At 41.3% G+C, this 52197-nt stretch overlaps 2 protein-coding genes across 4 annotated transcripts; one reads left to right on the plus strand and one right to left on the minus strand.

Moving 5' to 3' along the window:
- The first annotated feature begins 408 nt into the window (after positions 1 to 408).
- Positions 409 to 34079, plus strand: DPYS (dihydropyrimidinase). 3 transcript variants are annotated; one of them, XM_009937520.2, is made up of 10 exons: positions 409 to 786; positions 5021 to 5179; positions 7291 to 7470; positions 8602 to 8791; positions 15756 to 15912; positions 16905 to 17046; positions 19022 to 19164; positions 29863 to 30070; positions 32076 to 32181; positions 33669 to 34079. In XM_009937520.2, the coding sequence occupies exons 1-9, from the start codon at positions 517 to 519 to the stop codon at positions 32151 to 32153; spliced, it is 1527 nt and encodes a 508-aa protein (XP_009935822.1). In that variant the 5' UTR covers positions 409 to 516; the 3' UTR covers positions 32154 to 32181; positions 33669 to 34079. The 3 variants fall into 3 exon arrangements, with proteins under 3 accessions (XP_009935822.1, XP_075271813.1, XP_075271814.1); XM_075415698.1 differs by lacking the exon at positions 33669 to 34079 and having other exon boundaries at positions 32076 to 32185; XM_075415699.1 differs by lacking the exons at positions 29863 to 30070; positions 32076 to 32181; positions 33669 to 34079 and adding an exon at positions 27412 to 29852.
- An 8482-nt stretch (positions 34080 to 42561) lies between these two features.
- Positions 42562 to 50387, minus strand: DCSTAMP (dendrocyte expressed seven transmembrane protein). Its single transcript, XM_009937519.1, has 3 exons — positions 49362 to 50387; positions 43360 to 43680; positions 42562 to 42645 (listed from the first exon to the last, which is right to left on the minus strand). The coding sequence occupies exons 1-3, from the start codon at positions 50385 to 50387 to the stop codon at positions 42562 to 42564; spliced, it is 1431 nt and encodes a 476-aa protein (XP_009935821.1).
- Positions 50388 to 52197: the final 1810 nt, after the last annotated feature.

The raw sequence follows: 52197 nt of genomic DNA on the forward strand, positions 1-52197 counted from the left end.
CTGTGGGAGCTGGGGTCCCTGGCCACCTCTGTGGGGAGCTGGGGTCACCCTTGTTTTCCTTCAACCCTGTTGCAAAGAGCTCAGGTCACCTTTGGGCATCACAAGCCGATGGATGGGCACATTTTCAAAACAGCCCTGTGTGTTTCATATCCCAGGGTGTGCAGGGCAGGCTGGAGCAAGGTGCCCTGAGAACCCCGCCAGATCCTCCTGAAAGCCTGGTTCTGCTTTCTCCAGACAGAGTCCGGATCGGAAAGGGCCCAGAGCCAGCTCCCTGCCACCGGCCTGCGTGCTGGCTCGCTGCTCTCGCTGGATGTTGGTGCTCTGCTGGAGCGTAGGAGGAGCTACCAAGGGCAGAGAGGGCAAGTCCTCTGGTGTCTATTTAAATATCGCTGTGTGGGGTGCGTTTAGGGTCATTTGGAGGTAACCCGCTGCTCTGGGAGAAGGGTGGGCAGTGAAATACCCTCAAGCAAGAGCACCTTTCTGAGCTGAGGCCTCGCTCTTGCCTTCCAGGCTCCCATGCCGCCCCAAAACCTGGCTCAGCAGAGACTGTTAATCAAGGGGGGAAAAGTCGTGAATGATGATCACTCTGTGGTGGCTGATGTCTACGTGGAAGATGGGGTGGTGCAGCAAGTGGGACCGAACCTAAACCCTGAGCCACCCACTGGACTCGTCGTGCTGGATGCGACCGACAAGCTGGTGATCCCCGGGGGCATCGATACTCACACGCACATGCAGTTCCCTTTCATGGGTAGCAGGTCAAAAGATGATTTCTATACAGGAACCAAGGTGGGTGCGCATATGCATGTCCGTGTGTGCCTCTGGGCTTTCGCAGAAAGGGCTGTTTGCCGGTGATTCAGTATTACTTCTAAAGAGAGAATGGAGTGTATATCAAGCACAGGCAATTGTTACTGTCCCTTGGCTGAGACATTGTAAAAAGTGGTTAGGGTATTCAGAGGTCCACCTTCAACCAGTATGTTATTTGAGTTCCTTCAGAGACTTTTCTGGCTGCGGGTGGCAAGTGTTAAGCACAATCATTTACCCTGGCTGTCACCATGCAGACTACAACTTGCATTGGTACATGCAACAAGCTTCATACTCTTCCGAACAAAGGTTAACTAAAGTGACAGTTTAACTCCCCGGTGCGTTGGGAGCACTTCTGTGGCACTCTGAACTCTCTCCTCCTTTAGCATGAAGGAATGACAGTTTTTCTTCTGTCATTCACTTCTGTCCTTACGGTGTCTCTCAATGGAAGTCCAGTTCAAATATAGTTTCTAAAAGTATCCAGTGTCTCCCAGTTTTACACCTGGAGTTCTTTTTTCAGCTTTTTAGCTGATCTCATAACATTCCCTGCATTAGTAGTGTATCAATTACTAGTATTAACAGTACAGTGATACTCATACAGAGCTCCCTAAAATTCGTAAGGTACTTCTCTAAGTGCTTTGCTGTGCTGAGTGAAATGCATTGCACACAGAAAGGATCACACTGCTCTATGAAATGGCTTGTCTGTTAGCCAGCATCCTCAGAGAGCCTGTTATATCCTGTCCCTCTCACTGCAGAACTGAGGTTTGCTAAGAAGCAGAAGACAGTAGTGCATCACTTCTGAAGAAATGGGTTTCACTGATGTGCATTTTTTCTGATGTGCAAAGTTCTATTTGGCCGCTTTGAAATAGCTGAAATAAGTTAAATTCAACTCATTTTAACAAATGGTGTGGCGCAGTAACCGCACAACTATTAAGAACCTTTAAAGTTTGAAGTCCTGCTTGGATTGACCCTATTCTTTAACAGGAAATTTCATTTCTTGCTTGCTGCATCATGTCATGAGAGTGCAAGTTAGACTGAAGGGTGTAATTGTATATTTCCGTATTCTAATAGGATTTGGCTTTTTTTAATGTGAAGTCCAGAGTACAGAAGGGAGGACTACAAATGTCCTGTATGCTATCCTTAGATTACTGGCATATTTCTTTCAGCAAGAATGTTTATTCCAACTCCAGATAGATTTGCTGGTGTTGCTGCTATTATTTGGAATGGAAATGTTTTAGACTGGCTAGTTTTCAGCACTATAATTGTTCATCTCAATGAGCACAGAAGTTATAGTGGCTCATTATAATAGACTGTAATTGTTCTGCAAAACTTAGACAAAAATTTATTTTCTCCATCATAGCAGATCTTTCCTGCTGTACCAAAATAGCTACTATGCTAATAATAACATGTCTCTCCAAAACAGACATACGATAAGACTATAAAAGGAAAGCCACAGCATTGAATTTCCACCTCCAGAATTGATATCTGACAAGGGATTGTAAATCTGACCATGGGAATTTTTTCCCCCAAGTCTCTTTCATAGGTATCTGGTTGAAACAACAGAATCACAGAATCACAGAATAGTAGGGGTTGGAAGGGACCTCTGTGGGTCATCTAGTCCAACCCTCCTGCTGAAGCAGGGTCACCTACAGCAGGCTGCACAGCACCTTGTCCAGACGGGTCTTGAATATCTCCAGAGAAGGAGACTCCACAACCTCCCTGGGCAGCCTGTTCCAGTGCTCCGTCACCCTCAGAGGGAAGAAGTTCTTCCTCATGTTCAGACGGAACTTCCTGTGCCTCAGTTTGTGCCCATTGCCCCTTGTCCTGTCGCTGGGCACCACTGAAAAGAGCTTGGCCCCATCCTCCTGACACCCACCCTTCAGATATTTATAAGCATTTATTAGGTCCCTCTCAGCCTTCTCTTCTTCAGGCTGAACAAGCCCAGCTCCCTGGACCTCACAGTACTGTCTTTTTCGGATATCCATAGACAAGAAATATTTTTTGGAAGAAAATGTAGTTGCCAAAATGGCTTCCACAAGGAATTTTTTGTTTGCACACTGCTTTTTGTGATAAACAAAGAGAAAAAAATCAGGTCCACAATTTCTGTTCTCCTTGTCTACAGACATCACAAATTATGTTTCCTGGCTGAATGAAGTGCAGAATTTGATTTGTGGAATACTTAGTTTACATGATTTACACTACAAAAATATACATGTTAATGTTTTGCCATTTTCTGCAACAATCCTTTTTTTCTCTGTGAAGACCATTTTTGTAATCTTATTATCAACAATGTATTTAGAAATTTGACATTGCAAGAGAAATTGAAGAAACGAGACTTGAAGCCAGAAGATGATTTTAGTTGATGGGAGAAAACATGTAAAAGAAACAACATTGACTGTGGTTCTCTCAGAAGATATCTGCTTGAGGTGTCAGTGATCTCATTCTTCAAGTCCCTCCATTGACCTCAAAGGGAACTGAAGATGCAGACTAACTCAGATGCAGCTGCCTACACTGCAAATCCCAAATTAAAGGAGATAAATTCATGCACTAACTTGCAAAAAAAAGTACTAGTTTCAGTTAGCATATAGGTTTTTTTGAATAACTTTTTGAGATATTGGACAGGGAAGCTGCAAACCATACACCGCAGACACAAAACAAGATGTCCAGATAGTTGCTTTGATGACTAAAAGAAGATGCTAGATCCAGCCTAGTGATCAGATGTCAAAAAGTTAGGTATTGTAGACCTTCTTACCCCAGGTCAAAGTGTGGAAAATGTTCAGAGCTATTTACTCAAGGTCATCATCAAACAAATATTTTGGCAAGAGAATCGGAGACAAAGTTATGTTCCAAGTATTGCAAAATATGCTACAATGATTAGCTAAGATTTACCCATTCAGTTGAATAAATAAAGGCACAGAATACCTCTCTTTACAAAGAGAGGTGAAAAAAGATGTTAGGGGAAAGAAGAGACTTAGAGTGGAGTTGTGGAACCAATGACTTTTTTGTGTGAAGTTTATAAATATTCTTCAATTCTAAGTCCTATTGAACAAATAAGAAGTCAATCTGTCATGTTGAAAAAAAATTTTGACTCTTCGAACAACTTCTCTTGGAGAAAATGTTCTGCTGAATTAATCACAAATTCACAAATGTTTGCGTCAGTCTCCAAACTTTTTTTTTTTGCAAAATATACTGACACATTTGCAGTTTTGCTTCTGATTGCTAAGTGGAGAGAAGGAAGGAAGAGACTGATTGATCTAGAAATAGGAAGAGTAATTTAGCATGAATTTGCACTGTATATGTTTTGGTCTGAAGTGGTCGTAACTGTTGTGCAAAGAGGGGTTGTTCAGAGCAATAGAGAGGATTTCCCTGGCTAATTTGGAAGACTGCAACAATTACAGCAAAAGAATTTGTATATTGGATCAATTTCTGTTAGTTGAGGATCTAGTTTCTGGGAGTAACTAACAAAGATCCTTCAAAGGAAAAAAAAGGTACTAATTCCATTGCCCACAAAGGAGAGTGAAAATTATTGATTAAAAAGCAATATGTGATCCTCAGAACATACATAATGTAAAAATTTTGTTTATTTATTTACTAGTACATATTTGTATGGAGCATGTAAATATCTCATTCTATTTTAAAATCTGCTATGCAGTTTTTCTAAATCATAACCTGTGAGTAACAAAAATACTTTTAAAGCACTTTAAAAATCCTTTTGGTGTTAGACAAGAGTTTGGGGATTTTTTCACTTGATTTTCAAATTGAATCTGTTTTTTTTCATCGTGTATCTGCCCCTTAATATTTTCCTGTCACACAGACTTCTTTATTCAACTACGTAGACTCTGCGGAAGCACTCCTCAAGTTAACTATGGTCTTCTGGTGCTCTGTTCTCAGTGATCCTACCTGCTTAAGGAAATTCACTGATGTATGAATGCTTCAGAATCGTTTTCAAATCTTTCACAAGATTTTGTACATGCACAAAAACTCCTCCTTCAGTCTGAGAATTTCCCCATGTTTCTGAATGCTTGTTTGAGAACATCCTTCTCAAAGGAGGTGAAATTGATCTCCACAATAGTTTTGCAAATTCAGACTTTACTCAGCGAAACTTTTCAGTGGCTTATGGCTTTTCAGTGCATCAATATTAATTGTTGCACAGGGAATTGGCGAGGCTGGGAGGAAATTTGCATTCTCTCTGATTGCTAAACAACTTTCTTGCTTTCAGGCTGCTATAGCAGGAGGAACCACTATGATCATCGACTTTGCCATCCCTCAGAAAGGCTGTTCTCTTCTTGAAGCCTTTGATACATGGAAAAACTGGGCAGACCCTAAAGTCTGCTGTGATTATGCGCTGCACGTGGCAGTTACATGGTGGAGCAACAAGGTAGACACAATGGCTGATTTTCAGTTTCGTGAATTGGTACCACACCTGCTTTGAACTAGTCCTCACATGTTAAATATAGCTTGATGGCTGTGTAATAGTTAGTGTATTTTGTGTGTAAAATACTGCACAAATTTAAAGGAAAAGGAAGCAGTTGTGGAAGACCAAGACCAGGGAGACCAGAGGGGACAAGAAGTATTTGCATAAATTTTGACTTTTGTTACAAGAACGCTTGATAATCTATGCTCCTGTTGAGTCTTGGTGGGGGGTTTTGGTTTTTGTTGTTTTTTTTTTTTTTAGTAAAGGTAAACATGAAAAATATGGTACTTAGCTTTATTTGTAAAGAAAGAGTTTTATTTCTGAGTGACTGCAGTGGTATCTCCTTAAAGTAAAGCAGAACTGGAGCCAGTAATTACCTGAATGTGAGATTATGTAAAAAACTCTTTTGGAATGTACGTATGGGAGAATCATCCTTCTTGTGTGAATGTTTGCTTATGGCCTGAAAGCTGTACTGAATAAATTAACTTTTCAGGTGCTTGATATTTATTTGACCCTGACACATGTTTTACAAAACCACTTTGGATCCTCAGAGAACTTGCATCAGGACATAGATATATTAAGTAAATTCAATTTTTAAATATGAAATATGAGTACTTTCTCTAATTTTTAACTTTTAAAATATATAAACCAAAGCCTTTGCTCTGCAAACATCTCATCTTTGATATTCTGTGCACTGAGCACTAAATGACTGACCCCAACTTCTAGCTCAAAGCAAAGACACGTAATAAATTCTCCAGTGAAGTTTGAGGAATGTGCATTTGAAACAACCTTAGCAGAGAACAATGGAATTGTACTGAAAAATCCAGTAAAACTAGGGAGGTCTAAATCAATGAAATGTTCTGGGTTTCGTTAAGGAGTTAACTGTTTTTAAAGGCCAAGACTGAAAGAAATAGAAAGGCCTGGTGTTTTGTAGCTGTAAAAGAACTGGGTAAAGAAAACTTCGATATTTCATGCCCTTCTAATTTGCTCTTATCTCCTCAGGATTTAAAGTACTGATTAAAAACATACATTCTTTGCAATGCCTTCCCTTAGTCATAGTAATTGGTGAAAAAGAAAATAAGTAAGACATGCCTCTGTATTTGTGGCAGAGCAGGGCCTTATGTCAGTTATTTATTTGTTTCAGAATTCCCACTCAGCATATGCTCCCATCTCTCCTCTGGATAAGTCCAGAAAATGGGCTTGAGTTTTATATCAATCTCTCATCTTTCTTGGGCAGATCCAACCAGATTATCAGAGAGAAGATGAAAGATAGTGTTTTACTATTTGAGAGGAATTCATCCCAAGGAAATTTTAATAGCATCACAGATACACGTTGGTTACTGTCACCATCATTTTACTGGGAAGGCAGAGCCAAAGTTAGGTAATGGATAGTTCTAGGTAACCAGTTGCACAAGAAATGTTTGGGCTAAAATCTGCATCTTTCTTTCTTCAGGACAGTTTTGCTGAGTTTCACAGACTCAAGCAGGGAATCCTATCAATGGGTGCATATAAGAAAAAAAGCGGGCTTGCATCTAGAGTTTTAGAGCCATTTTGTCTGATGACAAAATATTTCAAAAGTCTCTGTGTTGTTTAGAGTCAGGGCAAAGCTCTAGAAGATAGGATCTTTTCTGTTACTCTATTATTTGCCAGAAGGTGAAGCCTGTTATGATCCAACTTTGAAAATCAATTTTGCACAAATCTCCATACTCTAGAAGTTGGATACATTGATTATAATATTGGACTGGGTGTTTTCAACATCAGGGGATTTATTTCGAATAAAATTCTACTTCAGTGTCTTTTGTAAAAAGCATTCCATTCCTGCAATTATCTTGTGCCTCCAATATCTGCACTACAGTGGTACTGGTTTATATGCTTTGAGAGTCACTTTGATACAAGAAGAGTAGTATAAGTCAGTCTTTAAATATGTGACTTAGGCTGTTAGGCTGTTTGGAATGAGCTTATGTTTGATGAATGAGTAAAGACTCACCCTTCATACTTACAATTTCTTTATACAAAATTATTGACAGGTATAATATAGTATTGCTCTTTTTTTAAAATTGCTGACTGTCTTTCAGGTGAAGGAAGAAATGAAAAGTCTTGTTCAAAACAAAGGTGTCAACTCTTTTAAGATGTTCATGGCCTATAAAGATCTATACATGGTCAATGATGAGGAGTTATATGCAGCCTTTTCCTGCTGTAGGGAACTTGGAGCAGTTGCTCAAGTCCACGCGGAGAATGGGGAGCTAATTGCACAGGTAGGCATTTGCCATTTTGTCCATTAAAGTCAGGAGTGTGGATGGTCCTTTTATCTAAGCACTTCAACAGATATATTAGTACTATCATTGCATCACAGGGAAAGGCTTTTCTACCCCGTTTTGCTTCCAGGGAACTGAAGACAACCTTCTTGTCCAAGATCCAAAAGGATGCTTGTGGTTGGCTAAGAAATTGTAACCTAGAATCCTGGGTTCAGGGTAGACAGGAGGCAAATGATCCTGTTATAGTGAGAGTTGCACTTGCAGTATAATATATACTTGCAATATAATATGTGTACTTGACTGACAAAAAAAGCATCAGTCAGAGCCTGACCATTGACCATGTGAAAGGGGGAACACTTGGCCAAGTATTTAGACATCAGGTGTGTGATTCCTAACCCTAGGTCTCTGCAAACATAGTCAGATCATCTAACAGGAATGAATCCGGAAGTACAGAGAAAGCTTCACTGACTGGGCACAAAAGTCTCAAGGTCCTTCTGTGCATAGTTAGCCTCACTCCACAGTTGCTACTGCTGTCTGAGTGCTCTGTGGGAGTATAACCACACTGATGTCTTTGAGTTTCTTCAGCTATTCTAGTCAGTAGTGCTTTGACTCTGCCCCAGGTCCTATAATGGATATGAATATGTTGCTAAGTAATCTCAAATCAGCAAAGCATAAGTTCCTGGAATATAATAGAGACAAAATGTTATGCCTCTTAAAACCTTGGAGCCTCAGTCAGTGGCTCTGGATGTGTATCTTTGTGCTTAGTAAGGATCTTCCCATTTTTTTTCCAATGAGGGGTTAGTACTGTCATCTAACGTACTGGCTGCGATCATTTAAGAGTACATATTGAGAAAGTGGTAGAATTTTCAAAAGTGGTGATTTATCCCTGCAGGCTAGTGGAGCGTGTTCGCTGAAGTCACTTAGGTATTCTGAGACCTGTGTTTATTGAGAGATATACTGGATTTCAGATCACACAGCAATAACTTCTCTTGAAAAAAAATCGTAACTGCCTCGTTTTTTTGTCTCAAACTAGCTGCAATGGCTGGTGTAGGATCCATTTGGGTGGCAGCATGTTCACAACACCATGACTGTGCTGTAACTGACTCTTACATGTTTTTGTGTGGTGTTCAGGGTGCAAAGAAGATGCTAGCAATGGGAATAACTGGTCCTGAGGGGCATGAGCTGTGTCGTCCTGAAGAAGTGGAAGCTGAAGCTACGCAGAGAGCAATTACCATAGCAAATGCTGTAAACTGCCCCCTTTACATAGTCCATGTAATGAGTAAATCTGCAGCAAGGGTGATAAGTAATGCAAGAAGAGAAGGTAAAAATCTTCATTCTTTTATGGTTGGGCAGTGGCATTGGAGAAAGGGTCATGGAAAACCAAAGAGAGCATCAGTGTCCTACTTGTCATGGGTGCCATAAGCCACAGAATGTGGGTGAAATTCTTGGAGTGCGATGTCTGAGCTGTGCGTGTTTGTGTTGTGGGGCCCAAGAGGAGCTAAGTAGTGTGGAAGAACAGCAGCTGAGATTAAGACTTTCCCTTTTCCCCAGAGCAAACTTTTTCCTCCTTCATACTCTACCTCCAAGGTCAAAGTGATGGCTAGGACAGCATTATTGCATTAAAAATGATGCAACCAGTCCAAGACAATATATGCTCTGCTATTCCCTTCCATTGAGTTTTAGTCTGCAAGCCTGTACCAGCTATTTAGATGAGAAATTCTACAACAGAGGCCACACCATGTTTTTATAGACAATGCCATGGCATAACCAGGACTCCTATTCGCTGGGCACTTAGAAATCATGGTGATGATCAATAGTGTTTGAAAGCCTCGATTCCCTCCAGGGAAGGTTTTCTCAGGTCATGCACTGCAGGGTTCATAAATAGTTCTGGTCAGCCAAGGGAGTCTGACCCCCTTGACCATCTGTTGGGCAGGTTAGAAGCAACCTGAAAGCTGTAGGAGTTCAGGAAGTTTTACCTGCTCATCTGCAAGTTCATCTAGAGCAGCCTGTGGAACAACAGCGCTGTGAGGAGACATTATATCGGTGGAACAAGCAGGACAGAGGCCCATGATTTGAAGGGCCTAAATTTTTGTGGAATATCTGTCCTTGTTGTTACCTTTTTACATCCCAGCTTCTGTTCATCTGACCTAATGTGAATTGCATACAGTGTGTGCTCGCAGCCCAGAAGGCCAACCGTATCCTGGGCTGCATCCAAAGCAGCGTGGCCAGCAGGTCAAGGGAGGGGATTCTGCCCCTTTACTCCTCTATGGGGAGACCCCACCTGGCGTCCTGTGTCCAGCTCTGGAGCCCTCAGCACAGGAAAGACATGGACCTGTTGGAGCAGATCCAGAGGAGGGCCACAAAAATGATCAGAGGGCTGGAGCACCTCTGCTATGGGGAAAGGCTGGGAGAGTTGGGGCTGTTCAGCCTGGAGAAGAGAAGGCACCAGGGAGACCTTTCACTACTTAAAGAAGGCTTATAAGAAAGATGGGCACAGACATTTTAGCAGGGCCTGTTGCAATAGGACAAGGGGTAATGGTTTTAAACTAAAACTGGGTAGATTCAGACTAGATATAAGGAACAAATTTTTTACAATGGGGATGGTGAGGTACTGGTACAGGTTGCCCGGAGAGGTGGTAGATGCCCCATCCCTGGAAACATTCAAGGTCAGGTTGGACGGGGCTCTGAGCAACCTGATCTAGTTGAAGATGTCCCTGCTCACTGAAGGGGGATTGGGCTAGGTGACCTCTAAATGTCCCTTCCAACCGAAACTGTTCTATGATTCTGTGATTCTATGGCAAAAGTGCAATCAAAACCATCATGATAACATTGTGCTAATACAGATGGATATTTTTATGTGGAATATGTATTGATTATGACTTCTAGTAAGACTTATCAGTAATTCAAGTTTATAAAAGAATCTGTGAGAATACTTTCACTAGCACATCTTTTCATACTGTGCTGTATTAGATTCCTCCACTAGATGACAGTGCTGCTGGTAATGTGTATTATATCCATCAGTGTATGGTTATTTGTGGATTCACAGGTGTGGTATCAACATTAACTGCAAGAAGCTGTAACAACAGATAAAATACCTAAATTAAAGATTAAATACTGATTGTGAACATAAATGAGCTAAGATAGGAGGTGGTGTTTTGTAACACACTATTCAAGTACAAAGTTCTATGCGGATAGTAAATACTGTAAAATATTGTTAGACCTGTGTTGTCAGAATAGTCTGCAGTGCCAGTATGATAACTGACTTGATAACAGTATGCTTCTTCAATGTGTAAAAAGAAGAAATTGGTACAACTTATGCTTATTGTGATGCAAATTGGATTTTATAGCTTCCTGGGATGATGCAGTCAGAATGATCAATGCTTGCATTTGTGCCCAGCAACATATAACATCTCTTCATAATTAATTTGTATCTGCATGGAAGTATGCTGCTTACGAAACAGAAATGTAGTCCTGATTAAGAAATTCTGAAAGACAGCTAGTGCACCACATAGAAAGGTACAACAATTATAGTTTTTAATGAGACTGATCTGTATACTTTCTGGCAATTAGAAATTAATTGTTGTTAGTTTCAGTAAAAGATACTTACTATTCTTCAATTAAAAGTGGTAATACAAAACAAGGAGTTCCAGACATAAAACCTAAATTCTCAAAGTGTTGTATGAATGACATAAAACCCAAATATATTGTCAAAAGATGTTCAACTTGGAGAGGTTAAAACCACTCTAATGTGAAAGCTGTGTAAACTCTTAAACACAGGAAGGCTCTCAAACATTTGAGATATTCACGCTGATGCGATTTATTCATCTTTTCAAGATTATTTCTCCATCTTTTGATGCTAGCTTCCTGCTATTCACAATTCTGAAATTTTTCATGTTCCTTTCCAAGCACTTAGCATGAAGTACAGTGTGTGGGTGCATATTCCTCCCTGCCCATGTTGGAGGAAAATTGATACCCCTTCCTATTCCATCACTTAACTCAGAAGGGGAGAGACTGATCTTCAGTGAGCGTACTCTATTTTCTGGGTAGCTATGTGATACCAGAGTTGAAGCATTGCATCAAATTCTGTGGGATGGTGATTCTCCTAGTCAAAAAGTCAGAGCCCAGTTCATCTTTGTCTCTCATTTAGCTATACGAGGTGAACAATAATATTAGAGCTAGAGACCAAAGTCCTGTTCCAGTCTGCTGAAGGCAATGGGCATATTCTGTTATCTTCAGTGGGCTATGGCTCAGACCTTAAGGGCTAAAATCAGTCATACAGCCTGTAAAGGAATACTATAAGCAAACTTTAGGGGAATCATGAGTGACCGTCTTTCCTTCTCCCCTCCATGTCAAAGTCACCATCTATGTCTGCTCTGATCCCCAGCAACACCAGTCACTGAAAAAATCTCCAGATTGTGGCAGCATATTTTTCATGTACATCAGCAACAGCTACAGTGCTGCTGAATATTCAAGAGAAAATTAAAGATTTCCACATTGTGACTGTGTTGGGGAGGAAGAGGTTAACTCATACCACTATCCTGTTCTTTTTGGACCCTACCAGCCTGTTTGCCAAAAGGAATGATTCACCATTTCTTCATTCAAGAGGGCCAAAGACTACACCTCTCTGTGAGAACTGTTCTTGTTCGTCTCAGTGGCCTCTTCATCCTTGTGCAGAATGTGATGTTGAATCTTGCTAGAATAGGTAGAGCTGTAGAGGAACTGCCTGCTTTTACAGAAGGGCGGTCTGATATCTGTGTGTGCCCTTTCTCATTCCCTTGAGTGGGAAGTTGAAGATGATCCTCTTTCTGCTATTGTATAAAGTCTTCCCTGCAATGAGAACACAAGGCTGTAGAGCGCTGGTGTCAGGCAGTGCAGCTCCCTCTCCTTGTTAGGATTACCTGATGTGAACTTACTGGGGAAAACTAATGTTGCCCTGTTGCCCAGTCCTTCGGCCAGTAACACCTACAGAGAAGCACGGCTAGTGAAGTGTGACATAGGGGATATATGACTTACACTACCTCCCACTTAAAAATGCTCTCATTCTAAGTGTATGAAAGACTAGAGATCATGTCCCTTTGCCCGTTTAACTGTGCTGTTACAGCTAGGGAAATAAGACCGTCTAGTGGAGATCAGAACTGGAAAGCAGCATCTTACTAAAGTCAGTTTTTAAAAGGTTTATCCCTTTTAGAGAAATGCATACAAAAAATATGTACTTGGTCAGATTACAAGAAGCTTGCTCAGTCTTATAAAGTTGGTACCTCCTAGCATCAGTCATGGGTTAGGTCTGCTCTTAGTGAAAGGAAGGGCATGTGCATAGCATGGGCATGAGAGTATGCAGACTCTCATGCTGATTCTGAGTACAGGAATGCAACTAAAAATGCCAGCTTTTTTGATGGCTCATGCAGGACAGCTCAGGTCCAGACTGCAGATAGCCTAACGGATGCAATGCTATGCCTGATTCAATAAACCCTGCCTTGCAGCTCTGCTTCTTTCAGATCATAGCTAGTCAGTGAGTGTCTTTGCCCCATGTGACCTTGTCTTCAGTACTTCTGAAACTTTTACTAGAATAAGCACACGGGCCAGTTTTTCAAGCCTATAAGTGTTAGTTGGTGTTTCTCAAGACTGTAACTCTTTTTGAGTTCTGATAGGTGGTAAAGTAAATTGCAGTTGCATGTTCTTCTCTGTTATAAAGTAATTTATGTGAAAATGTCTCTTGCCAGACAGTTTGGGTATCTAATGAAGAAGTCACAAAATCCACAGCTATTTTCTAGCAGCGCAGAGATGTCAAAAAGACCAAACAGCAGAACAGTTTCTGTTTGCTATTTTTATTGAATGCAAGAAAACGTAACAAATGGAAGAACCTGATTTACTACTGCATTACTCCAGTTTTATGCCCATAGGCAGAAGCCAGTTGAGCTAGAAGAACCTTAATGCAGAATTTCCTTGTTGCCAACTGAGCTAGAAGAGCCTTAATGCAGAATTTCCTTGTGATTTGTATTAAAGCAGAATCTTGATGTTGTCACGCCCTTCAGTCTGGCTAGTCACTGTCCAAATGAAATGCAAGAAATTGCATGGTCAGCAGAAGTGTTCAGATGTAGTCTGTTGAAGCTGCAGTGTTCAGACTCAACATCACTTGAGGAAATGGCTTGTACTCCTTCCCACTCATGGGAACAAGGGGAGCTGCTCAGGTCAAACTCTGGCTGCAGAAATACTGTCATCAGCTGTGGTACATGAGTTAGAAACAACTCAGCATATACAACTGTGAGCTTGGAGACTTCTTTTCAATTTTGTGTTGTGAAACTAAGGTAGGAAAATTATATGGAAGCTAAACATTTACTCCTTTCCTACCATTTTATCATTTACAGCTATGACCTAATGATTCATATTTTAAGTTTGAATGGAATTTTTTTTAGCATGTTTAGATGCAATAGGAAGACACACACCACACCACGCTTCCCCCTCCTCCCCTTTCCACTGACGTTGCTCCTGAAAACTTTGTCAAAAGCCTAATAGATAAATAGATGAGAGTGGTTATATATACAGGACTTTTTCTGTATATATTGATGTTTGTTGCACCCTGCCCTCAAATACTGTGTTTGAAGTTGCCCAAGGATGGCTAAGATTCTCGTAACTCGTGCAGCAGCTCTGAACTAGGAAACCACTAGTCTGACTCAAACCTCCTCATTCACTGAGTGGACATATCACTTTCATGGATGGCTTCATATCGAGTGCTTTAGGTTTTGAAAAAAAGATGCAAAAACCAGCAAATAGCTGTTCAAGTCATGATTTCTTTGTCTGAGCCCAAGTATAAACTTATTAATATGTAGATATGTGGGACTGGGAGCTTAGAATGCTCCAAACCTAAGTGTCAGTGCAAGACAAGCATGTACAGAATGTCAGAGCATGCTGAGACGGTTATAGCAAATTAACAATGCTCATAGGGAGTCTTTGGGTCGTGGCAGAAGTTATACTATGTAGTACTTGGAGTAAACATACAGTACAGTAATGTCAGAGAAGGTGTTGAAACAGTGGAAAACCTATTTTGAAAAGAATTGAGGTCCTTAGTAGCTACCTGTGCTATTGTAGTGGTTATAATCCAGTAGCTCACAGAAGTACCAGAATCTAATGTACAGAGAGAAAACTGCAAAGGTTTGCTTTGTTGTTTTCTGACCGTACAGTGAATGCCTGACTTACATGCAGAAAGCCAGAGAAAGGTCACTGTCTTGTGTCACTGAGCGATTACCAGCTGAGCGAGCGCTTGCTGAAGTAATGCAGTGATAGTTCTAATAAAAGTTGTCCCTGGAGCGAAGTCTGGGATCCACAGCAAGATACCCACTGTCTTTAGTGAGCAGGGGAGGGAGAAAGCTCTTTCTGGTATCCAGCAGAGGCTGCCTTTAACTAGCACCAAGCAGCCTCTGAGCAAGTGTGTGAGGTGCCAGCTTGCTCTGGTTCTTTGGTGACCATCACAGTCAGGGGCATTGCCACTTGTCACCTACAGAACTGCAAAGTGGCTGGACCACCTCCTCAGGGAGTGAAACATCTTGTTTCATCTCCCATCTTGTTCTAATGAGTTTCAAACTCAGGTTTCCTAGGTGGAAAAAATAGTTAAAATATGTTAGTCTATCCAAAGGCTAACAGCTGGTCTGGGTTGGTGTCCTCTTCTGAGGAATCTAGAATACTGTGCAGCAAAGAATTAAACATTAAAATTCAGGAAATAACTTTTGAAATTAAATTATTTGTAGTTTTTCTTTTGGGAAATGTTTTTATACTCTTTAAATTTATGTTTGGTGCCATATTGTTCTTCCTGGAACAATTATAGCCTGACAATTAAAAGTACCACCTTGCAAAGTCTGTATGCTGTATATATTAACTTACATTGTTATAGTCAATAATTTCAGAGCACCAAACAGGTGCTACCAAGAAATATATGGATCTTGAACATAATTAATGCAACTGAGGACTGTGTTCCTTTTGAAATCTCAATCACATGCCTGGTAAACAATGTGTAAAACCCATTATAATATATCTGTCAACAATTTAATTAAAAAACTTGCCCAAGCAATGTTCTTATGAGGAAATATATTGGGAGATCACCAGCAGAACATTCAGAACAGAGATGCCGTGTTATAGCTTAGTTTATTATGTCCTTCCATATGTTGGTGTTTAATTTGAAACTCTTGTTCAAATTTAAATCTATTGCCACCAAAAATATCCAGAACAGAGAAAATACAAGATGTGCATTTATATGTTGTTTGACGATGATACTATTGCTTTACATTTTTCAGGAAAGGTGGTTTATGGAGAGCCTATTGCTGCTAGTCTTGGCACCGATGGCACCAACTACTGGAACAAAGACTGGGCTCATGCTGCAGCATATGTCATGGGACCTCCACTGAGACCAGATCCATCAACTCCTGGTTTCCTCATGAACTTACTGGCCAAGTAAGCAGATGAACAAATAATGATAGCTGATGCCCAAATACACAGCTATTTCTGTCTGGAGTGTATAATAACAGGTTGATGCCCTGGAGATTTTCTAAGTACAGAATGTTGTATCAGGAAGGAGAAATGGAAGGTGAAATCATAGATGAAAAATATTTTTGTTACATAAATTAGGAAGTGTTCAGATTTCCATTCTCTGAACTCTTGTGGCCTTCTGTCCCTGTTTGATTTTAATCAATAAGTGTTGCCTTGCTGATACTGTAGCAAAAATTGAAACACAACTAGGGGACAGTAAGATTGTAAGTCAGTGGGAAACGTGTAAAAGATGGGATCGCAGCTAGGGATTCTGGGTTTTATTGTCAGCTGCCTTTTTCACTTGCAATTTGGATGCTGCATAAAAACTAAGCCTGCTAACTTCTGAAGGTAGTTAGTTCTCCACTTCATAACATCTCCTGCAGAAGGAAGCAGGAACAGAAAGTATCCTTCAGATACCTGCAGTTAACAAAATGCGTGGTTTGCTGGTATTTCATTACCAATAAAGCTTAACTCCACAAAAGGGTTGAATTTGACTGAAGAGTCTGTGAAGTTATGCCTGAATACTGGCTGATGGTTGTGCAGATCCATAGTAATTTCACAGGGCATATGGAATGACAGTCTAAAATTGCCCTAAGTGAGGATGAAACCAAGCCCCTTGCTCTGGGCAATGTGGGATGGTCCTCCATTTGTGGGACATGTTTCACATATCCAAAGTAAAAGTGTTATTTTTGGTCCTTGATTTCTTCTGAGGAGTTTCTGAAGATGAAACTACTTTACAGGGGAAATGGCTTGTTACTGTGGAGCTACTCTTGGAGAATGGGACTGAAGACAGGCTGGCAGTGCATATCAGTTTTTCCTTGCAGGACAGAGGGCTGGATCTGCCCTTGCAACATATTTTGCTATGTGATACTGTCTAGTACATGCCCTGATTCATAATGAACTTTGTTTCTCCATAGTGATGACCTATCTGTGACAGGGACTGACAATTGCACTTTTGACATATGCCAGAAAGCTCTAGGGAAGGATGACTTCACAAAAATCCCTAATGGAGTGAATGGTGTGGAAGACAGGATGTCAGTCATATGGGAAAAAGGCGTTGTAAGTATATCAAGAGGTCTGAACATGTAGGTAATTAATTTCTCCAGCAAAATAAGATTTCTCAGCAGTATCAGCTCTCTAGTTTTATGAAGTGTATTTATCATAGGATAACTCATTTGATCAAATACCATAACAGAGTCCTTACTAACTCTCACTTTATGGTCCTGGTAGAGAGAGGAAGATTCCTGGTACTGAAAAAAAAGCCCTAGAGAATTGTTTCCATTGTTTAGCAGCAAAGGACTGCTATTGTTTCAGTGGTGGTGTACAGTACATTTACTTGCAGCATTTTTTTCAATGGATGAAAGGAAAGTGAAAGGAAAGAGGTGCCCACAGTTTCGACTTGGTCAGTTCTGTATTTTTTCCTCTTTGATATCTCTCAAACATAGCTGTTGGAGGAGCTTCTACACTGGCTGTGTGCCTGTCAACTTCTAGTTTGTGTTTTCAGCCAGGGGAAACAAGCTAGAGATAAGAAATTCGTCTCTAATGCATGGCTCAGTCTTGTGACTGATGAGCACCTTCAAGTCCCACTGACTTCAGATTCTCAGTGCCATCACAAGAATGCTCAGTGCTTCTCAGGACAATGCCCTTCAGGCTCTAGATGAATATAAATATGAAACCTAGTGGCCAGGCTTTTTGGATATGGAGTAGTTTGATGAGGGGGGAGGTGAGGCAATCTGATGAGGGACCTGCTGCTTACTGGGTGTTACGATTGCTCTGACTAATACAATACTGTTAAGTTCCGGAGGCTCTGCTTCAGCTTTCTAATTAATATTAAGTTACCTTGCAATAGTGAAATCTTGTTGATAGTGCAGTGTGAAGCATATTTATTTGTCACAGTAGAATTACCTGCCTCACACACTTTGTAAGGAAGTGGTTCAGAAACTCGCGTGTTTATCTGTCTCTGGGATTCAGCTCCAGCTGGTGTGTACAACATGTGGCATAGCTCTAGTGTGATTATTGATGGTGTAAACTGGAATGTAATCTAGCTTGTGGTTAGTATGAAAGAGAGAATGAATATGTACATCAGTGCTGCTTTTGAACGGTGCATCCTGTTGGGCAAGATAATTTTTCAAAAGGTTCTTCAATCAGTGATTTCCTCCCTTTTCTTACTCATAAATTCTCACAACTGTGAGAGTTTGTCTGGAAATCTTCCCTGCCTTCCCACACACCATTATTTAGAAGTGTTCACCACTTTGCTTCTGCTTTTCTTCTCAGATGACTGCTCACAGGCCACAATACCAACACGTTTTTATGACATCCTGATTCCTAAACTGAGCTATGCACAGTATGACTTCCAGTGTAGCTGACTTTCTGAGCAAGCAGCAGTCACGGAAGCTGGATTAAATTAGTTGTGTAGCAGTGGACAGTTCCAAGACACACGCATATCCATTATTGTTTGCCATTTTGCTAATGTGTCACATCAGCAAATCTGTTATTTATACTACTCGATCTCAAATATTTATTGAACAGTACTATCCTCTGTGTTATTGCTGAAAACATTTGCAAATCACCTTTCCCATATTACACATTGTGCCTTGCCTCTCCTTTATCATCTTCTAGGCTCTCCTTAATACTGTCTCACCATTTTCCAAAACCTGAATGCTTGAGAGATGTTATGTCTCCCGAGGAAACAGTTGAGCAGGACTACAGATTCAAAGGCAGCTAAAAAATTTGATTTCCGTTGACTTGGGTTTAGATCCACAGAGCATTTGGCGTTAAAGCTGTCTTTTATTCCCTTTGCTGTGGCATAAAGTAAGATAACATTATCATATGTGGTGAATGTACATTGCAGCATGTGCATCTGAGACAAATAGTTATTTTTATTTCTTTTAAACTCTTCAGTATGACATTTAAAAAAAATATTGATGTGATGCTGGCAGAGAGCTGTCACTCATCCTAGCATTTTAAACAACAGGAACATTTTTTAAATTTCTTTAAAAAAGTAATGAGTTTGCTTTTGTGTACTCTTCTGCAGTACAGTGGAAAAATGGATGAAAACAGATTTGTAGCTGTTACCAGCACAAATGCAGCAAAAATCTTTAACATTTACCCGAAGAAGGGGAGAATTGCTGTGGGTTCTGATGCTGACATTGTAATTTGGGATCCCAAAGCTACAAGGTATGTATGGATAATGATTTCCTCCCATCCAGCCTCTCTGCAGGAAAAAAGATCTCAAAGCCTCTGTACAGCAAGGAGTCTTTGGAGTGAGGTTTTGGTGGCTTTTAGTAGCACTTCACGTGGTTTATTTACAGGTTATTTGTCTCCTACAATAGTGTATGTAAGCACTAGATGAACTTAAAAAAATTCTCCTAGACTGCTGACTAAGAGCAAAAATGACAAGGTCTGTACATTATGCTACCACAGCTTGGTATCCTAAGAGTAAATATAACCAGTTTGGGACCTCAGAGTAACTCTCTTAAATGCTAGAGTATGTTTAACTTCCTCCCACTGCAAAGAGAAGGGAGAGGAGCCTGTGTTCCTGCAAGATGACCCATTGCAAGCTTGTTTTTTGAACTTACAGCTGCTTCAAACATATTCAAAGGTGGTCAGGATGCATGGTGAAAGTGTGGGGTCTTGTTCTCCTGATGTCTTCTCCCTAGCTGATAGAGCAAATACAGTAGTAGAGCCAGAAGTGAGCTTAGTTCTGAAGCTCAAGTTGTACATCCTTATGCTTTTAGTTAAGGAGTTTTCTGATTTTGTGCACAGTAAGTCTGCTAGAAAAGAGCTTGTCACACCGACAGATGCGCAAAAGGTGTGCTCATGTTTCACCCTGCATGACTTGATGCCACGCTACATTTTTGCTGTAAAGGGCATGCATTATCTTTCTGGGAGCCTCAGCTCACACAGAATGCTGTGCATTACAGCTGATTTCCTGTCTTCAGGTATATTCACACCATCAGTCAGCTCCATACTAAGGCAACTATAAACATCTCAAGAAATAAACATCTTGAGTCTTGCTCTGTCTCCCGTGCTCACCCTGCTCTTGTTTAAACTGCCTGGAAATGGTCTGGCAATCGGCTGTCAGAGAGCCAGGTCAACTGGGGAGTTGTCTTTCTCAGCTGAGCAGCCTGTGGGCTGTGTGAGTACATCTCCACTGTTCAAGTGCTGAGCAGGTTGGCTTAAATCTGCAGGCACTTTAACAGCTGAGTCTTGCATCTGACCACATCAAGCCCTGCACATAGCAGCAGCAGCAGGAGGTCAGGAAGTGTGCTGGGAGAGGTGCTTTTGTCTTGGGCTCAGCTCTGGTGAGCAGTGTGAGCATAAAACTGCCCTCAAGGCACACATTGACCCTCCTTGAAATCTCTTCATCAGTGTCATCCAAATAGTAAATCCACAGAACATAGCATTTGCTAACCCTAGATGAGCTTTGTTGGGTGTTGGGCATGATGGCAGTATGGCCAACTTTCATCAAGGTATCACCATGTTTGGTGTTGCTAAACCCTGACCTGTCGTAACTCTGATGGCATTAGATTTTCAGCCTTTGTTTCTTAATAAAAGAATTGAAAGCTCCCTCATGGTAGAGGGAAATTTTGAAACATAACTGGGCAAATCTGATTTTGGAAGCCAAACAGAGGAAAAAAAGCCCTAATCCTAGATGTACTTTACACAAACAAAGTTTTTTGAACGATCTCCTAGTTTTTGAATATTTGATAATGTAATTCTCAGTCATTTCAGTATATTCATGAGTATGAAAAATGTGTGAGTGCAAGGAAAAGCATTCTGTGTTTTAAGCTGCAAAGCTTGAGGACATGGAGGTAGCTATTCAGAAGTCCCACAGAAAACTGGCAGCACCAGCAAAAGAAGTTTTAGGAGTGTCAACCCCAATAAACATAGAAGCCTGCCCAGTGCTGGGTCAGAGAGATTTTTGTGTGCATGATGCCTTCTGGCATGCTGAGCAAGCATATTTTGAGATATTAGCAGTGAACTATTTCAGAACAGTGGAGCTATGAACTCTGATTAAAAAAAACCCTGAAACATTCTTTTCTGAGCTCGCTTCCTCTCTGCCTGGGGACAAATGAATCTAGAAGGATAGCAGAGTTCTGACACTGTCATCAAGGTGCTTTGTCAGCTCCTGAAATTATTTATCTTTTTGCCTCCCTAACATTTATTCTGCCTTCCTTCACTCTCTGATGAGTACTCTAATTGCCTTTTTGCCCACGGAAGCTGTGAAGGGGCAATTTTTCTTCAAATATTTTTTCAAATATTAAACTGTCTTTTCTTACTAAGCAAGCTGATTTTAAGTTCAATCAATACTTTTTTCCTGATCTGGTACTGTTACCATTGTTTATCCCTTTGGCTCTGCTGGGAACAAGCCTCTCTGCAGGTACAATTGTGTGAACTACATGAGCAAGTATAAATAACTCTCACTAGTGCTTGTCTATTCATTTCACTAGAAATCCTGAAGAGGGCACAAACAGCCCAGCAGAAGAAAGGGATCTAGCTGATGGACTTCAACCATTTAAACTATTACACAAGGTTCAGCCTCCTGCTTTTGTTGACTCTGGGGAGTGATTTTCAGTTTCACAATAGGCTTGTTCCTCTTTCTTGCAAAGTCCTTCCTCTTTTGAGCACGACTTTTTTTCTTGTTTGTAAATCTAGATCTTGTAAGAGGAAAATGCAATTTTCTAGTTCTGATTTGATGCTGTGTTGCTGTAGTCTTAAAATACTGACTGATACTAGCCTGAAGAGTTAGACAGTTGCTGAAGTATTGCTGAGGGGAACTGGTATTATCACAATCTGTCGGAGAAAGTCTACAGGGAAGTTTCCGAAGTCATTCTGAAAGGTAGTGAAACTCTTCAAAATGTAAAAACATACATCCCTACAAAATCGGCTGCATTTCCCCTCCTACATCATTGCACTATAGCAACAAGTTGGGTGCTATCTGGGCATTCAGGATTTGCTCTTTCTATGTTGCAAAAGCCTAGTGAGCTCAACGTGATAGCTTTGCAAGCTGGGAGCAATTGCAGTTCAAGGTTCCATTTCCAGCACTCTGCCACTTTAGCTGAGGCTTTCCTTCTACAGGTCAGCTTCGTTGACTTGCCTACTTCTGTAGCATTTTCTGATAATTTCTGTAGAATATACATACAGATATCAGATTTGCTACTGTATTTAAAGGCTTCTAAATACTGGTTTTAGCGGGTCTGCATGAAAGCAAGTAGTATTGGGAAGAAACACATTAAGTGTATAAATTCATTATAAACTGCATTAGAAAAGATGGGTTGTGACTTCTGCCAGGTTAGGTCTATTTCTCAGCTTATACTTATTGCATATTAATTAAAGTACACACAAATACAAGAGAGACTTGTTGGTTTGTTGCAGCCATGTGCTACCAAACATCATCTTGCAGACCTCAACACCCTCAGCATCTCAATTACAGCCTTTGCATACAGGATTGTTTTGTGAGAAATCCTTGGAAAAACGCTTATAGGCAGCAGGTGTGTACTCACTGCACTGTATTATTTGAATTTGAACTTTGATCAAGAATGTTCACCAACTTCTTTCAGCTGCACACAAATAATATAACAGCCCAAGTCTGTGAAACAAAAGCAACTGTAAAGACTGTTCGAGAAGGAGAGGACATAGAAAGCATGGAAACGTCACCTGTCAGCAAGTCAGTGTCCTCTATAGCTGATGCCTTTACCTATTTGAAAGCAAGCAAGAATACCAAATCTCTAGGGCTTGTTTCAGAAACGCTCAGCAAGGAATCTAAATACTGCAGTACCCAATTCAGACCATGGAAAGAGCTGAGCATCCCTTGTAAAATAGGAGCAGAAGGTGTTAAAGATATCATAAGAGACGTTCAGCAGGCTGGCAGATATTAGGGCTCAATAAACTCACTGTAGCCTGTCAAAGCCTTGCAAATAAACCCTGGATCAGGCCCCAAAGGCAAGATAAAACATTCATAGGGATAAAAAATTGTCTTGAATGGAGTTTAGCTTTCTAAGTCCAGCCACTTCATTCTAACAACATGCAGTCTGGGAAGCCTCACCCACCAGGTTTTTTCCACTCACCAAATATAGCCTAAAAGTGAGCTACTTTGGAACACAGAGGCAGAGCTAGCTGTGCGGGTAGCAGTTCCTCGCCCCTCCTCCTTGGGCTCCACTGGAGTAGCTCTCTTTGGGAGGCCCAGCATGTGCCCTGCATGTGCTGCTGGAGCTGGGCTCAGCCCTGAGCACGGCAGCGATGCTGCAGCCCCCGGTGCGCAGCTGTGGGAGCAGGGTCCCTGGTTAGCAGAAAAGGCAGGAGTCCCGAGGTGAGGAGGGGAGAGAGGAAAAGGACAAGTTACTCTGTAATCTACCTGCTATGACATGACTACGGAAGATGTAGTTTCTAGCCCCTATTTCCAGTGTTGTTTATGTATTTTAGAGGAAACTGTCACTGGATGCAAATCAGTGAGAAGTCAGAGTGCCCCAATCTGTTGGTGTATGTTCCCTCAAAGCCTTTGTTTGAATGTAGGCATGTTTATGGAGAGATCTTTTGCATCTGTTAGAATCAAAATCTGCAGCTTATGTCTGTCTCATTTGTAGTCAAGTCTTCAGCCTCAGAGGCTTAAGTGGGGACGAGTTACAACACTTAAGCACTCTTTGCCAAGCAACTGCCTGTAATTTTTCATACCGTGAAAGAGGGAGAAACTAAGATGTTAGCAAATGGTTAGAATAAATGATGCTGCAACTGTCTTACTCTTTTGATGAAAGAGCATAATTTTGAATACTGAATATATGGATAACTGCATCTAGACACAATGAGGCAAAATGAAATAATGTGGCATACAAATGTGTATGCATAGGACAAGTATGTTCTGGCATTTTCAATAGCCCCATACTCTATTGCACAAGTGCAAGACTATGCATGCATGAATGTACACTAATTCACTAGAATCAGAGTTCCTGTCAAAGACCTGTTATCTCAAATTAAGGGGTCATAGAGAAAGAAACAAGAGGCACTAATTAAAATACAGGAAATTCCATTTAAACATAAGAAAGATTTTTTTTTTTTTTTTCTTTCTGTGAGGGTGATCAAACACTGTCACAGGTTGCCTGAAGAGACAGTGGAGTCTCCATCTTTGGAGGTACTTAAAACCCAACTGGACATGGCCCTGAGGAACCTACATTGACTGACCCCAATCAGAGCAGAGGGCTTGGAATAGATGATCTCCAGAGATGCTTTCCAACCACAATGACTCTGTGATTCTGTGAACTGTAACAAAGCAAGCCTCTCTGAGACAGTATAATGTACGTTTCCCTAGTAACTTGCTGTCTCGCAAAATGTCAGCTACTCTCTTTAGATAACTGAATCATAGAAATGTTACAAAAAAAAAATCTTTCTTATTTTCTCCTGATATAACCTTGCCTTTTTCTCCTCAGTAATCACTTCAAGATCTTCTTTAGTCATTGAATAGACTCATTTGTATTTTCCTCTCTTTTTATGCTTTTCTGCAAGCTTAATTTCTCATTACTCATTCCCTCCTGCCCACTATACAGTTAGCCATTTTTCACTTCCCTCCTGTATCAGCTTGGAGTGATGGATAGGACCAGACTGATGGCATTGTTGACAAATGAATTACTTATCATAATCAGGAAAATAATTTTGTTGTCATTCTCTACCCATCTTAAAATGATGAATTTTAGGAGACGCGATTGCATGAAATAAAGATCTCATCCCTCAATAAGTCACTTTGACTTGGAGCTCCTGAACATTAACTTCCTACCTCTTCTTGCATCTGTTATTTTATCCACAAATCTCCTCACTTCATATAGCTACTCAAAGGCAGTGCTTATTTAAAGAAATTTTTAAGAGGCTAGGAATACAACTTTATGAATAGCTGCTTGCATATATTTTCTTGTGCAGTTACTGCAGTTCCTTAATGTAAAATACGGTGTGGTGGTTTTAATCCATGTTATAGGTTTATAGGTAGAATTTTTGCACATGAATTTTAAGACTTTCTCTATCTTCTTTTTCTTCTCTTTGTACTCCCTCCTTTGCTTTTCTTTTTAAGAAAACTGACTTTTAAACATTAAAAAAGTTCAACTTAATTATTGTCATAAATGAATGGTGTCTCAAGATGACACAGAAAGGTGAACCATTGATTTATTTTTTTCTAGATTTTAGAAAAGTGGGTTAAGAATATGGAGAGTTCAAAGGCATCTGAAAATAATGTGAAGAGACAACTCACAAACGCTGATACTATCCTCAGCAAACTGGCATTTCTTACCTACCCCTAGCTCTGAAAAGCTTAGAGATACTGCACTGTAAGCACTGAGAGAAGTTGCTTACAGCTCAAATACTCACTCTTACATAAGTTGGTTTTCTATGGCAGCTGTCAACGAAGCAATTTTCAACAACAGACTGGGGTCATTTTAGCTGCCTTTATTACTATACTTTAAATTAATTAAGTAATTATAAAATAGATGTCCTCCCTTTACTGAGGTTTTGAACAGCTATTCTTGCCTAAGGGCTGTTGACTACAGAATTCCTTCATATTCCTGTACCTGGAATTTTTTAAAAAGACATATGCATTCAATTTCTACTGAAAGTAATTAATTTTTTCATTTTCTTGTGCCCCTTTTGAAAATTAAAGTAAGAATCCTCACAGCAGTCAAAGTTTAGGTTCTAGAGTCACTCTAGTCTGACATCCACCTTCACTGGGCTGATGTATCTTCATTATGACAAGTAGAAGATCACTGCAAATGTCTAATGGTTTCCCTTCATCCAGTTCCCCCTTCTGCCTGACTGTAACTCACTATTTAGTATTTCAGGCTCTGACTGAGACGTAGACATGTTTCTGATGCTTCTGGTTTGTGTTTGACTTGAAATGAAAACTGGTACCTCTAACTCCTTAACAAAGCTTCAGGGCATAACTTTTGAGTTGACCACCTGTACAGTCTTTAATTTCATCCTACAGCTTGCTGCATTGGTCTAATCTGATGCTTTTTTCTAAATATGAAACTTCAGTTTGTAGTTTATTTAGATAAAATATGCTAGGAGAGGCAGTAAAGCCCTTTCTCACATAAAGCATAAGTAAGTACAGGATTATTAGTCACTGAATCCTCACACAGTCAGAGAAAATCTGGTAATTGCTGTTACACTACAATAATTGCTGTTTGACTGTAAATTAGTTGGACAGAAGCACTGGATTGAAAAAAGACAATTTCAGAAGCAGTCTTCCTATTTGGTACTAGAGAAATATCATTTTCTATATTGATAGCCTAAAACCTCTTTGCAAGACAGGTGTATCTAAAGCAGCTGAAGTGAATTACATGGAAATACTGATGTAAGTAGGAACGAAACAGGGCTTGATGTCTTTGCAGCATCCTCTTTGCAGAGGAGAATGTCATTTTAAATGTTGAAGTAATCATTCTGACCTCAGTCTCCATTTAAGAAAGGGCTGTCTTAAACAAGAGTTGCTGTAATTTAGAAAGAGAATTAGAGAATTTTACAAATTTTACAACAAAACTCTAATTCAGGTCTTTGAAACCTGGAGTCAGAATATGCTTTCTCATGTGGAGTAATCCTTTACGTCAGACATCACTCAGGATGCTGGAGATGACTGTACGTTATACTACTACAAGTGGCAGTCTTGGTTTCTTTGATTATAAGTGGGTTACAGCCATTCTTGCCATCAGCTGAGTGGTCAACAGTTTTCAGACATTTGGAGCAAACACTGGAATTTCGCTAAGATTCCCAGCAAGCGACCTGCCACTGAAATAGCTGATATAGCAGTAAACAGTCTGTTGCTGAGATGTGAGCTTCAGACCCAAGCACCCATACCATCTAGTTCTGTTTTGATTGGTTGCTCACTTGCTACCTGACACTTTCATTGCCATCGATAATGTCAAAGGTTTAAATCTCAACACAGACAAATTTTGGTGATCTCCATCAGTGACAATGTGCTTCACCTTCAAAAAGGGCAGTGTGATCTAAGGCTTGTTTCAATAGCAGAGTTATAAATGAATTCTATACAAGTTTGTTGTTGAGATGAGCTCTGATAAATGTGTTTTGTCATATTGTAAAGTTTATCTGTACAAATAGATATTACTTTTAAGTGTGCTAACTTCTGTTCATTTTGTATCTTTTTATGGAGGATGTATTTACCTCTGAGGTGTGTTTATCCCGAGTAATCCTGCTCTAGCACATTTAAACATCTCATAAGATGAGTTGAAGAGTTGTCTTATGTTTCTGTTCATTTTCGCAAATTACCTTTTCCATTTTTCTTTTTGTGTCCCCGTGCTATTGTGCAAATAGATATTATTTATACCCAGAGAATGCTAAAGATAATTATATTACAGTTGTTCTTACTGTTCTAGCAACTGCACCCATAAGGGTAATACAATAAGCTAGAGGAATATGTTCACAAACTCTTTGTAGGGCTATTATAACACCCATCGATAAAGTTGTTCGACAGCATTCATAGGACCGGTGAATGCAAGAGAGGTCTGACTTCCATTGCTCACTCTTTCCACTGTGAATCTACAAGACGATGCTGATACTGGTGAGCAGGCATGCACAAGTTTTCCGTCCAAGGTGCGTTGAATAAGGAAAAGTTTTTATTCCTATGGGCAGACTGGTCATAGAGAGTATTTCTATATGTACAGCCTTTGAACAGTAATCTACCACCAAGATTTAAATATAGCCCTTAGTAGAACCAATTACTCTTAGTTCAACAGAAAGAAAGAAAAAAACAGAATGAAAGGAAAACTAAGTATCCTTCCACAAATTCTTTTTTCCTAGGTATAAGTAATCATTTGAAATATTTGATATGTGATTAATTTTGAAAATGACTATACTTCAAGAAGGATGTAGATTTTGTTGTGGTTTTCTTGTTTTGAGAAGGATGTTAAGTAAAGTTTTAGAAAATTCCAAATAAATCGATATTTTAATCTATTAATATTTCATATTACTTTTGACTTTTATAATTCTTTTGCAAAAGATCGAGTCTCTGGAATAATGTGAATGCATGATAGGTTTTTGATTGTGTGAGCACCCATTCTGGAAACTTCTGACTGATAGCAAAAGCATGAAGCTTCCTTCTTTTCAGAAATTGCAGATCATAGAACCATAGAATGGTTTGGGTTGGAAGGGACTTTAAAGATCATCTAGTTCCAACCCCCCTGCCATGGGCAGGGACACCTTCCACTAGACCAGGTTGCACAAAGCTCCATCCAGCCTGGGCTTCAACACTTCAGGGAGGGGCAGCCACAGCTTCTCTGGGCAACCTGCTCCAGTGCCTCACCACCCTCATAGTAAAGAACTTCTTATATCTAATCTAAACCTACCCTCTTTTAATTTAAAGCCATTACCCCTTGTCCTATCACTCCATGCCCTTGTAAAAAGTCCCTCTCCAGCTTTCCTATAGGCCCCCTTCAGGTACTGAAAGGCTGCTCTAAGTTCTCCACGAAGCCTTCGCTTCCCCAGACTGAACAGCCTCAACTCTCTCAGCCTTTTCTCACAGGAGAGGTGCTCCAGGCCTCTGATCACCTTCATGGCCCTCCTCTGGATCTGCTCCAACAGGTCCATGTCTTTCCTGTGCTGAGGGCTCCAGAACTGGATGCAGGACTCCAGGTGGGGTCTCAGGAGGGCGGAACAGAGGGGCAGAATCCCCTGCCTCGACCTGCTGGCCACACTGCTTTGGATGCAGCCCAGGTTACAGTTGGCCTTCCAGGCTGCAGGAGCACATTGTTGGCTCATGTCGAGCTTCTCGTCAACCATCACCTCCAAGTCCTTATTCTCAGGGCTGCTCTCAATCCGTTCTCTGCCCAGCCTCTATTTGTGCTTGGCATTGCCCTGACCCATGTGTAGGACCTTGCACTTGGCCATGTTGAAATTCATGAGGTTTGCACATGCCCAATACTATAAAATGAGGACAATAAAAATATAAACACTCTAAATTATATATAAAAATACAAATCTGCAGATTGGAAACAGGAAGTTAATAAAATAATTAATTAAAATTCAAAATCTTGTGACCCATTTTAGATACAGTAGATAGTAAGTAGCTCAGTAGGGAAAATAGACAATAAAGGAAGTATAAACAGCCTGCACTTCCAGATGCTAATGTCAGCTCTAGCATGGGCTCTTCCTTTAATATAGCCAGTTAAGGTTGGAGAAATTGGGTAGAAAAATGATGATCATAAAGAATAAGGTCTACGCGTAAACACAACAATAGTACCATAGCTCAAATGAGTACTGAGGCTGAGGTCTAAAATTATAATTTGGTTAATATATTTGGAGAAAAGGTATGTAGAAGTGTGGTGTTGTCATTATTATTTATTATATTTTATATATATATATATGTCAGTCACTGGATCAGTCCAGCCCAAATTAAGAGTTACCAAAATTCATTATCATCTACTGACTTTTCAGTGAAATAGTCTTTATTTGTCAGTCTCAATCTTTGAAACATTGCAGCCATACTTTTCAAACCTGAAATTGCAAGTCATTCTAGCTAAAAGGTCAGAGCTTTTTCTGACCTTATCATGCACAGATATTTTCTGGAAAAGGCAGAATGAAATCATGTTATCCAAATAAAAAAATACAACCTGACTTTTTTTCCACTAATCTCTTTCTAGTGGAAAATTTTGCATTTCTAGGCTGCAAAGTCTTTTGACTCCCTCTTCATTCTTTTGAAATGCAATTATGGTTCAATGAAATGTTAATGCTCTATCCTATTTTTGCAGCTGTTCCATGATGTACTGTACAATGTCGTAGTTTAATAATGCTGCTAAATTTTCTTCCTTTATTAATTTCTCAAAATTTTGTAATGAAATAAAATGCAAGAATCATAGTCATTTTGGGTGTTGTTTTGTTTTGTAAACATAGGACAATATCTGCAAAGACACATCACCAGGCCAACAACTTCAATATATTTGAAGGAATGATCTGCCATGGAGTACCAGTTGCAACAGTTTCAAGAGGCAAAGTGGTTTATGAAGGCAGAGTTTTCAATGTCACAGCAGGAGAAGGCAAATATGTCTCCCGTCCACCATTCCCTCCATATGTCTACAAACGCGTCAGGCAGCGGGAGCAGGTTAATTAAACTAATAAATCTCTATAATGCTTTGTACAACATGAGGATAACTAGCTCTTGGGAACAGAGGTTTGGGGATTCAGTGGTAATTTCCCTTACTAATCAAAATCGGCCAAGGTGGGAGGAAACGAAACTAAGGACTCAATTTTTGTTGCTCTTTGTCTTACAGAAAAGTATCATAGACAAGTTCCTGCTCTTAGGGTAGTCTTTACAGCTTGTAGACTAAGACTGGGTACTTTTTAAAATAAACACGTCCCACCTGCAATAAAAATGGATGTTTTAATCATGGGTAATCTGACTAACTGCTAGATTTCATCAATGATTTGACTGAAAATCAGAGAGGCTTAACATCATATGCAGGGAGAAATCTTATTCTGAGGTAGAGATCAATACTTTCCTAACTCTTTCATGGATCAGATATTTGGAGCTAAACCCTGTAGAATATTAAATGCTTGGCTCTGTTCCAGCAAGAATGTGTTAAAAGCTGAACACGTGCAAAGTACACTGCTGGATCAAGCAAGATAGCCCTATTCAAGCTCTAGTTTTACATTTTTTTTTAAAGAGAAATATTGCAAAATACATGAAGGTTGAATTTCAGTGCCTATCTACTATACAAGCATTTGAGAAGAATGCTTTTGAGTCCTTAGTGTTACCTACTGTGGGTAGGATTTTCAAAAGCACCCAGACTAAGTGTATTTGAAAACCACAACCTAAATCAGTGGGATTCACTGCAGGATCTAAAAGTTGAATCAGACTAGCATCTATGTGAGATATGGCCCATTGAAATGCTTCCAAGATAATTCTGTGTATTTCTTCCTGCTGTTGTCTTGATGGACTGAGAAAGGCATGTAGAAGTGGCTGAGTGAGGCTTTCCTCCAAAGACCATGCCTTCACAGCATCTGTTGGGCTATCTGCAAATTGATACACATAATACAGTGGATAGGCACTAAGTCCCCTCATGAGCACACAGTTTTTTCCGTAGGAACTAAGAACAGGAAACAGATTATTGCATTTCAGGGTTTTCCAAACATAAAGGAACCCAATTTTTTTTTTGGACCATTACGAATCAGTGTAAATTAGATAAACTACAGATATTTTCAGTTGTATTATGTTAGCACCTAACTATCCTGTTTCTACTTTGCTTTTTTTTTTTTGAAACCAGATTAATTATTTAAATCTGTCCACAAATTTTATATATTCTATTCACCTTTTCAATGTGAATGAAGGTTAATGTTTCTAGGGGAAAGGAAGGGCAAAGAAAGTAATCTGTGCCTATACTTCCAAGATCTACTAGAAAAGTGAACCAGCAGTCCTAGCTGCGAATTTGTCCACAGAAAAGATCTTCCCTTTCCTCTGAACATTTAACTGAATTTAAACAATTGCTCCAAAGGTCATGCAATTCCACGGCTGTCTGCAGATAAGATTGTCTCACAGACTAGTGAGAACTGCTCACCTACAGTAGACTCATTCTGCATTTTTAATCTAGAGAGATTCTCTTTTTAGTGTTCCTTTTATAAATCATAGTTCTTTGGATCTATCTTCAGTGTCATGTACAAAGTTGTATGTGCCTGTGTGTCTATTTAATCCACTGGACATTGAAGATATTTGGTACTTTGTTAATGACGGCTGCTTATTATTAATGCACTTTCTTTGTTGTGCAGTGTTGATCCCTTTGACTTCTAATGCAACATTAATGCCAGGTAATGGTAATAGAAACTAGCTATTGAAACCAGTTTTGTACTGGCATTATACAGCAAAAGCCTGGGGCGTTCTTTTTCCTGTCAGAGAACATGATGCAGCTATTGAATGCTCCTGATGAAAGCTGAGAACTGAACAGTTTAATCCCAGTGTAAGGGATCTTTTCAAGAGAGAGGTTTGATAAAAGTGTTGGGATGCATAACAGACAAAGCTGGGTTATCATAGAACTGCTATTTTCATTGTGTACCATCAGCAATTGAAAGGGGAAGACAAATTATACTGTAAGATTTGAAATACTTCATTGCAGGTCTGTCAGCCTGTTCCTGTGAAGAGAGCACCATATACAGACGTGGTCTCAGCAACATCCATCCCCCCAAAATATTAGGCTCATTCCCCAGTTTTGGCTCTTGCAGGTAACTGTCTCTTTTGATTAGTGAAAACTACTTTAATTAATGCTTCTCTGAAATTTCAGGAAAACAGAAGTGCAGCAGGCCATCTAGCCTATGACAGTCTTGTCTGGAATAAGCCCTCTCAGAGGCTGAGTTGTCTTGGTATCTTTAAATTTGATGAAAATGTGTGGCAGCCCAGGTGCGGAGGACCCCTTTCTGATTGGAGCCTCGGTTAAAAAGTTCATTTGAGAGAAGCAAATAGAGTTTTCCTGCTAGACTGAGACATGGGTATGAAGGTCCGTAGAAAATCTGCGTTCAGTTAGCACCAGGAGTACAATCAAAGCATAAATATTTCGCAAATTTACAGAGAAAAAGAAACCAAAACAGCTTGATGCGGAAAATTAAATTCTTTAGTGTTCCTCTGTTACAGACAATAACTTTCCACCAATTATGCTGTTTGGGTTAAGCTGATAGATCTGGTTTTCAAGGACAACAGCTGTCTTCGTGCAGCAGAGGTGCTGCCGTCAATGCCGGCAGTGGTCTAATGGATAGTCGAGCTGCTGTAAGGCTCAGTGCTGCTAGCAGGGGAGTAACACCCGACGTCTCCCCTTCCCACAGCGCGTAGCTGGGTTATTGACACTGCTGCACCTGTATGCACTCTGGTGCTCGGCAGAGCTTTCTGTGAGCTGATTTACTTGCTTAGCCAGCAGAAAACAATAAGCTTCGTTTTTCTGGGTTGGTTTTCTGTTGGGTTAGTGAGTTGAACTGTCTCACAGAAGAACCTAGTAAGGATCAGTGCAGTGCAACATATGGGTGGGATAAGGTAGCTGGGGAGAAGGACACCTCACTCTTCAACTGTTTAACAAGCAGAAGAAACAATTCCGGAAACAGTAAAAGAACTAGGTAAGACCTTCAGCAAGCACAATTGAGAGATTATGCTGTTGTATGCCAGCTGCAGCTGAAATGTTGTCTACTATAGCAGGTTAGTTCATTAGTGTGGGTCAGGAGGACAGTGAGTGGCAGTAAACATGACAAAATCCAGGCTGATTTTTTGGGTGCATATGTGCAGCAACAATGAGATCAGCTAGTTTGAGAAATTATTTCCCAACAGCTGGATGTAAAGCTCCAGTTTGCACCTCACATAAAATGGGTCTGTTCTTAGTGCTAATTAATATGAGGGCAGGAACAAACCTGCAATGGTGGGAGGGTGAAATTTGCTTTTCCACATTTCATTGTATCATTCCTTTAAAGCTCCCTCACAGTGAACCTCATCCAGGGCATCAGTAGCAGCAACAGAGTGCATCATGCTATTTGTTTTCCTCTGTCATAAAGGAGAAAGCTTTTGTAATAGAGAGGACTAAAGGCTAAAGCTGCAATAGAGTGAGGGAGCAATAATCATTCTTTCTAGCTCCTACCACTCTTTCTCCATTATTACCTCTCTGAGTGACAAATTGCAAAGCAGAGATTTTCTTTTGAAAGATTATATCATATTGTCTTTTTCTTCTCTGCAGATAAAAGCAAATGAAAATGACCCTGCTGTCCCCTCCAAAGCAGTGCATTCTGGGTCCAACAATCAGTCCACAATCAACTTCTCAAGAGCCAACGTGAAATGACAGTAACCAATAAACATTATACTGGGCTTCAGCATGAAAGTTGTCATTGCGATTTCTCTTTAAAAGGAATTTTGTTATTAAATAAGGATTATTCTGTTTAGAAAATGGAGTAATACTAAAATAATAACTACAATTATAATGTGGCAACAGATCTGTAGGTTCTTAAAAGTAGGTAAGTTTCTTAATATTTATCTTTAGAAGGTATCAGTTAATCTATAAAAGTCAAAGAAATGAGCAATGGCCTTTAAGCACATTTTCTACATTCTTGCTCTGTTATGTCACAGGAGATGCATCCTAATTCTCTAATTTCATGTGTTAGGAAGATCTCTGTTTTGTTTAGCAATGCAGAGAATTCTGATAGCAGATGCTGAATTTGATTTTTTGTTTTTCCCTTCTTGGAAGGGGTCAGGTACTAAAAAATGCTGATTCAGGGGAACTGTTAGTATTTTAGAGCTGATACTACATCTCCCTGTCCCTGTCTTTAAAGTTGTGTATACGTTTTGTCCCTGCCAGCTGCACAGCCAAGCATTTATTGGTGTGTTCAAGTGTTTCCTTTGTTACACCCTAGGCAAACCTATGCTAACCATAGCCATGAACTCACCTACAATACTGTTTTGTGTTCTGGCTTTATGGAGAGACACACACCTGTAACTTGAAGGCTTATGAAATGGAACCACCAGAGCAAAAGCATGATGCATTAATTTAAAAAAACTTTTTTTTACTGAAAATGTGAGGTTTTTTCCTGGTGTAACTAATACTTTGTGTTTTTTTGTAGGATAGGATTCCTACTTTAAGAAAAAAAATCTCATTTGCTCAATTTATCTGATTTCCCATTTGCGAGGTAATTGTATTCTTAGAAGCATGACTCTGTCACCATGCCTGGACAGGTTTTGCCTCGGAAACCTAGAATGTTGTTTAAAGTTGGATTTTCACATGTGATAGCCCTTCTTTTTAAGCAACTGACACTGGGGAATATTTAAGAGAGAAATGAGGCCAACACAAAAACACCGTGAGTTTATTGTCCTGTATGTAGAAACAGTATAGCCTGTACCTCTGTGTAACCCATGGGCTAAGCAGGCACAGAAAGACTTTCATATTTTAAGACAGACACAGAGAGCATATGATAGTTATTGTAATTTTTAATTTGACAGTGGAAGGCAGACTTGTAGTTCTTGCTATATTCATAGGCATATACAGTGATGTATGAGCTTCTATGAGAAACAAACTCCTACTAGGTCCTTAGTTCTTGTGTTTCTAAATAGCAAAGGAGAATTGTTCTTTGTAAGACGATGGAGGATAATCATGGGGATGTTCAGGAAGAGCTAACACGAGTTCCCATTTCTCAGGTTGTCTTTGGGGTGGTAGAACAGCAGAACCAGGCATACAGCACTATTACAACGACTATTAAAGAGAATGGTGTTCACTATTCAATGTAGACTTTTGTACTGCAACGGTCTGCATCAGTTTGTTGTCTAGTCTCCCTCTGCAATCAAGAGCGAGAAAGGTGCTTTTGGAACATTGTTCATCTCTGCATCAAAATAAAAAACAGGCTAGATGAACCTGTCCAGAGTTGTTCTGCTTTGGGATGAAATGAGCAGTTTTCTTGCAATGCGAGTTTGTCTCCATTGACTACAAAGAGAACACAGCGTGTCTAACTACGGTGCAGATGTCTACTCTGCAGCTGCCTTCCACCTAGTCTGTCTTTGCCTCTCAGAACTGGAACTTTCTGGTATGAAGGATGCCTGTCTTTTCCTATGTTTTGCCTCGTCAAGAGTGCACGTCAGCTACGAATCTATTATTTTTAATTAATCTTTTGCTACTTTGGAAGAAGAGCAGAAATTTAGGAAGAGTAGAGGAAAAAGCAGGGAGGGGGGGAAAGGACCTGTTTCTACTTTTAACAATAACTTATAGTTGTGTGCAGTCTTTCATCTGAGGCTGCAGGTTTTAACAGACCCTTGCAATTGGATGATATACCTGTGAGACAGTAAATAGAACAAGTTTACAGTTATGAGAACTATGGATGCTCAAAGCTCTGAAATCACTCAAGTGATTGAATATACGTAGCTCCCGATGTTTAACATCTGGTGTTGGCTGAAGTGCATTGCTCAAGGCCAAAATGACTCAATTATGACATAAATCAAACCCAAGAGTAAAGGCTGCCAGTCTTTTGGATACTGTGGACGTGCCTAGGACTTTCAAAAGTCATTTGGGCTCTCAGGACACCTACTGAGATCGAAATGATACAAAAGACTGCAGATCATGAGAGCCCAAGAGAACAGAGTTAGTGATTTTACTAAAACCAGATGTTTTCACAGTGTGATAACAGCAAGTAGATTTATGAGTTATATAAACACCCATTTTGTGAACTGAGCTCTCCAAACCATGAAAGTATATTATCTGTGGAAAAATGTATAGTATTTTTGGGTTTCCTACAGATTTTTATTAGTTTAAAAATGAGGAAGCTTCTCCCTGTACAATTAGCAAAGAGTTCCTGATCCCTAGGTTGGTATATACTGCTCTGTCCATGGATTGTACTCCTTATAGGGGAAATCCTTTGGATTTTGTTCCTAACAAATGCCTACTTGTTAATTCCAATGACTGTTTAACTCTTGTGCAGATGTCGTGGAAAAAATTACCTGCATATTGTGAACTGGGATTTACACCAAAGCATCTGCTCTGTTTTTATGTCGTTGAGTGCCACAAGTCAGGTTTGTGAAATTTATGAGTACGTTTTGCCATGACACATGTGAGCCCTGATACATGAATCCTGCCTCTAGGCACAAGGTCCCTATTCCAAGACACCAGTAATGAGTGATTGCAGAGCCAAACATAGTAGGATGTTTTTTTCTAGTAGGCATACAGGTAATGTGGGATTAAATGGGACTGTAAAACACATTTACATCAGCACAGGTCCTGAACTGGAGCACTGGAAGGAGCACTGAGGGTTCTCTCAGTCCTGTCTCAGTCTCTAGATCCTGATAAGACTTCTGAATTTGTCCTACAATTTCATCCCAGCTGTCACTTGCTTGTTACATTCTCACAAAGTTGTTGCTGGGGCTGTGCTGTAACTGTAGTCCTAAACCAACAAATGCCCCATGCTAGGGTGGAAAACTCATTTAGAGATGACTTTTGCAGGACGGTTTCTTGAGCCTTTCACAGGGAAGTAAGGGAACAATTGCTTTCCCAGATGTCTGAATCCTATCACATTTAGCCACACTCCTCAGGCTTATCCAGCGCCTGCTAAGAAAAATGTTAGCTTTCTTTGATTCTTCCTTCCGTCTGTTGGTCACTCAGTAAGAGTAGACTATCTCTGATTGCTCGGAGAGGTGGCACTGCTGCATTAAAAGCCTTTTTCTCTGAAGCAGTACACCACAGTACAGAGGAATCAAGGATCTGTTTTGTCAAGGCTGAAACACAGAACAACATTTCTTTGCTTAGCACTTCTCATAGGGGTTCTGCTGGTTTCCCCTCTGCTCTTGCATGGAAAGGTGAAAACTCAAATATGTTGCTTAAGTAAGGAGAAAACTCTGTTAACCAAGTCTTTATCACTCTCCCCAGCCAGAGAGAAATTTGGGATCTTTAGTACCCCATTCTCCCTGGTGACCTGGATTCCAGGCAATGTAAAACAGAAGTAGAGGAAAGGCTTTGCCTGTTCAGTTCTTCTTTAATGGCAAGCAATTCTGGGCTATTTAAACTGTAATGAAAACAAAGTGAGTCGCTGTGACAGCATTGATAGCGCAGGGATCAGGGCGAAAGCAGTTGTAAACCCAGTGTCCTCTGACTTTGCTCACCCAGCTGCCCACACAAAATGCTGCAACAAAATGCATACAGAGGAAAGAAAGCCTTTAGCTTAGTTATGAAGCAAGACAAGTTCGGGGGTACAGGGTGGTGTGAGGAGAGTTCCATAAACACGGCAGTTGAAAGCAAACAGCCTCGTTCGTACTGGGCTTCAAGAGGGTCAAAGAGCACTAGCATGTCTTTCTGAATTACCTTCACAAGACAATCAGGTCAACCTTTCATTAATTTTGCAAACCAGATTTGATCCAATTGAGGGATTTTTCACAGTAAATTAAACAGCTGCTACACTAGTGAAGGATGTTTAAAAAGGAAGTTGAGCCTTGTTGTGAGCTGGGGGAAGGAAAGGGATGAATGAGTCAAAAGCCAAATCCAGACTTCTCCTCAGACTCTCGTTCTGAGTGCTGGTGGTATATGAATATATTTCCGACAAGCCTTAAAGAGGTAGTTAGAGGCAATGCCCAGTAGCATGAAAGGTATTAAAAATTTCCATGAAACCAAGAAACGAATAAGTAAACCCCTTAATTTCAACTGTACCTGTAGTTCACTTGTTCTCAGCAGAAAGAAAAAACACATGCTTTTATGTGTGGGGAGGAATGATCTACTGGAGCTGAAGAAAATGTACCAAAAGAGGAAAGAAGAGTTTGAATGACAAAGACCGGGGAAAAGAGCCAAAATAAAATGTAGGAAATGTGAGGAGAGGGTAGGCAAGAAGAGGAACAGAAATAATTGTGGATGGAATACTGTTTTTTTATTGTAACTTGTAGAATTTTTTTTTTAAAAAGGAAGGAAAAAACCCAATGTTGTCATGTGATTGAGGGTTATGGTAAATGGAAAGGCCAAAGGGAATAGCTGAACAACTTGCAGAGGAGACAGCTGAAGATAAACAAACCCCCAGACTTTCCCAGCTCACAAGACAGAAAGAAATGGGAGAAGACAGAAACCAAGTAAGGTCTGCAGGGCATGCGAGCTATGTCTCTGTGTAATGCCAGCAGAGAGACAGACCTGCCTTTTCATCTGTACAACCAGAGGCCCTCAGTTTCATGGGTATTACTTCTTCTCTCTTCTCAAACACAGGGCAGCTGAAGGAATAGACCTAATATTGTAGATGGCGATAAGAATTGCTCTGCCACTGAGATGAACTTCAATGCATTCGAGGCAATGAAGGTGAATTTGGTTTAGAAATTTTAAAAAATGTGCAGAATGTGCCATTTTCACTGGCACCCCAGGTTTAGGGAGATGGGGCAGACCAAATATCTCCTTTTCCTGCCATTCAGCTCACCTTCAGCACATGGGTATGCAGGTGTATGGTCACAGAAGCAAACAGTGCTTTGGTCCACTCAAGTGGAAAGTATGAGTGTAATGGCAACAATATTTGTGAGGTGGCACCCTGCTGCTGGCACAGCACATTCACAAATTAACGTAAGCTTTTGCTGTGTGTGTCTAACATGTTTTCTGCAATGCTTTCTGTGAAAGTCACCAAATCACACAGTGGCTGAGGCTGGCAGGCACTTACAGAGATATCTACTCCATCCCTGCTTCTCTGAGTAGCTCAGGGCTATATCTAGTTGAGTTTTGATTATCTCCAAGGATGGAGACTCCAAAACTTCTCTGGGCATCCTGTTCCAGTGTTTAACCACCCTCACAGTAAAAAAGTTTATCCTGTGTTTAGGTAATATTCCAGTCAGGTTCATGGCCTTTATGTTTGGAAATGATTTCCAGAGGAAATTGCTCCATCACTTTCCCACAGATTGTGCTGCGGCTGACAAACCTGTAGTTTCACAGATCCTCCTTCTTGCCCTTCCTGAAGATGGGAGTAACATTCACTTTGTTCCAGTCCTCAGGAACCTCTCCCGATCACCATGAGCTTTCAGTGATAATTGAGAGTCACCTCACAATGACACCAGCCAGCACCCTCAGCACCCATGGGTGCCTCCCATCATGTCCTATGGACTTAAGTATGTCCAGTGTGTTTAAGTGCTGTTTAACCATGTCATCCTCCATGGGGGGTAAGTATTCCTTGCTCTAGACTTTCCTTCTGGTCTGAGGGGCCTGATATGGCTGAAGGTTGATCTTACCTGTAAAGATCAAGATAAGAAATACCTTGGGCTTTTCCATATCCTTTGTCACTGGGGTCAAGCATCTAGGGAAAATATTTACCAGAGCTGAACATTTTGTGAAGAATTACAACTAGCTTCCCGAGAAGGATTGCCTTTTATCACTGTCATGACTCTTGACAATCAGAGGGAGTAAGCTAAGCAACACTCAGTAAGCTGCCCTGCCAGTTAGTCGTGGGAGTCCCAGCATTCAGGTACAACACCGTTCTGTAAACCTGCAAAGCCTCACCTGTCCTATCAAGGACTAATTTGCATAATCAGTCATTCCCACTAGGCTTAATTTCCTTAGGTAAATACACAGTACAGACATGGTATTGTGCTGAGAATGTACTTCCAAACTCAAAATCCTTACACATTTAGGTATCTATCCCAACCATTGTCCCCCGTCTGAGTCATTACAATGAACCATTCATGTGTGCTGCAAAGCTTTCGCTTGCTGCTTGCAGAACAGCAGAGAGAAAAGTTATGCTGTGTGGCTACACACCATCAAACAGGAAAGGTAAGAAACTCCAAGGCAAATTTTGCCTCCTGATGACAAGTGAAGTATTTTGTGGTAGTGCTGTCAATCAGAACTACCCCTGCCTTTGGACACTGTAATCAGTAGATCAGGGCTTCTCACGACCTTGTACTTTGGGACTGCAAGGAGCACATTCAACTCCTACTAGCAATGAACTTACCAGGACTCAGCCAAAGATGCTCAGCTCTTGCTGACATTTAAGTCCTTTTCTCCTTTGACCCTCAGTGATAAGAAGAGTGAAGGAGCATATCCTTTTGTCAGTAATAGCCTGTTTTGTAAGAACAAATTTAGAGTACCCTTCATTTTCCTCTTTTTTCAGCAGAATGCTTTTTGCTACTGGTCCTTGACAGTAGTACCTGGGATATAAATGATGTTCTGCTACTGTCCAAGTCTGTCCCAATTTAGCAAGGGAGGACATAGCCAGGTGTTCTGGTTTGGCTGCGGCCGGCAACAAAAGCGCCACATGGCCGCCCCTCCCCCTGCCAGGGTGCGGAGGAGAATGGAAAGAAAGAGGCAGAAACCGGTGGGTCGGGATAAGGGCAGTTTAACAGAACAGAAAACAAAGGGAACAGTAACAGCAACGATACAGATGAGGAGAAAACACAACACAAACCGCACAACCCAGAGAGCCGCTCTCCACGACCGCCACCGCGAACTCCCGAGCCACGAGTGAGTTCCTGCCACCCCGCTCCCCCCCCACCGGAACCCAGCGTGACGGCACATGGTATGGAATACCCGGCTCTGTTTGGCCAGGTGGGGTCAGCCCGCCCGGCTGTGCCTCTTCCTGGATTCTGGTGAAAATTAACCCTGTCCTGGCCAAACCCAGGACACCAGGCCACTCAGAGATATTCAGCACAATCCTCAGTAATGCATGGCATTAATCTAGCACCCCATTTTCTAGAAACGAATTGCTGGCACACTCGCAGCTTGAGCCACATGTGTCCATGGAGGAGTTAGGCTTCGTCTGGAATACCCAAAGAAAAAAAGGCTTGATGTTTTCCAGTATATCAGATGGAAAATAACATCTGACACTTGCTACTGAAAAGCTTTAAAGAAGTCTTTATTCATTCAGATAACAGGGACTTCAATCAATGGTTGTCATGGGACCATGAACCTATTATAGAGGAAAAGAGTAGAGTTTGCTGTTCTGCTGCAACCTAAAAAAGAAGTTGTCTGTGGCTGAGAACCAAGACTACTCTGCATGTTGGGTGGATTTTCGGCTCTACGTTAAATCCATACTGCCACATCTGTCAAGCCATTCCTATGTCTTTCTGCTCTTAGCACCTGTTCTTGTGTCATATGGAGGTCACACCATCAATATCAGTTGAACAGGTGAAGTACTCAGTATTGGCTCAGTTTTGTTTCATTGAAGTCAATGGTGGCTTTAGCAACATAATTCAGCCCATGTTTGCCACTTCTGCAAGCTCCCTCAGACTGCAAGATCTGAAGCATTGTTCACCTCTGCTCAGATGCCCCTACACCTCAAAACCAGCTGGTTTGCAGCCGCAGCACCTGATTGCTCTGTATTCTAGCTCTTGTGAGTGTTCTCAGTTCTGCGCATGCTACATTACTTCTCTCATGATCATCAAAGGGACAATCTGCACTTGTGATACAGTCTACGGACATGTGAAAGTGAGAGACAAAGAGCAAGTGAGCAATTCCAGGTGGGAGACTGGGACTACAAACTTCTGAAAAACAAATCAGCAAAAGTAAGTGGGAGGAGGAGGACGCAGGAGGGAGATTTCAGCTGGGCTAGAAGACTGACAGGGCATGTAGAGCACTGCAGAAGAGACGGCTGCAGGGAAAGGAGCAGGTGTACGAAGCTAGGGATGGGAAAGTACCAGGCTGAAGGGTTTGGGGCAGTTGAGGGTTGAAAAATAGACAGAAATGTCTGGAAAAATCTGAGCCCTCTAGTTAGGTTCTTGGCCAGCCCAGAAGCCAATGGATAGTCTTTGCTCTGTCTTCTATCTTCAGTTTCTGGCAAACACGAGGAAGACAAACTTGCTACTGCCATTATGTCCTCTGTTACCTCAATTCAAAGAGGTTTGTGCTGCAGTGCTAAAAGCACCAAGCTGTTTGATTTCTTTTACACAGAATAGACCCTCCGTGTCTTTCTAAAGTACCAGACAGTGCAGACCCCATCTTGAAAAACGAGTCTTAATGCAACCTGGAGCTCTCTGCAGTGGAGAGCACACTGTCTCCCATGGCTTCTTTTCCACATGTTTCCAAAATACTGCTGATTAGCTTTTGATCCTATTTTTACATTTTAAAATTGAAGTCCCATAGGAAAGATGGATGCAAAACACATGCCCCTATGGAGCTAGAGCATCTCAGTCTTATCCAAAGATTCACTCGGTCTCTTTCACACCATGTTGTCATTTGCTACACTCCTTTGTTTCTTCATCACTGCCTCTCTTGCACTGAGTATTGGAAACCAAAAGTTGACCTGAAAAGACACAAGTATGATTCTATGAACATAGTATTACCGAGTTAGACATCACACAGACACTGACAACCTGGATAGGCTATTAAAGAAAAAACAAACCAAAGCAAGCTATATATACCAGCAGCTATCTATCTGGATTTGCCATAAATATATGCACGTGTGCTTTTATTTCCAATAATGTGCATATACATATATATACAGGGCAAATGTTTTTGCAAGCAAGAAGTTCTGTTTCCTAAAGGTATTTGCAGGTGCATTCCCACTGTGTTTTAAAAAAGAAATATATCACCTTCCATTTTGCTAAGCAGCAGCTGAACCTCTTTCTCAACATTTAGAGGCTGCTCACAAATGCCTAATGCTTGCTGTCCAGATTGCTGGAATGCCCTTTGTGCTGGTGGTACTTTTCATGCATTCACGAAAAACAAGTTTCTTCTCTAGAGAGCTCTCTAAGTCTGAGGGGTATTTTTGTGGAAGCCAATAGTCATTTGGGTGTACCCTTGTCATATCTGATGCAGGTGTGTTGAAGGACAGAACAAAACAATTACATGTTCTAACTCACCAGCAGGCACCTTGTCTCCGGCTCCTGTGCAGGAGAGCACCGGGGAAAGTCGATTAGCACATCCTTGAAATTAACAAGTGTTTTAAGTATTTCCTGGATCTGGCTACTACCCTGAGAGAGGGAGATTTTTTTTCTTCTGAGAGCTGATGGCTTACCGTTCTAGCAAGCACCTTCTTCCCAGTTTTCTCTTGTAGCTTTGCTCTTTTCTTGAGTAAATTTGCATGCAAATAACGTATCCGTTTCATCTCAGTGTCAGGATAAAATGAAGTTGACACGAGTATTTTAAGTTGGGTCAGGAAGCCAGAGAACAACCCAAAAATAATTAAGAAGAAGATAATGACTCCAAGCTGGATCCATGTCATAGAGAGAGTGAACTCTGGCTGAGGGATGCAGTCATGCTTAAACAAAGAGATCTTGAAAGGATCAGTCTTCACAATGTGTTCTCTCACACCAACGATAAAGCTGTTCTCATTCCTCTGCACAAGAAAATGGAAAAAAAAGAGTTGATTATAGTACAGGTTCCCCCTTTTCTTAGTATTTTTCCCATTGGATATGCAGTTTTACAAAGGACCATAAATGACCAGTCCATACAGAATCACAGAATCACAGAATCACAGAATGGTAGGGGTTGGAAGGGACCTCTGTGGGTCATCTAGTCCAACCCACTGCTGAAGCAGGGTCACCTACAGCAGGCTGCACAGGACCTTGTCCAGGTGGGTCTTGAATATCTTCAGAGAAGGAGACTCCACAACCTCCCTGGGCAGCCTGTTCCAGGGCTCTGTCACCCTCAGAGGGAAGAAGTTCTTCCTCATGTTCAGATGGAACTTTCTGTGCCTCAGTTTGTGCCCATTGCCCCTTGTCCTGTCACTGGGCACCACTGAAAAGAGCTTGGCCCCATCCTCCTGACACCCACCCTTGAGATATTTATAAGCATTTATAAGGTCCCCTCGCAGCCTTCTCTTCTTCAGGCTGAACAAGCCCAGCTCCCTCCTCGTGGGGGAGATGTTCCAGTCCCCTCATCATCCTTGTAGCCCTCCGCTGGACTCTCTCCAGTAGCTCTTCATCTTTCTTGAACTGGGGAGCCCAGAACTGGACACAGTACTCCAGATGGGGCCTCACCAGGTCAGTGTAGAGGGGAAGGAGAACCTCCCTCGTCCTGCTGGCCACACTATTCTTGATGCACCCCAGGATTCCATTGGCTTTCTTGGCAGCCAGGGCACACTGCTGGCTCATGGTTAACCTGTCGTCCACCAGGACTCCCAGGTCCCTCTCCGCAGAGCTGCACTCCAGCAGGTCCGTCCCAAGCCTGTACTGGTGCATGAGGTTGTTCCTCCCCAGGTGCAGGACCCAAAACGTCTATATATGCTATACTCATAACAATACATTTATTAGCTAATTATAAATGTTTCAGACTGCATTTTCACCATTTCTCTTGGGAGACTGTCCCACAATTCAGACTGCTAAGAACTTAACTTCTCAGTGGCTCTGACAGACAAATATTCAGTTAATCCGGCTGTAATGGTTTAATATATTCCAACTCCCGTGAATGAGCTCAGATCCTCTGTTGGAGAGTCCTTCCTTAGGAGTAAAGCAGCAGAGCAGAGTGTGCCCATCCCTTCGGCTGTGGCTCGGTACATGGCCAGCAGTGCTTCCGCTCCCAGCTGGGCAGGTGCCCTGACCACAGGGTTACCAAACAGACAAAGCCACCCTGCCTCCTCTAACACGTGCCTTTGCTTCGAAGAGCTGGTGGCTTGCGCTGCTTGCAGATTGAAATGCTGAATGAGAGGGACTACATTAAACACGTTGCCGGGACCAGTATTTCATATTGTCAGGCAACTTTCTGCTCCGCGTGTAGGAACACTGTGGGGACACTAAATCATCCAGTCCTCTTTTCTGACCATGTCAGGGGGATATGTAGCTCTTCCTTCTGGCTCTTCTAACCACCTTACAGAGGCCAGGCTCTTCCATTTGATGCTCATCGGAAAAATCAGCTGCCCAAAGCATGCTAGCCATTTTCAACCTGTTAGCCTTTACTTGACATTATCCTGTTCCAGTCTGTCTCAGTACCTTTTACCCCTAAACTGAATCAATGTATAAGTAAGGAAAAATTGCATTAGGAACTCAATATGAGACAGAGGTACAAGTGCATAAAGATCAGATTTTTACTGTTCATACCAAGAATAAACTTCTCAAGAAGTTGCTGAGTCTGTCCTGCTCACCCAGCCAGCTTTCTAGACTCCCTGAGATCAACAGTTCTGAGGCTTGTTATGACAAATCTGTTGAGATTAAATTTTACTTTTTAATGTGAGTAGCCTTCAATGAGGTACTAGAAACAGTTTCATGGTGGCATAATTTTCTGTTTTGGGAGAGTCAGCCAGCTCTCCACAGAAGTGAACACTGCATGTATGAGAGCAAATTCATAGTACAGGACTCATGAATCAGCCAGACAGGGTCAGGTTCAGGCCCAGAGCGTCTGTCTGTGGATGGTGGGACTAAGCTCCTTTGCCCAGGTTTCGGTCACAACCCAAGGCAGGTCATGACGAGGGGCTGTCCTCAAGGTACAAAGGATAGAAACACAGGCAAAACCACATGCGGCAGTATGCAGAGAATAGCTGAGGCTACAGCGACTTGCTTAGATCTGTGTGAGTTGGGGTTTTAATATCTCCAGGGATGGAGACTCCACAACCTGTCTCAGAAACCTGTTCTAGTGTTTGATCATCTGAAGAGTTAAAAAAAATAAATTCTTACGTTGAAATGGGTTTTCCTTTAACTTGTGCCCATTGCCTCCTGTCCCTGCATTGGGCACCAGTGAGCAGAATCTGGCTCCTCTTTCTTACACCTACCCGCCCCACAACCCCATGAAATATTTACACATGCTGATGAGAACCTCCTCAGCTTTCTCTTCTCCAGCCTGAACAGCCCCAGCTCTCTCAGCCTCTCCTTGCATTTCAGATGCTCCAGTCCTTTAATCATCTTCTTGACTGTTTACTCAACTCGCTCCAGAATATGAATGTCTGGTTACTCCTCCCCAAGGACTGCAAAAACTTGCCATTTTCCTTTGCTGAATGCTGTGAGGTTCCTGTCAGTCCAACTCTTTAGACTTTGCAGGTCTCTCTGAATGGTAGCACAATCCCCTTGTGTTTCAGCCACGTTTCCCTGTTTTATATTGCCTTCAGACTTTTGTGGCTACAATCTGTTTCTCTGTCAAGTCATTAATGAAGAGGTTAAACAGTATAGGTTCCAGTATCTCCTCCTGGGGAACATCAAAAGTGACTTTGTGCCACTAATCAGAAACTTCTGGGTCCAGCAGTTCAGCCAGTTCTCAGTTCACTTCACTCTCCATTTATATAGCCCATGCTTCATTAGTTTGTCAATGAGGATTTTGTGGAAGACAGCGCTGGAAGCCTTAATAAAAGTACAATCAGGATCCACTGTTCTCCCTTCATCCAACAATCCAGTGATTGTATTGTAGAAGGCTGTTAGATTGGTCAAACATGATTTAGCCATTGTAAATCTGTGCTAAATACTCCTGATAGCCTTTTTGGCCTTCACATATTTGGAAATGGCTTCCATGACGATATTCTTCACTGCCTTCCCAGGGATCAATGTGAGGCTGACCAGACCATGGTTCCCTGGATCCTCTTCCTTGCCCTTCTTGAAGATGGCAGTGACAGTTGCTTTCTTCCACTCTTTAGGAACCTCTCCCAGGCACCGTGACCTTTCAAAGATAATCAAGAGTGGCATCACATCAGCCAGCACCCTTTAGCACCCGTGGCTGCCTCCCATCAGGTCCCATGGACTTACTTTGTTTAAATGTTCCCTGACCTGATCCTCTTCCACCAAGGGTAAGTATTCCTTGCTCCAGACTTGCCCTCTGGTCTCAGAGGCTTGGGATTCCTGAAGGGTTGTCTTCCTAGTAAACACAGAGCTGAAAGTGGCATGGAGTACTTTGGGCTTTTCCGTGTCCTTTGTCACTAGGACCCCTACTGCACTTCGCAGTGGACCCACATTTCCCCTAATCTTTCTATTGCTGCTGATAGACCTGTAGAAGCACTTTCTGCTTCCCTCTGCCTGCCTCACCTGATTCAGCTCCAGGTGGGCTTTGGCTTTCCTCACTCCATCCCTATACAATCAGACAGTGTCTCTATACTTGTCCTGGGACCCCGTCCCTGCTTCCACCTCCTCTATGGTTCTTCTTTGCATTTGAGTTTTGTCAGGAGCTCCTTGCTCATCCATGCTGGCCTCCTTCTGCCTTTGCTTGATTTAGTTGGGACAAATAATTCTTGAGCTTTGAGAAGATGATGGGTTTTGAATATGAACCAACTCTCCTGAACCCTTTTTCTCTCAAGGACCATATCCCAAGGGACCAGGACCATTTTGCCTGCTGGTCTGGTGATGCTAGATCACAGCTGCTGTGCAGCAGCAGTGTTTATATGAGATGTAAAGCCCCTTAGCATGCACAGCAATCTCTGTCTCACATTAATCTGACTGACCAGATGATGAAAACCTCTCAGGAATCTGACCTCTCCATGATGGGTCTGACTTTCTAAATGTGTGCTGATCGCACAGTTACAGTGAATCCAATGGCTTCTGCACTTACTTTCCTTAAACAAAGTTTAGGTAACAATTAGGAAGGTGACAATTAGAATTTGGCAGTCTCCATACTTTAGGAAAAGTGGTTTTCCACTGACACAATCTGGGAACCTTTGGCTTATGTCTGCCATACAAATTCTGAATTTCTCCACTATCTGTTAAGATAAAACTGGACAATAATTTAATTTTTATCTCATGGAAGAGTTTTATATTTTGATATACAATACATCATCATCTGAATTATGACAGAACTTGACCGGCAGTTTGATTTCATTTCAGCTAATTTCATTAGTAATTTACATTTGCCTGAAATGTTCCCATGCCTCAAGCATGCTGTGCTCTATGTCTTCCTTTTCCTTCATGGTTTAGTCCCAACCAGATGAACATCCCATGGCACACCAGGACCACCAGTCTGCCACAGCACTGTGCAAGTTGAACCTGCAATGGTTTAGCAGTGTGCCACAGAAAATGTAGTCTGGCTGAGGTTGACTGAAGCCAGCTCAGAGGGGCAATATGTCACGTATGGAAAAATGAGACTGAGGATCTCTCTGCTGAAGATTGTATGTCCTCTTCTGTTTGCTTGTAATTTCAGTCAACGCGCTTATTGCATTGCTCACCTTAATAATCTTACCCTGTGGCACTGCATTTGGCTGGATGAATTTTTGGGGGGTGGGGAGAAATGGGAATGAATTCTCATTATTATGAGCTCTAAGACGAAGTAGTAGAAAATGCTGAGGAACAAAAAATTGACAGAAGAAAGAGCATGTATCATACTGTACTGACAGTAAAGCATCCTTTTGAAATCTTTTTATCCTGAAAGTATCAGAGGGTTATATGCTTTTGGGAAATTCTTTAAGCCTGATCTTTCAAGCTATCAAAGTGTGCATCTTTCCTGTGCCCGCACTGCATCACAAGGGTCACACAGTCCAGGGGTGCAATCTCCAGGCTTGGAAGTATTCACAGACAAGCCCCTGAGCAATCTGATCTGACTATGAAGTTGCCCCTGTTTTGAGCATAAGGTTGGTCCAGATGGCCTCCAGACATCTCTTCCAACCTAATTACTTAATGGTTCTGTACGCCACTGCCGGTCCTGCTGGAAGAACCTTGAGATTTCGGCAACGTGTTATTATTTCATGTGTATGCAACCGTGCTTTTAAAAATGATGAGCTCCTCACACTACTCAGCTAAAGAAAGGTAGGCATCTCTTACATCAGTGTCACAGTGGCATTTTGACTGTAAAAGTGTTGTTTCACAAGTGTCAGCACTGTCAGTTTCCAATTTTAAGACTCTGGTCTTCTCCATATATATAAATGGAGGAATGACAGTCCTTCTTCCTAGATTTACCATTCTCTAGAAATATGATGACACTTTGGAAAGTGCTAGAGCTCTCTGGTTCCATCCAGCACACGTATCTGTAAATGCAATAGCCCTTTTTGAAACGAATGATAATCCAGTGAGAGAACTGATGGCTCATTGGCTGCACGTCTGCTCCTGCAGCTGCTGAAGATTAAGGCAAATTTTTCAACGCTAAACTAAGAAATACAAAGTACTGATAAGTACTTACTTGCTGAAAAAGGCTGAGCTGAATCTCTAGATCCGGTACTTCTTGGAGATGTTTATTCACAGAAATAATTAACCAATAAAACAAATAATCTACTGCAGCAAACAGAAGCCAGATGCAGAGATGAATAATTACAGGGAGAAAAAAATACTGCATGTTTTTTCTGTCCTTCCTTGTGAAGCAGAAAGATGGGATTGTCACATAATCTTTTCTTTCTTTTCTGTTAAGTGGCAGAAGGCAGGGTCTCTGCTGTTGCTTTTGATGCTCATCAAATGCGATGAACTGTTTAGTGATATAAGTATTCTTGAATTTGGCAGTGTGAGTGCCCACAAATTTTTTTATAAAAAGGGCTGTTCCAAAAGAAGCCAGAAAAGTCCCCACTATAGGCAATACTTTCTGGCCTACATAGGGCAGTATAGTCAACATAAAAGATATCTGGTTAGCAACCCTTTGGATTTCTTGCTTTGTGTCATTTAGCTCTTGTTTTAATGCATCATCTGAAATTGAATAAGATGGTGTGAATTCATGCCTTAGGAACACTATATGTTTAGATAGTTCAGTGGAAAGCTTGGCTGCCTCGTAAATCCATTTTACTGCCTCGACATAGTATTTTATCAAGGCAAATTGCTCATACTCTAAATGACAGGTTATACTGTCTGCCAGAACCTTTAAGTTGTGAAAAATATTTTGGATGTTGCCGGCCACCACGACACCTGTGCCAGCAGTAATAAGAGCATGCCTGCCATTTCGCAGTCCACAAGAAAGAAGAAACAGCATGCTGAAACAGCGCAGGTGCTTGGAACAGGAGAGCGCGATCGAAAGCGAGACCCAGATGAATCCAGAAATCAGTAAGGGTGTCAAAGGGTGGTGTGCCAGGGAGAAGTGCACGCCAAGGAATAAGAGAAGGCTTGCGAGGAAGCCAACTGCAGAGCAAACTGCAAAAAGCTGCATCAGATACTTCCAGCCAGGCTTCCTTTCGGATATAAAAATTCCCCAGGCATTCTGGGCTATTGAGACAAATGTTCCCATTTTCTTCTGATTGTTGCTGACACTGCAATGGCTCATACTAAAAGGAAAGGAAAACAAAAAGGGTCACACTACTGACAATGATGTGCTTTTGACTCACTGATCAATAGTAGTTCACATTGCAAAAAACGCAGGTCTGACTCACACAGGGGCTAAACTACCCAGTGTGAGACCCAAATATTCATCCCCAATATCACATACATAAACATGGAAGAGATAAGTCTGAAAGGTATTCTGTGTTTTTTTCAAAGTATTTTTGTCCTTTTACTTTTTGTACACTTTGATTTCTCATTTGGTATACAGGCACAGCAGTTCATATGTACATATATGTGTGTGTGTGTGTATGAGGAGAGAATGAGAAGGGTGCAAGCCTCCCATAGCACCCAGTCCTTCCCCGCAGACACTACCTTTGCCTTACAGGGGCACTGGGAAGGGAACAAGGGGAGCATGGAATCTTCCCACTGGTGCTCCGATGCAGGGCAGTGGGGCTCGAAGGGCGGGGACCAGCCAGAGCAGCTGCCAAGGTGGGAGGAACAGGCAGAGCAGCATATGTGCGCTGCCCGGGGATGGGGACTGAAGCTTTCCTGCTCCAGCTGGAGGTAGGTCAGCACAGAGGGAAGAAAATGTGTCTCAGAAGCATCATTCCTTCTTTGGGTCTCTCCTGGGATAGCACAGCTACAAATTGACCCATATACATTTTTAACCCTAATTGCATGTACTTGTCACCATGTCTCCTGCCTACCAGCATGGCCGTACTGTAAATTACAGAGTATTTCTGCAAGATTCAGTTCAGTTTGGTGAGAAACAGTCTGGTGCACACATCTTTCTTTCGTCTTTTGAAGTATGATATTTATAGACCAATTTCTCCAAAGATGCAAGACTAATTTATACGCATATTAGCTTTTTAACATACTAGAATAAATAAGGTACTAATTAAATAAACTGTTGCAATTTTTCCCTATAATAGGGAACAGCTGTCTTCGCAAACACATCCTGAAGATATTACTTTGTCTTTTGTTTAGCTTGAACACAGCAGGTAGACAGGAACTAAACTATTATTTTGTACACATACTGTATATTACTGGCATTTGGCTTTATGAATTCTGCTAGCGTTCACTGCACCGTTTTCCCCTTCGTCTCATTGTAATTGGTTATTAGTTATGTCATTATTGGCTTTGCAGGCAGCAGGAGCTGAGGGTGACAGGAGCAGGCATCTGACCCCAGCTGGGCCCTTCTCGGACTGCTGGGCTCGGTGTGCAGCTTTTCCTTGGTCTTGCTTGGGCCTAATGCTTTCTAGTGCTGAGGGCTATCCTGAAAGATGCTCACTTTTTTCAGTGCTTAATAGCTTCAGTAGGGATTAAAGGTGGGCAATAGCTGTCAGGGTGGGCTTGATCCCTGGCACTATCACTCTGCTTGGGTTGTCTGAGGAAATTGCTTCCCTCCAGGGCCTCAGTGAACTCAGCTGTAAATGGAGTGTAACAGCAATTAGCAGCTCCTTCATGGGAGCAAAATTAGTTAATTAACATCCCTGAAATATGTAGAAGTTGCCATGTGTTAGTGGTGAGGTTTAACCTGGCAAGCAGCTAAACACCACACAGCTGTTCACACACACACCCCCCCACACCCCTCCCCCAGACACTCACACCCACAGCCACACGCAGTGGGATGGGGGAGAGAATCGGACAAAAAAGTAGAATTTGTGGGTTGATATTAAGACAGTTTAATAGGACAGAAAAGGAAGTGGAAAATAATAATAATAGTTATAATGATAAAAGAAGATACAAAGCAAGTGATGCATAACACAGTTCCACGC

Source organism: Opisthocomus hoazin, chromosome 3 (assembly GCF_030867145.1).
Source record: "Opisthocomus hoazin isolate bOpiHoa1 chromosome 3, bOpiHoa1.hap1, whole genome shotgun sequence".
Classification (NCBI taxonomy): domain Eukaryota; kingdom Metazoa; phylum Chordata; class Aves; order Opisthocomiformes; family Opisthocomidae; genus Opisthocomus; species Opisthocomus hoazin.

Coding starts and splice junctions, on each gene's coding strand:
- DPYS (XM_009937520.2), top strand. CDS start 517: ATGCCGCCCCAAAACCTGGCTCAGCAGAGACTGTTAATCAAGGGGGGA. Junction 7,471..8,601: donor ATGGGGAGCTAATTGCACAG/GTAGGCATTTGC, acceptor TGTGGTGTTCAG/GGTGCAAAGAAGATGCTAGC. Junction 17,047..19,021: donor TCATATGGGAAAAAGGCGTT/GTAAGTATATCA, acceptor ACTCTTCTGCAG/TACAGTGGAAAAATGGATGA.
- DCSTAMP (XM_009937519.1), bottom strand. CDS start 50,387: ATGGGAACATTTGTCTCAATAGCCCAGAATGCCTGGGGAATTTTTATA. Junction 43,681..49,361: donor AGCTCAGCCTTTTTCAGCAA/GTAAGTACTTAT, acceptor TTTCTTGTGCAG/AGGAATGAGAACAGCTTTAT. Junction 42,646..43,359: donor AGAAGGTGCTTGCTAGAACG/GTAAGCCATCAG, acceptor GTGTCTTTTCAG/GTCAACTTTTGGTTTCCAAT.